Raw genomic sequence first — 71,516 nt, forward strand, 5'->3', positions numbered from 1 at the left:
CTGTCACCTCAGATTCTGTGAGCAACTCCTAAGAGGTCGCTGAAAGACAATAAGCAAAAGTAAACCTCTAAACCTCTTCTCAGTATATAGAACACTTCTCATATTCATGTTTATGGGTCCACAAATTGAAAATGTTTGAGTAACAGTGATCAATGTATACCTGATTCAGCCTCAGCACAGTGATTAGATTAGACAATCTTGAGGCCTACAAGCCAGTAATTCTCTTTATTCCTATGTGAAAAATTACATCCCGTCTGTGAATCAATCTTTTTTACTTATAAAAATGCAAATAGCACTATTTTTCTACCTCACAAGAGATTGTGTCCGTAAACACATTATAAATTGTTCAGATACAATGGCAGTTATATGAACTAAAGTGTTTTATATGAACTAAGGGATTTTATTTACCTCCCCCTTCCATAGAGGTTGTTTTTTGGTTTTGAACACCTGGCAGAACTTCACCTCCTGCCTGGGCAGCATCCGTCACACACATTAGGGGCAGAATGAATCTCGCTGCAATGGCATTATATTTACAATTTTTAGTTAAATGCAAGTAAATAGACTCTTTGTCTATTTACGCTATGTAATAAAGCGTGCGCTTCCCTCCGTGGGCAGACGAAGGCGATTTTCAGCCGAGACTTTAAGCGCCCGGGTCCGCGTTTCCGCACCCAGCCGTGAGCCGTGGACACGGATGGCACCTCCCCGCCAGCAGTAATAAAAATAAGGCGGCAGGAGCTTTAAGGAGAGATGGATGGATGGATGGACGGAGGGCGGGCGGTGCGTTCCCGCGGTGAGGGTCCCCCACCCGAGGCAGCCCGGCGGCCCCTGCCCAGCCCAGGCCCCCTCGCCCCGTCGGGAGGGCCGCAGCTCGGACGCGGGCGCAGAGCCCGCCATGCCGCCGGCCCTCCTTCCCCTGCTGCTTGTGCCGCCTTCCCCCGCCTCTCCGGCGGTATAAACGGGGCGGGCGCCCCCGGCCGGGCCCGCAGACCGGCTGCCTGCCTGCGGCCGCGGGCCGGCCCGCTCTCCCCGCCTCCCTGAGGCGCGGCGCGGCCTGCCCTGGCCTACTGTGGCTGTGGCGGCGGCACCTAGGCCGGGCGGCTCCATGGCTTTCATCCGCAAGCGGCGGCTGGAGCGGGAGCTGTACTCCAAGGAGAGGTGAGCGGCCCGGCCCCGGCCACCCCCGCTCGGCCTCGGCCCCCGCAGCAGGGACGGGGGACGGCGGCGGCGCTTCCCGCGGCGCGGCGCCGGCCTCGCTGGCGAGAGGGGCCCGGTGCCGCTGTGCCCCGGCCCGCACCACCCCCTCCGCCGGGTCGGGTGGGGTCGGCGGGACCCCCGGACGGGGAGGCGGAGGGCCCGGCGGAGCGCCGGCGTCAGGGGCCGGCTGCTGCGCCCCTGCTAGCTGCCCTTGTCATGGGATGGGTAATGGTTCCCGGGGGTTGGGGCTGTGGAACACACCTGGGGGGATACGAATGCCGCCCGCTTTGCGTAAACTGCATGAAAACAGCGTCTGTAGATTTTTATTTAGTTGTTCTCAGTTGTGTTAGTGGCGCGGCGTTCCAGCGCTGCGGCACTGTAGATGGAGGTGTGGGGGTTTTTTTGTTGGTTTTTTTCCCCCCCCCCCCCTGAACACTATAATCAGCGTATTGTCAGCCCTTAAATTACAGACTCTGTGACGGCTCTTTAAATTCAATTACCCCGTTCCTGCTTTCTGACTGTAATCGCTATTTTGTGTTCCTGTGGCTAACTGAACACACAGAAAAGGCTTTTTGCACGTGCTTGAGTATATCCTGTATTTACTCGCTTGTTTTCAGCTAGTGTCTTGCTTATCTGCGTCCCAAACGCCTTTGCAATCTTAGTATTGCCATGTAACCTCCGTAAGGTGAGAGCGGTCGGTCAGCGAGGGTGGTGAGAGGAGGGACGCGGGAGCCTTCTCAGGGGGAGCAGGGCTCCCCCGTTCCCTCTGGCTGCGGGGACCCAGCAGGTACAGGGGCCGGACAGCAAACTGGTCCTGGGCAATTTCCTGATGCGCCTGATGCTGCCTGTCACGCACCACTGTTTATTGTTGGTGAGAAAAACCACATGACAGAGAGCTCGGCTCACTTTGTCCATATAAGTTCTGATTCATAGCTATTCAGCTCGTGAAGCTACTGCAACCTGGGAAGTGTTTTCAAAGTAGTGACCCATTCCGGATCATTTTTTGTTTTATTGAATATCTTTTCCATGCTGCTTTTGGGGATTGCTGTGGGTTCAGTCGTGTCTGAGGGGCTGCAGGGAAAAATATGGATAAGCTTCCTATGTAGAAGGAAAAGAGAAGGATTTTTAATTTTGAAGTAAAACTTCCTAAGTGTAAGAAAAGCTAGAAGAATTACTGTATTACCAATTAGCTCTGTTAAGGATTTATTATAAATAGTCTCCTTTTTTTTTTTTTTTTTGAGAAGCTGAGAAAAAGGCAAAACTCATCAGGCTTGTCCCAAAGAACCCAGGTGGGGCCTAAATCTCTTCTAAAAAGCCCTGAAAACAAAACTAACACATCAATGTCTGTCAGCATTACTGATATGCAGTTATTGAAAGTCTTTAATGAGAAATATTTTTCTTTGCTCATATTTGGAAGCATTTTAGGGTCTTACTGGCTTTGTAATTTGAGCGTCTCATGAAAGATGAGTCTTGTTCCCATTTGCACTGGTAGGTTTTCCTATCTAAATGCCTGCAAACTCATTTCTTTCTTCACCTTGCCTAACAATTGATCTGTGTGTAAAATAAAAGTAAATTTGTGTATGTTCAGTATCCTGTATCAGGTCTTTTCCCTTCCCTCTCTTCCTGTACTTTTCTGAATTAGGAAAGCTTAAAAATATCTAAGTGGTTTAAAAGGTTTTGGGCTCTGAAATATCAAATTCTGCCTTCTGTTTTCCTTATAGTCCTGTCTTAAAACAGTACCAAAATGAATAAATTTAAAAAAAAAAAATCTCTTTGTACCACTTAATTGAAGGGAGCTCTTCTTTTTACATTCTTGCTGGGTAATTGTTACAAAGGCACCAACCCCTGCTTCAAAGTTTCTTTTGATTAACCTGGTTTTGGTGTAGATGCTTCCTAGTGAGATGACCAGGACTCTGAAACTGTGTGGCAACTGCATTTCATGGATGGTTTCAGTTTTTTTGTTTGTTTGGGTGTTTTGTTGTTGTTATTTGCACATTGCTTTCTACAAAAATGTAAGCTGTGAAAGTTCTGGTTAAGACAACTGTGAAACTTAGTAGATGAAAAGTTAATCTTCTTATGCAGTTGCTTTGGGGTAAGGAAGATCAGATTGGTTTTAAGTAATCTGAAAAAAATAATTTCCTCTAAACTAATTAGTTGGACTGCTTTAATGTAGGTTTATGTAACCAGACTTTTCTGACTGTGTGCAGTTTTCTAGAAGAAAACAGCAAAATACTGAAATGTCCTGTGTGCACACACTGAGAACAAGCAGCAGGTTCTGCTTTACATCTCATTAAACAAATCCATGTCCCTGCTGAGCAGAGTTCATTCTGGCAGGAATTCTCCCTTCAAATTCATCTGTATTGGTAGATGTCTATTTTCACTTTGCCCAAGTGTTCAGAGTAAAGAAAGATGAGATATTATGCCCCTTTTCAATTAGTGTTGTGTGCATGCTTACATAATTTAATCTTTAAAATATTCAGCATTCACGAGTAGGAATCATTTTTTACAAACAATTCTAGCTGCAAAACTTCAAATTAAACGGTGCAGTGTTTGCCTCAGGTTGTTGCTCTGTAGAAATCGAGTTGTTGGCTCTGTTGGCGGTGTGCCCGAAGACGGCCCAGTCTAACCCTTGATTCAGGGGCTCTTTGTAATACAGTTCTGCTGGTTTGTCTCACATGCTGCTTGGCCTCTTGTTCGAGGGGTTCATCTCTTCTGCTGGGAACATCACTGACAGGAAGCAACCTACTAGCACCACATAGGTCCTGTGGGTGGATCTTTTGCACGATGGTTGCTTGGGCATTTGGGTATTGGTTTTGAAATCCGTAGCCTTATCTTACTCTCTTGGGACAAAATATACATAATGAAGGCTTTTATGCACACATCAGCAACTGAGTCCTACAGCTGGCCTATAGATACTTTGCCCTTGTTAGGAGGTGTTTTAATTTTAGAATTGGTTTTACATAGCTGTGGGCTGCTGCTGGATTGGGTAGGCCTGCTTTTCCATCCCCAGCAATGTTCTTCCGTGATCCGTAATATACTTTCAGTATCGGGTCAAGTGACTGCAAGGTGTGTTGGATCAGCCACCTGAAACCCTTGTGTCCAAGTAGATTTCCAGGCTGTGCTTTCCTGATGAAGCGACGGAGTTGGTAAGAATTCAATCACAGATAAAGAATTTAAAGCAGCATCAACAGAGTACCTTTTCTGGGTGGTATAAATGGGATTTTGTCAAGACACTGGTCCCTGCACATTCACCCCTGTCTCCAATTTGAACAAGTCCAGCACTTCAGTTGGTAGGTGATATTGGTATATATAATAAATTGTGTGTTTGTTGGGTTCCCCCCCCCCCCCCCCCCCCCCCGTGTTTTTGGATCTTAGATGAGATCTTTTCAAACTGAAATGTCGAGGGACATGTGCATCAAGCAAAGCAACAATAAAATTCTCGGGTAAGCCTGATTCAATGCACTCTTTGTTTGGAGGATATTTTATAGTATCTTGGCAGGACTTATAAACCCCAGGTTGTAGTTTGTAAAGTGTGATTTTCTTCTTTGTTGCTTTGTGAACAATGCTAGGAATGTTTGGGTGCCATTTGGGTTCCCAAACCTTGTGCACAGGGGATGACATCATACAAGGTGAAGTTTTGCAAGTGTTTTCCTGCTACTTAGTGTCATGCCTAGTTTTCCTATGTGTCTTGGGTGTGTTCTTGACTCATTCCTCAGCTGTTTGTTGAGTGGCAATTACATGGGAGCTTTTTGAAAAAGGCAAAACAAGACACTTCCAGCTTTATATGTAGAAGAGAGCTACCACAGTTATTCCTTGCATTGTTCATTTACCAGCCTTACCTGTGTCACCCCTATCTTTCTGCTACTGTAGATCAAGTTCTGTTTTCTTGGCAAGGTGCTTGCCTTCCCCTCCCTCCGCCACCCCCACCAAAGATGCTTCTTGAACCAGTACTGATTCCCTTCACAAGAAGATACTTTCCACATCACTTCCATATGAATTTTTCAGGTTTTCTTCATATATTTTTTTCTGGGGCAATACAAATACAGGAATTTGAAATAAGTCTTCAAGCAAAATTATATTAGTATGCTTTAATTACCTCTCCCCTTAAGTGTAGGTGCTTACCTTTGAAGCTCAAACAGCTCCATCATATGCTATTAAATGATTAACTCTACCAGGTTCTGTATACTTCTAATACTGGGTGGAAATTGACGATGTTCCAGCACAAAAGCTGTTAGAGCCTTCATCAAAGTTACCTCGGGGAGTGTGGAGGTGTGTGTGACTATGTTATACTGATTATCCACTGCCCCTGCCCCCAGCATACCAACCTCTCCCCCCACCCCAGACAGACAGACACAACTGTGACTGAACAATCTTCCTCCCGTCTCAGACCTGGGATACTCCTTATATTCTTTAAAGTTGGGTTTTTTCCCAGCTATGTGAGTTCTTATAATAGAAGGTGTTCCCTTACCTAGCATGTTCTTCCCACCATGCTCCCACCCAAGCTGCTTCTGCTGTTGATTTCGAATACAGAGTTTGCATTAATATTTACATGCTGAGATCTAACAGCTTAAGCACCCTTCTACCCACTCTGAAGCTCAAGGCTTTGCCCTGGTGGCGATGGTGGTTACCAATTCGTTTCATCCTGGAAAGTGAAACTGCTTCTTAGCGTCCCTGACAGCAGGGTAAGGTCGTGTTCCTGGCTCCCTTGTTCTTGCCCTGGACCCATTCACATTGTACTCTCTCAGGTACTTCATGTTTCTTTCCATGCACTGATTCAGGTTACTAAATCTGTGCAAAATTGCCCTGGGGAAGCTCCACAGCTCTGAACAGAAGCTTTTATTCTGATCTACTAATGTGATGTATTAAAAGAATATAATCTTCTCAGAAGTTTTCTGAAAAATTGTTTGCTATTGGTGAGACTTTGGGGGTCAAGACCAGACTGTTAAGAACCTATAAGGCATTGAATATAAGGCATCTTTCAAACTCTCACCCCTTATAGGTAGTTTCATGGGGTTTGAGCTTTGTTGGGAAATCTTGTCTAATTTGTGTCTCTTTGTCTTTTTCAAAATAATATATTGGGTTCTTAAAAATAGTCTAGTATGTCAAGTTCAATGTACAAGAGAAAATGGTAAATGATCACTAAAGATATGAATGTGACTTACTAACTTCAACAGTCTGTTGGGAGCCATTAAGTAGCATGGTGACCACAAAATCTGTGAACATAAACCTGTTGAAATGTGTCTTTATTAGGAAGACAGCATAAAAGTATCCTGTAATACATTTTAAGGTGTGAGTTTTATTGCTTGATTTCAAAGGATTTTGCATCAACAGATATTTGAGTTGCTTTCCAAGAGAAGATACAACATTACCTTTCTCTAAGTAGATTTTTAATAAATGCCGATTAAATCATTTATACTTGGGAAGTTCCAAATACCAATTGGGTTATGCATCTTGAAAATGTATTAAAATTAACCACTTCCTTTTGAGAAGAAAAATATCTCAAACTTGATCCTTTTCTGTTTGCCTGAAACAGAATAGTTTCTGATATTTAATTATTACTGTATTATAGGAATACAAAGTTTGAGAGCAGCAGGCAAATGTAGAGGATACCTTTGATTCTTATTAAAAACCATAACTGTTTGTGTTAGAACCAGAAGTTATTTTTAGTCCTTCTAAATGATCAGCAAGAACTAGTATCTGAAAAAAAATCTCTTTCATTTTAGTATGGTAGTATTTTTGTACATTTCCCAGTTAATACTTATGGTTTGCTTTTGAGGGGAAAAAAAATTTATTTTTTTTTATAGGTTCCTTTATTTTTTTGGGGGGGAGCCAACTGCATTATTGAAGTTGTCCAGTTGTCTTCTCACTGGAAGACCAGTTTGCCTGACTAATTGCTGAAGTTGAGGGGGTGTTTTTATGTCTTGGGGTCAGACTTGAAGGCAGGGGAGGGTAGACTGGGAACAGACTTGCTTAGTCTTACTTGCCTTGACACTGGCTTTGTGATCTAGGCTGTTCTTCCAAGGCAGTGCGGTAAGTCATGGGCTTACAGTGTACGCAGTTAATGACTCAGCACAGGGAACAGTACAGTTGCTCAGTGGCTGAAGACCAAAATACAGTATTCAACTGTTATAGATTTATCAGTTTTTTTTATATGGGGTATCATGCATTCTCTTCCTACTGTTATTTGTTGGTTTTGGGTTTTTTATTCCCCTCTTGTCATGTGCAGAAGAATTAAATTACACTAAGAGAGTGTACAAATTCCTGTCATAGGACTACATAGCAGTTGATAGTATACACATTTGTATGTCAGTCATCTTGATATCACAGGTGTCTTTGGAGTACTTTCTTTAGCTCTTTGGAAGACAGTCAGCCTAAAGGCCAAGCTTAGTTGCATGCTGAAGATCCCCATTGCTTTAATTGTATAGCTGTTGGGATTGATCTCCTATTTTTTCAGGCATTCACAACACTGTATTTGCCTACTTGTGCAATTTACCAGAGACTGATCTGTTCCTTTGCTATCTGTAAATACTTGTTAAACGTCCTGGCAAGCCTCAAGTATTATGTGCAGTGATGGCTCTCAAGAGAGACCCTGTTGATACAGTAACTATCAGTGGCTCCACTTATTTATGTGGAAGAATCTGTTCTGTGAAGATAAAAAGCTCTGACTATACTCTGGTTACATCTGATGAAACTTTACTCTTTTTTTGACAACCCTATGGATCATTAACACAGACAAATGAAATTTAAATACTTAAGCAATAAGGACTGAGATGAGTTGAGAAATTCCAGGATGTTTTTCTGGAGATCATGCTACATAATCTCCAAATTTAATAATTAGTAGTAACTTGAACTGGTCTAGATTTGTTAGCCAGTAGTTGAGATGCAAGTCTGAAAATTTTTGGTTCTGCTTATAGTATCATAAGGAGAACTTGAAAATGTATTTTTGAAAATTAAGGTAAGAGAGGTTATTGTCAGAAACAATTGAAAGAATTCAGCAAGAGGACAGTAGATGTGAAGAGCTTAAGGGAGCTGGAACATACTGGCAGTATCATGAAAAAGAGTTAAAGATAGACTTCATATGTATATGCAAACAGTTGGACTTCAGGAAAAAGAATATCAATATTTCTTCTGAGCTGATGATGTTTAAAATTATATATTCTTTTTTCCTGGTAAAGAATCAGACACTGAAGCTATGTGGTTTGAGGGATACTTTATGGCCAAGAAAGGTGGAGTTTTTGTGACAATCTTTGGACAGTCTGTAAGTTCGTCCCAGTTGCAGTGAGTGCTTGAGAAGAGCAGAGATCGGTGATTGCATTTGTGGAGATTTGATGTCTGGCCTCTGCATGCCTGCAGAAGTGACTCATAGCAGCCTGAAAACAGTGGAAAATGCAGTTAGAGTAAATGGGCTTGCAAGTAGGAGAATAGCAACAAGCATAGAAATGCTTGGAAGAGACTGCAGAACCACCTGGAAGGCTCTGTTGAGAGTGTGGTAGGGAGGGGGAAACATAAAATGTGGAAAATGCACTTGGCCTATATGACACACAATATTTGGAGACAATGCTTTAACAGCTGCCAGCATTACAACTCTTTTTCAAGACACCAAAGCTGAGATCAGAAAGTGAGTATGAGATTATGGTACAGGAGGTCGCTGGTCTGCAGCAAGGAGCTCTACAGTGATGCTGTCTCTGTAAAACTGGATAGCGAGTAATCGTGCAGAAGAGACACAGAGAGACTGATAGCGAAAGGGTGAACTGTATGCTGCTAGTAGATATTGTATTTAGAAAGGAAGAAACTTAAAATTCCCACAGTACCTAGTTAGCCTTTATGAAGACTTTATCTTGAGGTTTTTGTGCATACCTTGTGTGTTATTTTTTTATGAAATCATCTGATTCAGTAGGAGTGAGGATTATGCCAGGGTAAGCATACCTCAAATCCTTTCTCATAGCCCACAGCTTCTGATTTTGGGAAGGTGAATTGATTCATAAGGTGTTGAGTATAAGGATACAGCAGATTCTACGAGATGGTTATCCTGAAAAATCTGAAAGAGAACTCTCTTGGTTTATGTATGTTGGCTTATATAAGCATATTGTAGTTAACCGTGAATAACAGAGCCAATGTTTTGATGTAAAAGCATGGCTTATCTTGAATATATGAAGGATTCCTGCATTTACCAAAAACTAGAAAAGTCTAGTAATTACCAGTGCTGCCAACAGGTGAATTTGGAAAGAGTATAAAAATGTGGGGAGTTTGTCAAAATAATAGGTGGAGACAAAGGAAGGAGCCCAAGAATTAAGAATTTAAGAAATGAGTTCTATTGACCAGGCATTACAAGTTTTCCTGGAAGAAAAATTGTGGGACCATGAATGTCATTGCTGTAAGGCTGATTGTTCCCTATGTCAATAGTGTCTGTTTCCTGATGAAAGAGAATAAATTTTTTCCAACACATCTGGGTATTTTGTTCTTCACTCTTTAAATATTTTGGCTCGTTCATAATAAGCTGAATGTATATGCTTATACACACTGGAAAGAAAAACATTCTTATGGTGAATTGCTTTTTATATATCCTAACATAGCTTTATTCAAAAGCTTTCAATCAAAATGTGATAGGACTTGCTACATCTGAGTTTGCAAAATCTCAGAAATTTTAAGTCTGTCCCAGATGATATATTGAGCAAAGGGATTTAATGGTGATTCTGTGGAAGCTGCTATGGTTTCATATTCCTCCTCCCCCTTAGCTTGTAGACTGTTCGTAGCAAAGCTTTTTTTCCTCAAAATGCAGAGCTAGCCCTTCCATTTTAGCTTCCTGATGGTGAGTGATCAAAATAAATATGAAAAGGCACCAAGGCCTCAAACTTGGAAATTCAGTTTACACCTGTTGATGGGACATGCTTTCATAGGTGGCAGTAAGTTTGAAGAACAAAATTCTATGAGAAACAGAAGGCAACTGAAGTTATGCCTTCTGGGAAAGGTTATGTGGCGGCAAAGTCCCTAAAACTCCATTGGAAACTAGAGATATTCAAGAAACATACAATAACAGCAACTGGGGTAGAGGTTGACGAGACTTTTTCAGATTTGCGTTGAATTTTCTTAAGGGCTTTTGTATGGCGCATACTGTTCTAACTCATGTTTTCTAACATTTTAACATCAGTTGTTTCTTAATGGCATGAAGTATCTGTTTTCAAGAGAGGAGAGGTAAAGATACTGCTGTTTTGAGAAGGCAGCGAAGCATTAGGACAAAGTGTCTTGGACGCACAAGCAGTTTTGAGTATACAGACCCACTGTTACTTGTAGTTACAGTAAACCCTTTATTGTTATGTTCTGTTTAATGTAACAGATGCAACACAAATCTTATGGGAACAAGATATATTTTCCAATAATGCTGTCTTTTCTATTGTGAGATATGCTTTCTTAACGAGCAGGCTATTCAGTACACTCAGTTCACTTTGTGAACGCCCCACGTGTTTACTGCTATTTGAGTACTGCTGTGGGGACGCTTGGCGTTTATTAGCATTGTCACAGGCATTTCTCGTGAAGCACATCACAAACACAGTACAAAAAGCTCAAAGCATGGATATGAATAGGTACTAAGTACTTGGGCAAATCAGACCAGTGCTGCACACAAACAAGCTGTTGTGCTTCCTGCTGAAGTGATAGAAGATGTTTCTGCTCCTCCTGCTATGCCAATACCTATGCATTTCAGCTGTGGGGAATGCCAGTGGGTGATCATATGTTCACCCTGTTAGTACAGTTGTTGATTTTTAATCACTTGCAGCAGTTTTTAAAGTTAAGTTCTTAGAGAATGCAGTTTCATGTTATATCTAATCTAGCCTATTTTCATTTACCTTTTATCAGCACTGGCATTGCAATGATCCTGCAATTAAATATTTTAGAAGACCTCAGATTTTTTATTATTTTTTGTTGTTGTTGAGGTTTGTCTATTGGATTAGTCCATAAACAGGTTTCCTGTGTGGTTGAATAGGCACTGGTACAGAGGAAGTGCAGAAGTGTGGTTGGAGAGGAAGGTAATGCTTCCTCAGAGGATATCTGTTGAGTGGCTCAGCGGTGTTGCAAAAACTGTGGCAGTGTTTTCACTTAACACTTTAGACCAATGTAATTAGATCCTTCTGAAGCAAAGCCAAATCTCCTCCATTCCAAGTGATTAGTTCCTGCCCCTCCTTTTGTGGTGTTGCATATTTTGACTGGCATAAACTGATTAGGGCTAAACTAATGTTTACTGTGGGGAAAGCCTGGCTATGTTAGGATAATCCCCACTGGAGACATATGAACAGAATCAAACGTTTAACCTTTTATATGTTGGAAGAGCATCAATGATCTTCTACATGTGTACACAAATTTTCCATATGGCTTTGTTATTCTAAATAGTTAAATTAATTCATTCCTGGGGTGTGGGGCACTGTACTGAAAGCAGTGAAGACTTCGAGGACACTTAATATATTTTATTAAGAGTACTAACTGTTATGCTGTTTTCTTTTTGAATAAGTAATTTCTTATTTATTTGTAGGTTTTCACTGCTTCTTCTTGACTTGGAAGAATATTACTTTGAGCAGCACACAGCTAATCATATTATAAATAAAGGTTGCAGAGATGAAAGGTATGAAACTCTTAAATACATTCATTTAGTCTCATGTATCTCTAACACAGACACAGCTGCTTTCTTTCTTATTGTTTCTTTTAGAAAATTCAGAGGCTCTCTAAAAATCTGTTCAAAGTCAATCATTTTTGAGTCTGATGACAATATCCAACCCATTATCAAGGTAAGCAATGCAAACTTAAAATTTCTTGGTAACAAGAGTCTCTTTAAAAAGCTTTTAAGCAAGAGTATGTATCTTTATAACTTGCTGCAGATACCGCTGAGAGACTGCATTAGTATAAAAGCCCCAGAAGACAATGAAGCAAATAACCGTTTCACACGGTATGTGAATTTGAGTTACTGTATAGATGTATTTAACTCCTTTTAAAGCTGAAATGCCCATCTCTTTAAATGTGTTATTTACATTTTAGGGATACAGCTGGAGGGATTTCTGTTGTATGCAACCAGGTAAGACCTGAATATAACAGATCCTTGATGTATAAATGAGCAAGGTTATGTTCTTTAACGGTGTCTGTCTCAAAGCTGGAGATTTATGGTGGGGGGTTAACTGGAAACAAAACTAATTAGTGTCAAAAACTTAGCATTAATGTGAAGCTGTTGATGCTGGAAATTTCAAACTTGACTTCATTAAGTCATTAATTTGATAAAGTGAACTTTGTGCACTGCGCATTTTGTAATGGAGCTTAGGGCGCTTTTAGAATTGAGTGAAAAAGGAGAATAGACTGAAATTAAAATGGTTATTAATCTTTGTTTTGCTCTTGCTATATTACTTTCTCCTACTGTCTGCAGCATGTAGGGGTAATGGCAAAGCCATCTTGATCCTTGCAGTCCAGCTTTGTGAAAGCATTAGATTGCGCTGTACGTCCACCAAATAATTTTCAGTAGCTGTCCTGAAATATTGGGCTCAAGTTTCAATCATGGGTTGTCATTAACTTGGATATGTTTGTGCTTAATGTTAACCAAGGGAATATACTTCCAGCTTTGATAAATTGCAGCTGATGGGTGTTCCAAAGCTGTGGAAGTTTCCATAAAATGTTCATGTTTTCATTTCAGGGAAGAACAGAGATGAGGTGGGAAATTCCTTTTAAATATTCTAGCATCTTTGTAAAATCGGTCTATAACAATACCTAAAATGGGCAGCCTTGCTCAGTTAAGTACTGCTGCAGTCAAAAATGAACTCAAGCATTTAATATTACCTGTTCTGGAGAAGTTTGTGGACTGTGTTAAAGTAATCAGTATATTTAATTTAATTTTGAAACTGCTTCTGTGAAGAGTATTGTGTAGTCAAGGTTTCTTGTGTTGGCATTTTTTTTGGTGTATTGAGTTTTTTTTAAGAAAAGGTATTTCTATTTGTTCCATGCAATTGTTCCACCATACATCATTAGTATGTGTTCTGAATAACAAATGATTATTAAAACATTTCATAGGATAGGAGAATTTACTTCTAAAATGGCAAGTGTCGTTAACACCCCACACTCCCTGCACCTCCCATGTGCAGCCTGCCAGTCATCCTCCTGTCTCTGGGGAAATGTTCTTAAATCGTTGGGTGGCATGATAAATGTTGGTATTTTGTATAAAAGGCATAGGGACTTTCGAGTGTGAAGTACTCGCTGGTTGTACTTACGACAAATCACAATCTAATGACAAATATTTATCCTAAGTGGAATTTCTGCACATAGCGAATAATTGGAACATCTTTTCTGGCTCAGAAAAATTGTTAATGCATAGCTAGATAAGAAACTTTGTAACTTAGAAACTAATGGCTATAAAATACAGCAAATGTAAATAATAATTGGAGATCCTTTTTTTTTTTTGCTTCTCTGTGGCTGCTGCCACAATACCTTGGAGTGTAGAACCACAGGTGTGCTAGCTGTAGGAAGCAAACCAAGACCCTTTGATCGGCCAAGTCTCTTGGGCCATGGAGGAGAAGGTTGATGGTAGTGCAGTCCAGTGTGTTTTGTGCAGTTCAAAACCAACCCCATGTCTTACACTCAGACCTGAGATTTTGCAAGCTTGAGCCTTCCATACAAACAGAGCAAAACCACGATTTCTGGCTTATCTTCTTTCAGACAGCAGATAGTAAGGTGATACCTACAAACCAGTGTGCTAGCAGTAAAGTCTTTCTTATAGGAGTTGTGAGAATGCTCTGAAGAAGGAGAGTAGTTTCATGTGGGTTTGGGGAGGGAAGATCATCTCAGATGTGAGAATAGCATCAGAGAAACAAAACTGTTCAAAAACTTGCTGTTGGATGAGAGAGGAAATCTGGTGTTTGTGGCGGTTGGAACTGGAAGCAAAATGTCTGGCAGTGGAAGAAAGGGGTTCATCTGAGAAGGCTTACACAGTAGTTTGTTGTGTGTTGCCCTTGTGGGGTAATTCCCATCAGGACAGACCCCTGAGGGCATGAGGCACCAGAGGAGAAGAGGGGCAGGATCCTTCCATTGAATGGAATTAGATGGGTGGCTGTGCGCATTGGCTTTAATGTTGCAACTCCTTGAATGTCGTATGATCAGAATAAAAACCCACTAATAAACCACATAAGTAAGCCTCTGAACTAAATTGGACACTTGCCCCTCTTCTGGTTAGCTGCTATAAAAGGTCATTGTTTTTCTGCATTTTATCTAAGGTAGCTAAAGCAGGATATTGCAACCTAGTGTTTCGCTTGCTTTAACAGCATTCTTAGTTTTGTCTTTATCAGTACTTCTGATTTATTTTATTGTTTTTTTAAGGACTGAAACTGTAACATGTCTTACTCTTTCAGGCTTTTCTCATTAAAGAAAGAAACATTATTGCACCCTATAAAACAGTAAGAGTAAGTAGATTTTTTTTTTTTGCTTTTCTTACCAAAATAATGTTTTGCAAGGATTTATGTCGTAATTTCTGAAAGAGTAAGATAATTACAATTTGAGGAATATGACAATAAAGCCTAAAAAAAAAAAAGTGTGCATATTGATAAAATAGGTGTCTGAATTATTCCATAGTGGGTTGGAGGACGTAATGCAGACTTGACACTTGCTATTTACCTTGATGTGCAGCTCTGTGGGCTCAACAGTCAGAGCTGTCAGCCGACTGCTAGTATTCAGTGGACGCTGCATCCTGGCTAAATGGCTTCTCCTGAGTTCTGATCACACCTGAGATGAGAGATTGCTAATTGATATTTCCCAGCCGAGTGCTTCACAGTTCAAAGAAATGGCAAATAAGGCTGCTCACAGCAGAAATCAAAGCTTGCTTCTGGTTGCTTTCTGCTCATGGGGTGGGTCTGCTCTGATTCTGAGCCTGGAGGCTTCAAGGCATAGAAGTAAGGGTTTTTCACCTGGAATGTGAGATGGGTTAAGACAAACACAAAACGGAAATGCAGAGTCCTTAAACACCATATTTGCCTAGGACATATTTCAAGAATGATGGAGTCCATAAATTTGCATTGCTGTGATGAGCAGCAAAGAGGCAAGGGATGATCTGTCTTCTCTCAAAACTGCTTTGGGTTGGTATTGTAATTAGATCTGTCTCTAAACTACGATTTTTTTTTTTCTTTGTTTGTTTGCTTTATGCCATTAATTCTTCATGTGTTGAACCTGTTTTCTCTTCTAGTCCTTCTATTTTCTATTTTGCCTCCATGTGCAAGATTTATTAAGTATCATACAAATACCATATCACATTGCCAACGCAGTGAAAAAGAAAAGAATCAAAAGGGCTATTTGGAAGGGTTTTCACTCAATTTTCTCCTAAGTCAAGATCCATTCATACCTAAAGCATTCCTGACAGTTAACCATTACAATTTACTTCACAAAAGTGCAGCTATGTTTCTGCGTATTGAAAAAAGAAACCTAGTTTCCTTTCAATCATTTCAGAATTTTTTCTATTGCTGCCAAGTGTCTTCTACTTGAATCTTTGCCAGTTCCAGATGCGTCACTGAGTGCTGGAATTTGGTAGTACATTTTATCTTCCATGTCTTGCATTGACTGTTTCAGATCAGTTGCAAAATACTGAGCTATTGTCTTTGCATATGGCTGGAGAGCTACAGAAAGAACCGCTCGCAAAAGCTTTTACACTGTTGGCTGTAAGCAATCCTTGTAGACTATCCATTAGGATTTCTGAGAGCCATGCTTTCCCTGTTGGAGGAAAACGGTGCTCTGGGTGAAATGTTACAAGGCTTTTATCTAAATTGCTACTGAATTTCTTGTCTCCCTTTACTCCAGCTCTGTTTGCTTCATGGAGCATGCTTTCCTCTTGGATTGCTGTCAGTTCAGCTCAGATCATGTACATTACACTGAAGATCACCCAGATTTCCATGTCTTCTTTCCTTCAGTTTTAAATTAATCCAGTTGTACCCACTGATCAATGTCCTGATGTAGCCTTACTGATAACTTTTTTTTGTTTTTAAAGTCTAGCCTGAGAAATTACAAAACCCTACAGAAATGTGTTGATACAGTTTTATACTACATTCACGGACCATCAGGGGTTCCACCACTTTTGCTGGATACGAGTTATGTCTGAGAGCTAATATCAGTTGATCCATGCATATACTTTTAATATACTTAAGTCAAAACCAGAAATATGTACTACGAAATGATAGTTAAGAAAGCTGGGAAAACTTTGTAGAGGGAAAAAATTAGAATGCCACGTATGCTGCTTGATGTGTTAGTGAGGTTTTTATAGATTACTAGTCAAAGCAGGTTGTGATTGGATTTGGGATCTTTTCAGCTCAAAACTATTTATGCAGAGGAGAACGATAACTCTTACAGCCTAGTCTTTAAAGATTTGACGGGCTTAAACCTTTTGTCTAAAAGAAATACAGTAGCTGTTTAATATGTCATTTACTAGTTCTGTATTTACATGTGTTTACCTGATATTAAATTAGAGCAGGGGATAGTTCTACATTTACTGATGTTTACATTATATTAATTTGTCACTTCAGAGCCATTATGTTGTGTTGTGTTAAGTAACAGACTAAATACTGCACAAAGAGCTTACCTCAGGGAAGATCTATTTGTAGAGGAAAAAAAAAAAATCAGGTTTAACATCTACCTGTGGAATGTTTCAGGTATGCTGCACTTTGATAGCATACTTTGACCACATTTTAGAGTATTTTAATTTTAGTTTTAACTTTTTTTTTTTCACTGAGCTTTAAAGTCATTTGTAGTAAATGTACTTTTGGTTTCAGGGTAGAACAGAACACTTTTTCCAACTGGATGTTGCTGGGAAACTAGGAGATGTTGTGCAAACTCTGCATCAGGTATGTAGTTATTTGATATCACTACACACTTCATCACAGCATCTTTTTTGATATTTAATGGAGAGCTTTCTTTAAATATTTATTCTCAAGGTGAAATTTTCAGAGTATCTGCTTTTAAAATGTAGCAGTTGAACACAGATCTAGTTCTGACAGCTGTCGTAAGCTACCCATGTTAGTTTTTACTATGCAGGGTGGTAGTATATAGACAAAGTAATAACATGACAGTAGCAATGAACACACATGTCTTACTTTAAAAAGAAATAATAATAGTACTGTGTCACCAAGAATGCTAAAGCCCCCCCTGCCCCCTGTTTCAGTTGACTTCTGACCTTTGTGGGAAGTCTCTGTGCTATTTCACTTAAAGCTCATTGTTCTTTAGCTTTACAGGGCTTCTTGTCTAGATAAGATGGGAGATCAAGCTGCTATGGTAAGTATCTGATTATTTCTGATATCACTGTTTAATAATGAAATTCTAATTGCATTTGAATCATAGACCATATTAACTTTTCTTTCCCTCCACATTAGATAACTGCTATATTGCAGTCACGCTTGGCTAGAACTTCATTCGATAAAAACAGGTATCTTTCTAATCACTTTCTACTGGGAAATTATTTTAAGCTTGTTGGTTGATTAGTTTACTGCATCAGTACTTAATAGGCGCTTGTTTCCGGCAGCATAAGCTCTGTAATTCAGAGAGTTATCTTCTTTGTATTCTGAACCATCTGGAATGGAGAATGGGAAATTCTGTGTTGTGAAGATGAAAGTTCTTTTCCAAACTGTTCCATTTATCTGTGAATTTGTTGCAAATTGGGCATCAGTATATGCCAAATAAAGCTCTGTATAGAAAAGTCAGCTGGCTTACTGCTCCGAGACTGGTGCAGAATGTGGCAACTTACTTTTCTGGAGTGCCTGTTAAAGTAGGGGTGTCAACAAGAACTTTTTTTCATGTCTAAAATAGGCTTAGTGAAGTGCCCATTCTGATGTCCCAAGGTTATAAGCTAACCTAAAACCTTTCTAAAGAATTTAAGGGTAGCTCTACCTAAGTAAGAACTGGAGGTAAACTTACACCCTTTCTTCACTTGTAGATTTCAAAGCATTTCTGAAACGCTGCATATGGAATGTAAAGCAGAAATGGTGACACCACTGGTGACTAATCCAGGGCATGTGTGTGTTACTGATGCTAATTTGTACTTCCAGCCTCTTAATGGATATCCTGTAAGTGCCTCATAGATGGTCTTGCATATGACGTGAGCACGCTGCCCCTCTAGTGGACAGTTTTCATATTCTGTATTATTCCTCTTATATGCACATGGAGCACATCTCCAAGAAGACTCTATTTTCAGTTATCATCAGAAGCTCCTTAGTTTTTCTTTTGATCTGTGCTGCTCTGTTGTATTCAGTGTATCTCTACTTCTGAGGCTTTATTCTGTGCTAACTTGCTTAAAGTTGACCTACTGACAAAGCACAAAATGTCCTTTGCTCATTCTCTTTTAATATTTAAAGATCACTTTTTGTGACATTTCACTTAAGATAAATTTCTTAAACTTAGACTGTGATGCTGTTTCTACTTAGTGAGAACTTTATATACATTTAGTTTATATTGGAAGATCTTAGCAAGGTTCTCTGTTAAACTGATAGATTTTTTTCTCTAGAGGAGAACTGAGTGCATGTCACAGACAGATTACTTCTTTGGAAGTTTGTCACAGAAATGGCAGCAATAGCCTTGCAGGCCACTAGTATGTTATGTGCGTGCCCAGTCAAGGAAAATGTGTTTCCCAGCTGACGATGACAAACTGCCATTCAACTTGGACCCACCAGGTGGCGCTGTTGGCGCACAGCTTGCCCAGCGGCTTCCTCCTCCTCCACGCGGTTCGTTGGCTCTGCGCCTCCGGGCACGGCTGCTGTCACCGGCGACAGGCTCGGGTGTTGACACACTGTTACTCTTAAACTGCTCTGCTATTCAGACAAGAACCTACAGCAAAGACAAGCCCCCTCTTTTTAAGTAACTGCTTAGCACCACCGTTCCACTGCTAAAATGAAACGGAGGGATACTGTTTTCATATTGCTAGGGCCTCTAGTTAACAGAAACTTCAGATTGACTGACAGGGTAATGTAGAAGAACATATACCTGCTGGAATACCTCCATCTTTTCTTCCCCTCCCTTGCCCCCCACAGAAACCAGTAGTACGAATAACACTGCAAAATGTGCGTCGCATCTACAAAAGAAGGCATGGCCTAATGCCACTGGTAAGCTCAAATTATTATTTTTTTTTAATCTCTCGCTGCATATATTGTTTCTTAAACTGACCAGCTGAAACTGTGTGCATCATTAGGTAAAAGCTACGTATTTTAAAAAGTTTTTGATTAAGTAGTGAATAGCACTCAAAGATCCTTTCTGGTTTTGAAGTGTTTTGGATCCCTGTGTTGTCAAAAAGAGGAAAACAGGAAGAGTGAATTCTGTCAAGGATGAAGAATTTCTTTCATAAGCAGTCAGTGTATGGGAAGGCAGAAGGGAGTACCTCCAGGGAGCAATTCATTCCATTTATCTCAAACACCTATCTTGGTATAGAATGGATTGCTCTCTCATGGTGTATTTTCTCTCTGGATTGATTCATGGAGGGAGCTTGATCGCTGGTTCAGGTTGAGACTAATGTGGAGTGATGAGTCCTACTGTACATGACTTAGGGATGATGAGAGTGCTGCAGTGGAACCTCAGTTGTATGCTTTCAGTGTTTGCACTGAAATTCCAGTGTTGAACGAATTTTTTTCTCAAAACACATTTAAACTAAATCAACATTTAACTCTCTGCTTCACTCCATTCACTTAGGGCAAAGGAGTACGTTGCCTGTGCATAATCAATCCAGACAGAGCCAATCTGTGGACAGCTATAAAGCTGTTAGCTCAGTTGGGTGTAAACTAATGCTTTTATGACTGTAAATAGGAAAGATCAAAAGGTTAGACTTTGGGGGCAAAACTGCTACCCAGTTTAGAGTTTTAGGTTTTAGATGTTAGTAACTGGAACATTCTGTTAAAAAACATGAATATGCAGCATGTCAGTAATTGCTCTCATTTACTTTTCCCCCCTCTAACTTCTAAGGGACTTGAAGTATTTTGCACAGAAAATGATCTATGTTCTGACATCTACTTGAAATTCTACAACTATCAAGATCGAGATGAACTCTATTTCCTTATTGCAACATATATAGGTTTGCAGTATTTATTTATTAATGTAGTCCATAGTACCTTATGAGGGGAAACTTGTCTGGGTTTTGTTCTGTTGATTGGTGGGAAGAATGAGAAAAATAAACAGATGTACCAGCCCTAAATATTTTTGATAGAAGCTTAAAATGAATGTTGTGAAGTTGCATATATATTGTGTGTGTTTGAAGAGCTGAGTATGAAACCTGAGAAAGAATTATTAAGGTGAAACTAATTCTTTTGATTTGCAACTTATATGCGCTGTTGTTTAACACCCCAACCCCCACACCCAACCCCCCAAAAAAACCCCAAACAAAAAAAAAACCAACAAAACCAAAAGAAACAACAACAAAACCTCCCAGAATGCTTTGTCTTCAAAGCATGGGCTAAATAAAATCCACTTAACTAAATTGTATTTTTTTGAAATAATACGGAATGACTTGTGGGCGGATCCCCTGGCCTCCCAGTTAAGTCCAAGTAAAAATCCTTTTGAGGAAGTTCCCATATTGGATGGATTTCCAGTGCACACATAAATACCTGAACTTTCCTCAGTCTTAGAAGTGATTGATGAAAATTACTGTTCTGAAACAGTTAAGTTCTCATTTCTGTTAAAACTTGTATGCATTAATTCCTAGAAAGCAATATGTATCTTTTGCAGATCACGAACAGAAACTTTCTAAAAGGCTAGCGTGTGTCCTGGAAAAATAAGGAGAAAAACCTGATAGTTTTTCTGTAATGCTACTGCAACTGAAACATTGAAACTCATGTTTACTGCCAATATTGAAAGTGTTTATGTAAATCTTGTACTGTTCTGTTATTGTACCAGAGCCTTAGTTCTGTTCTAATGAATTTTCCGAAATATCAGTTGATATTTTTCCTACTTCACAAAGCAAAGTGGAAAGGCCACAAAGGAACAGTCACTTCCCCTGAGAATTGTTTTAGTCTTTTAGATTTTCCTTTTGAAAAGGAAATAGATTCTGACATGATTTCTCTCTGTGATGAAAATAACTATATGCTGTTAACCCCACTTCAGACTTTGTTTTCTCGGTAACTTTCAAAGGTGAAATTTCAGAGGGCAGAACAAGATGATGATGATGTTGTTGCTGGAGCTTAGGAATAAAAAAGGGTGAGCCCTTCCTCTAAAGATGTTTGTAGCACCTCAGTAGCTGTCTCTGACAGAGAGTAGATCCTCTTTCTGAGAGTGCTAACAGTTTTTACTTGTAGACTTTAAGGTACTAAGGTGAAGGGAGGGCTGGAATATGTTTTTCCAGCCTATGCTGAGTTAAAATACAGGCCTGCCATATCCTAACCTTTCCTTTTAGTTAATAATTGTAGTGATAATATTTGAATAATTTGATGTTCCATAGAAATCCTAAATCTTTAGCTTTTTGTTGTAGCCTTTAGTAGCAAATGGTGGTAAAAGGTATTTGAAGATTCTTAAGTAGGAGGAAGAGCAGCCTGTAGCACAGATGCAGTAAAATAAGCATGCAGAAGTATGCTGTATAATGCTTGGCATGGCAAGGATGTGGTTTCACTATGATTACTTGATGATTGGGCAGTTTCTTGCCATTGTGCCAGGGTTGCAGTCCTTCAATTCTGCTATTTCAGGCACTTGCCAAGGTGCGGTAAACTGAATCAATGGAAGGTACAATTAGAAAAAAGAAACAAAAAACCCCCACCAAAACACCACACCAAAAAAACACCCACAAAACCCTAATCATCAACCACCCCTCTACCCTGTGCTGTGCACACACGGGACAGACTAAGATAACAAAGAAAACTCTTTAATTTCATTTTAAGGTGGAAGGACAGAACAAAATTAATATTCCCAGGTCACTTTTTTGTCCAACAGCCTATCTTTGTATTCTAGCTACTGAGTAGAAAGTAATGCAGTTTTGAGTTTCTTGAGCCCCTGCCTAATGCTTCAAACAGAAGCTTCAGGTGCATAATTCCTACTTTCTCAAGTGACGGATAAGTTTTATGTTCCTCTGGTCTCTGTTTCAGTGGTTCTGAAACTGAATCCTATTTATGTACACGCATGGATTCTTTCCAGAAGTCGTTGTTGGTGGGCATCTTTAGTTGTGCAGTAGAAAAATCTATTCTATTTTTTTCTTGGCTCTAGCAGAACTACTTCTAGAAATTTGAAAGCGTAGGGTTGCCTGATTGCCAAGAGAGCTGTTCATGGTCTGCAAATATTTTCCTATACCTTCATAAATGTTCAAGTGCTTCCCATCCATTGTTTCTGTTTGGTTTCAGCACTCCTATGTGATTTTGTTGTTGTTGTTGTTGAATGCAGTTTAGGCCTGTTTAAACAGATCTTAAAATGTATAAAGTATGGCAGCTATTGAAACATGAAGTTATCACTTAATTCTGACTTGTTCTTTTAAACAACTATGCCTTTATTTTATAGTACCTTGCATAATGTTAATCACAGTATAATTTGGGGGTGGAACTCCAAACCTCAAAACTATTAATGTTTTCTCTTATTTTAGAAAACCATATAACAGAGCATACAGCTGAAAGTTATATGTTGCAATGGCAGCGAGGACATATATCAAATTACCAGTATCTTCTTCATCTCAACAATCTGGCTGATAGAAGCTGCAACGATCTCTCTCAATATCCTGTATTTCCCTGGATCATAGCAGACTACTGTAGTTCGGTATTAGGTATGTGTGTATACAACAGGACATGTTAGTGTACCATGTCCAACCTGAAATGTGTCAGGGTTTCGTACTGCATAAAGTTCATGGTACATCAGAATGAACCTGGCATTAGTGATCTTAAACGTTTTCTTGTGCCCTTGCCTTTACTCTGGAGTTTAGCGGACAAAAACCTCGCCTTTTTCTGGTTAAATATTTCACTCTTGACATCAGATTATGTACCAAGCCTCTGCTCGGTCACTTTGAAAATCTGCAGTATTGAGCATTCAAACATTTTTCCTGTGATTCTAATAAAGGCAAAAGAGCCAGTAAATGGCTTTTTATGGAACCAATTGGATGCATTGAAATGTATAGAATCCAGGTGTTCTTCTACAGTTCTTAGCATTGCAAGCTGAAAGGAAGACGCTAAGAAGGCTTGTGCCTAAATAGGCTCCTTGATTAAGAGTCTTTAAGCTTGTCCTTCAGAGGACTGTGTCCCTCTAGAAGGAGTAGAGTAGGGGAATCTCCTGCTATTCATCAGCACCTGCTCGAACACTGCAATCTGATTGTTTGGTGGAACTTGACCGTAGCCTGACAGAGTAGTTAATGGGTAGGAGGAAGATGATACCAGCTGCTTTTGTGCCTCAGGTATCGGGACCTGTACTGAGTAGGTGATGTTAAGTTAAAATAGCTGTCACATATATGTAACTACCAGCTCTTAAGCAAGAGGTATGAGATTATGTGTACTTACAAGAAAGAAGGTGAGTAGCCATTTACTGTAAGGCTTTATTCTTTTGCAGTTAGGGAGCAGAGAAAATTACTGGAGGGGTTCTGTTGGTTTTTTGCTTGTTTTTTTTTGTTGCTGTTTGGATTTTTTGTTTTGTTTTTAAATATTGATTAGAACATGTTCCTGTCCAGTAGAATCAATGCCTAGAGTCTAACTATGCTTTTTTTAGATCTGACAAAGCCTGAAACATTCCGTGACCTTAGTAAACCAATTGGTGCCCTGAATAAGGAAAGGCTGGATAGATTATTGGTATGTATATCTTGGCTCTTGTGTACTACACATTTCTAGCCTTGTACGTATTGTCAAGCAAGCTTTGGGAATTATGTAGATATCTAAAACTAAATATAAACCTTATCAGAAGCAACATATTGATATTATGATATATATATAAATATAACAATATATTGATAAACAATAGAAATAACACCTATAAATGTACCAAACTTATTTTCCACTTGATTTCATCAGTACTGATTTTGTCAGTACTAATTTAAAATTACTTGAATCTGTTTCCTGTCTCTTACTACTGTTTCATACCTAAATGCTTTTAAATGTTTTACCTCACTTTTAAAAAAAAAAACCCAAATGCATTTAACTGTCATAGCTGCATTTGTATGGCAGGCACTGAGATACTCTAAACACAAATGGAAATATAAAACTTCAAGACTATTGGATTTAAATGTGTAATGTAAACTACGTGTATGAATTAAATAAGATAAAGTAGTAGAAATCTTGAGTACTTCCATTTAAGAAAAATGCTGAATTTGAGGGAGGGTATGTCAACAGGAGGAAATCAGGATCCATGGAGATCAGAGCACCAACTTGAAATTTCTACATGCAGATGATAGTGCACAAACTTTTTCCGTTTCTCAGAGTAGGCAGTCTTTCTTTTCATAAGCAGTCAAACATATAGTTAAAGGCTTAGAAGGTCCTAAGTTTCTTGGCTTGTAATTTTTTGTGTAAAATCATTGGCTCCTATGGTAAGTTAATTATTCCAAAATAATTTTCAAAACATAATTATATGTAATGTTTTGGAGCCTTTATTAGTTCTTAATGAAGCATTAAAAATTAAAAAATATTGCCAGACTAACTGCATTATATTGACAAAAAAGATTAAATATTTCAAAATTGTAAAGCTTCCTAAGGTTATGAAAGGTAAGAACATGATCAATATTATGCCTTTGATAACATTAAAGTTTTCTTTCTACGATCTGACTGTTTCCTCAAACTGTTAGCTGCCTCATACTTACTGGAGTAAAATAATCTTTTTTAGATTGATAGGTTTTTAGATAATCTAACTAAAATTAGGTTTTTATGATAGATTGTGAGGATAACATGTAGGAGTTTAAGACAGGAGAGAATCCTTCAGGTTGAATTAAGTCAGCATGTTCTTCCATACTCTCATCAAACTTCATGACAAAGACAAAAAGGAAGCCTTTGTTTGCACTCCTTTGAAGTTGAGTCGCTGCGGTTATTTGTGAGAAAAGAAAAAAGGCTGAAAAGCTGATAATTGTGGTTGATAAGTTATAATAACTTTTTTTGCCATATTGATTTACTGATCTGATTAAAGCTGTGTGGTTATTAGAACTTAGAGTTTGCTTTAGTGTTAGAACTACCCTCAAGTTTTTTTCTAATTTGTGTCTTAAAAAAAAAAAATAGGGTGTATGTGTTCAATATTGAAGGAAAGCACGAGTGCTGATTTTAAACAGACCTCTCTTTCTTCATATGTTGCAGACACGTTATCAGGAAATGCCAGAGCCGAAGTTCATGTATGGGAGCCATTATTCATCTCCGGGTTATGTTTTGTTTTATCTCGTTAGAGTTGGTAAGACAGCTTTTATGCACTCTCTGAGCAGTTACCTCCGAAGTGGACAAGGTTTGGAGCAAGCTGATGGTTTTGGTTTTTTGTTTTGGTTTTTTTTTTTTCCGTTCTCCTTAGCTCCAGAATACATGCTCTGTCTGCAGAATGGAAAGTTTGATCATGCGGACAGAATGTTCAACAGGTTTGTTTACATTTTGTCTATAACTAGGGTAGTTTTGTTTTCAAATATGCATTCAGGGAGGGCAAAGCCTTAAAATATTTTTTTAATAAATGTGTGATTGATATTTGTTATCTAGTCTTGCAGAAACCTGGAAAAACTGTTTGGATGGTGCGACAGATTTCAAAGAGGTAAATAGCTGGAAAATTATTCAAGTCCTTCTTGGTACCTGTGCTAAGATTTCTGTTCTCAGATGTCTCCTGTTGATGTGAGAGTTTTGGGGTTGGGGTGTGTTGGGTTTTTTTGTTTGGTTTGGGGTTTTTTTGTGGTTTTTAGTTGCATGGGGGTTTAAGGCTGTTGACTGCATTTTATGAATCCTTTAACAATTTTAACTCCTTCCTTCTCTGTAATTCCATGATTGCTTGCCTGTGTCTGCTTTCTGGCTTTTAGTTTAATAGGAGTGTCATTGTGAACGTTATTGGAATAAGTGGGAATTACCAGAGTGGATTAAGGCTGAACAGATGCAATTTCATGTATTGTCTGCTGGAATCTTGTACGGATTTGGCCATATTATATCTGGAGAGGTTAAACTATGGGAGTTTTATCTTTAGTTTTTCGAGACTTATTCCACAAGTTATGGTTTCTATATGTTGAGAATTTATTAATTGTTAGATAGTGGATGCTGTTAAATAATGTTTCTTTGATAAAGGAGTTTAATATAGTTTTTTTTAAAAAGTCTGTAGTTAATGGAATTAAGGATGGTTAGCTATGGTGGTCTTTAAATAATTGACTTCACCTCTGAAACTTTTGTTATCATTCTAGTTGTATTCTAGATTTGTCTTGACTTTACCTGACATCTGAACGAGAAGGTAGCTATGGAATGAGGGTTCTAAAGATACTCTTAAATATTACGGATTCCTGTCACACACTACATTTTTTAAAAATATTTATGCTGCTCTGAATTTAGTTCAGAGGATTGCCTTGTAGGTAGTCAAGAAGCCTAAAAGTAGTTTGAAGGATAGTGGGAGAAAGTTTCCAGCGCTTCTTTACTGACAGATCAAAAAGCCTGGAAAAATTACTACCTAATTTTAGGGCTTGACATAAGAACTTTAACTTTCAGGTTTTAGTGGCTGTATTTTACTTAAGTGATCAAAGCAAAGCTAATCTCAAAACTTCTGTTTTGTTACCCCCCACCCCCACCCCCCTTGTTCTAGCTGATTCCAGAATTTTATGAAAACGATTCTAGTTTTCTAGTAAACAGTTTGAAGTTGGACTTGGGAAAAAGGCAGGGTGGAAAGATGGTTGAAGATGTAGAGCTTCCCCCTTGGGCATCAGGTAATAATAGTCTAACTTCTTGTATTATGAATTAATTCAAGATTATCTAGATTCCTGGGGTGGTGGTGCTTCTCTCACAAATGCCCATTCTGTTTTCTTCTGAAGGAATTTTTGCTTAAAAACATCAACATAATTAATAGTTGCGGTTAATTTTTATAGAAAATCTGGGATTTCGTGTGGGGTGTTGAGGGTTTTTTGTTTGGTCGCTTTTTCAAGAAGGAAGAGGAATACTCATACTGAATGGGATGTCTTCTGCTGTCATTAACCTCTGTCTTGCCAGGTCCTGAAGACTTTCTTCAGAAGAGCCGAGAGGCTTTAGAAAGCCAGTATGTATCAGAACATCTTCATGAATGGATTGACATAATATTTGGCTACAAGCAGAAAGGAAATGAAGCAGTTGCAGCTCACAATGGTAAATATATACTTTGTAGAAACAGGACTAAAAAGAAGAGAGATGCTTTAATTAGGCAGGAATGGTAAATAACATCATACTTGTAAAGCCTGATTTTTGAACATTCACAACTATGTTTTGAATGCTTGATTCTTAAAGCAAATGCAGTTCTTTTTTACTGGAAATAGTGTTTTATCTAGTAAAATCTATTGCCTTCATGGTGATTTGCGTCTTTCAAGGTGTACCTAAGGTGGTAGGCGAGAAGATTCTACTGATTGCTGTTACTTCCTCACACAGCACGGTGTGGCAACGTAGTATGGAAATAGTGTTTCCCAATTAAAAAATGGGAGTCTGTAGGGTCTCCACACAAACATGTATTTAACTTTCCTACACTGTAATGGTAATGTTAGAATTTCAATGCAATTTTTCCCCTTCCTTCTGAGAGAATTGGCAGGGTAAAGAAAGTGCTAAAGGGCTATAGCTCTTCAGGAGCGAGAATGAAGGAGAAGATATGCAGGTGACTAGGCTTCTCCTTGTGTACTTATATACTACTGCAGTAATATATATACACACCTTTTACTGTACATATGGAAAGTTTCATTGTTTGTATGTTATTCTGAATGTGTGTGTAGCCATTAAATGCTTACAAAAGAGGATGTTATTATGTGATTGCTAGGTCTAGATAAATTCAACACATCGCCATAATAGGAATATCAATGATTAACTTGTTCAGCAGTCTGATATTTAGCTCTGTATGTTACTACCTCATAAGGAAATGTCCTCTTGGTAAAGGAAGATCAGCAGATCAGACTTACAGGGTGCTGATTCCAGAAGCCCTTATCCTTTTGCAGGATTGTCGACAGGCAATGTTGACATATTTTGCACTTAACAAGACACAATTTTAAAAAGAAAGCCTTCCTACAACAGTGGGGAAGGACGGAGTAAGCAACTTATGTTTTCTACTTCCAGGGTAAGATATTGTGATTTGATTTGTGGTGGGGTTTTTTGGTGGTTTTTTTTTTTCCTGTTGTTGGGTTTTTAAAATATGCTTCCCCACATGTCCTTAAATTATGATTGGCTATATTTTAGATGTGCAGGGTTTCGCATCCAATCATATTGTGACCATAAGTGTCAATTACAATGTGCCAGAGGCTTTGAATATGGTAAAACAGCATTTAAATTAGGGCATCTATATTTTTACCTCTCAAATGAGAGGACTTTTTATGCACAATGTGCTGCTTCTGCTGCAATGTGGATTTTTACTAGCGTAATGAATTGCAGACACTGAGTAGATAAGAGAAACAGAAGGGATCTGTGTATGAATGAAGTTATGTCAAAAGATAAAGTAGTATTCTTGGGCAGAGGCCCCAGAGTAATTCACTGTGTAACTGCTATCCTCGTAGCAAATGAACAGGGGAATAGGTAGATCTTTATGATCATTCTTTTCTACGCAGGTAACAAAATATTGTAAATAACCAGAGATCCAGTTATGCAACTGTACCTTTTTTCTTTATTTATTGGGGGTGGGGGGGTATTTAGTGAAGCTTAAATAAGTCCTTCATGAAAGGATTGATTTCTTCTTAAACTTTCTCTGAGTCTCTTAGAAATACTGAACTTTATTTGTGCAAAACTATCCAACAACAACTAAAACATTGGTGTGTTATCAACATTGTTTTCATAGTAAGTCCAAAGCACAGCACTACGCCAGCTGCAGTGAAGAAAATTAACTCTATCCCAGCTAAAACCATGACAACAGGATTGAAACAAAAGATCTCAAACTCTATAGCTTGCTGAAATAGCTTAGTTACTTAAATGTAACCAAGTTGACTAAAAAATACAACTTTTTTTATAGTAAGTATACAAGACAAAGAAAATGAGCCTTGTATATCTACATTGTACAAGTAATTTATTTTTTTTTCCCCCCAGTGTTTCACCCATTAACTTATGAAGGAGGGGTGGATTTAAACAGGTAATTAACAAGAATCAGAATGTTTTTGTTAAAGGTTACCTAAATTTCTCAGTATCCCTCCAGGTTCTCTGCTTGCTTGAGAAGTACTTTGTATGTGAATGGTACATCTCTTTCATTTTAGACTCCCAAATATGCAGAGAACCAGCATCAGGTTCTCAGTTTTAGCATGCATTGAAAGATTGTTACTTGAACATTTCTTCAGTCTTTGTGAAATTGCTTTATTTCTTTAATTGACGAGCATGCTGTCGTCATACATAAACAAAATTATGAAGCCGTCATATGACAGGCTGTCACATCTGTGGTAAATCAGTTCTGCAAGAATTTGTGATGGCTTATAGCGCTGTAGTAACTGCACATGCAGGCCCATGCTTTCGGGGGAGGGGAGGGAAAAAAATGTGCTTGCCTACTTGGCTGAATTAAATATCTTGTTTTTGTGAAGTATTATGGACCCCAATGAAAAAGTAGCTCTGCTGACACAAATCTTGGAGTTTGGACAGACGCCAAAACAGTTGTTTACAATTCCTCATCCCAGAAGGATAATACCGAAGTTGAAAAGCTTGTCTCGAACATCTAGTCACAATGTTTCCATAACTGAGCCTCCAGGTAAATGTGTAACAGATAAGCTGATGATATAAGGGATTGTAATTTTGAGAAGTTCTGTGTTTTTCTCCCACAGGATCTCATTATACAACTCCCTTGGCCACTTTCCCAGTAAGCCAACTCTAAATCTATGAACTAACTGTTACAGAAAAACTGACAAGACCAGTTTCAAATTTGAAAATACAGGCGTTGTCCTGCATTTTTGCCTTCTGCTCCAGTGGTCTTCTCTGGGACTGTTCAACCTCTGCTTTTGAAGCTGTGGGAGGCCTGTCATCCCTGGCCTTTCATGACACTTCAAAATCAAGCTGATATGACAGCAGTTTCAATGACCATATCTGCAAGCATTTGAAATGCTGTAAAGATCTGTTCAGTTTTTGAACGGGGATCTCTTTGGGGTGGGTGATTGGCTTGATCTAAATAAACCCGAAGAACTTAATTTAAGCATCCAAATTTTTTTCCTTTTCCACGACTTGAATGAAAATCTATAAAGAAATTACTTTGGTTTTTCTACATACTGTAGGGACAATGTTGACTGAATAACTGTCTTCAAGAAAAGGATATGTAAGGCTTCTGTTCCATGAGGAACTTAGACCATTTCTCTGAGACTAAGATGCTATGGGTCCTCATCGTGTGTATAGTGGTCTACTATAAATTGGACTGAATTTTTCTCAGTTGGCTGTCTTCAATTCACTTACCTTTTGATGGTTTCTAGTTTTAAGCAGTGGAGTGGTACTTAGCATGGCAATCTGTAGCATCCAAATGGCAAGAGTGGCTTTGAAAGTTGTATATGGTGATAATAATGTTCATATGTGTTAAATAGATACGGTGGTATGCTGCCTTAGTCATTAACTCAGATCAACAGGTCCGGTTGGGTTTGGCCTTTATATAGTAATTGACATCTAATTGTCTCAATTTTGTTGCATTAACTTTTGCAGACAGAGTGCAACAGAATAGTAAAAGCACATAATGTGTCTTAGCAGTGGGTGGCTTTCCTGGTACTTTTCCATTTGGAAGGCTCTTGACACCTCAGTGGAATACCAAAACATCTCTACAGAAAAGGTTTTGGTTTTAGTTTTTCCATTTTAGAAACATACTCTGTAGTCTCCAGTTTTAAAATTCTGTTTTGGGACTAAAACTGTATTTTTGACTGTGTAAGACTATGCGTTCTGGAAAAAAAAGTTAGTGATCTTCTCACACTCTGCATTAGCCAAAAATTCTTATTCCTGGAGCTCTGATGATTTTTGTACTCTTAGATTTATGTTTGCAGCTTCTGCTACCTAGTTATTTGAAATCTTTCTTTTTATTTTCCATTTGTGATGAAACTTTATTGTGGCATTTTTATTGCAGTTTCTCCGAATGAAGAATCATTTGAAGATTTGACAGAAGAAAGTATAACACTTGCTTGGAACAACATTGCCAAACTAAAATTAGATGAGCAGTATAAAATTCACAAACAGTAGGTACTATTCTTTTCTTTTCACAGTCAAAATTGTTCCATTTAACTGGGGCGGGGGGCGTATCTGTGTGTCAATCAGAATGATGGGTTAGGGTTTAAGGTAAATACTTTTCTTTGTGAGACTGCTCGTTGATTTGATTACACAAGTTTGAGTATATGACGGGTTATCAATCCAGAAAAGGTATTTGTCAGCTTGAATTTTTTTCCTTATACAGATCGAGAGTTAAGTTCGTTATCATGTTAGTACCTGAAGCAGATATTGATTACCTTTCTCTAAAATTGTGATAGCAGCAGCCAGATAAAGGCTTCCATTTATTTATTTTATATATAACCCCAGAAGGACCTAACTTCTTCATCCCATTTGCTTTGAAAGGTTAACCGATTAAGTTCAATAACTGTATACCTCAAGCTACTGCTGTATGAGCAGTTTGCCAAGTCTCCAGCTATAGGTTTCCAGTTAATCCAGGTACCAAACTACTGTTCTGATGGATTCCTAGGGAGCCATGAGTCAGCAGGGGCACTTCAGGTGAACTTTGAAAACACCTAACAACGAACAACAGCAGCTGTATTTTAAAGAACAGATTTTCCTTTGGCCCCGCCCCTTGTCCTAGTAGCTGGACTAGAAGGAGGATTTCTTACTGCCTTGAGTGCAACTACTTTCTTGGTGACTGAAACCCAATCTAGAAAAGAAACACCTTGTTTTCTGGACAAGAGAATAATATTTGTAGTGAGAAATGGCCTCTGTTACCTGGTTGTTAGGTTAGGGAAGTCCTGATTCTGAAAACAGACTTGAATGTTAGCTTCTGTTTGGTATTTTTTTTCCTGAAGATTGCTGAGAAAAAAAACCAGAAGCAGATCTGTATAACAGAATTCTGGTTGTGCAGAATGTTCTCTGCTTCCTAACAACTAACTCCCTGACATAAACTGTATGTCTAAATTTCTAGATTATAGTGACTTTGCCAACGTCAAATTTGAGGAGAAAAGACATGCAAGTTCTGATTCCTGCCAGTTGAGGTATTCAGTATCTGCTTGTAGGCAGGTTCCTGACTCTTTGTAGCTAATCCCAAATTAGAAGAACTGAATGTGAAACTATCCTCTCACATGGGTGTGTCCTTTCTGATGAGGATAAAGTTCTTGCAGAACAATGTGGGGAGCCTCTACTAGTGTTTCAGATATTATATCAAGGTATATTTTTGTCTCTAGGCATATAACACCACTGTAGTGCTTTTAATCTCCTTGAATGTCTTAGCTCTTGCAGAGATCAAATAACAAATTTCAACTATAGTCAATTTACAGTATGGTGGTTAAGCTTCAAAACCTATGAAATCACCTATAAGCTTACTTGTATTAAACAGGGCAATTACTGGAATAGCAGTCACTTGCAATGGGTCTTCTGTTTTCACTACATCCCAGGGTAAGTATTATTGCAGAGGTATTTACTAGAACCTGCAGTGTAAATGCAGGTTAATGTTTAATGAACAAAATAGCATGAAACTCTGAAATGTAGTCACAGTTGAACTCCATGGATATCTTCACTGAGAGGAAAATTAAGACAACATTAAGTGGGATATTTGTGGAATCAGAGTTCTGGCTTTTTTACAGTCATGAAAGGAGTGGCCCTAATGTTCTGCGAAATGCAAGATTCTTGTTTTCACTTCATGCTCAATTCCTTCCAAATTCGTATGTAAAAGCTACTTCTGTTTGGCTTTTGAAATGTCACCTTTGCAAATCACCTGCTATAAAAATGAAGTTAAATATATATTTCCTCTAATTACGTAGTTTAAGTATATTAATTCCTTAAATTTTAGATCGCTTTGACTCAAGGATTTCAATGTTGTCTATATCTAGGCTTGGTAAGGTGGTAATTTCTCCCTTTAGGTATCAGAGTTCTCTTAGAGTTCAGGAGTCCATCTGTAACTTGTGCAAAACAGGCTAGTTCCAGGCTCAAGTCACAAGCCCTGTAAAGAGTTTCTCAGAGACTGTGAGAAACATATACCGGCGTTTTCATAGTAAGATATTTGAATATTCTAACAGGAGCAAAATTACTAGTTTCTATAATACAGAGTAAACAGTCCTTTTATCTGCTGTCTGTTTTGTCCATTATCCCCAGATTCAACTTTGAAGATGTTTTCCAAAGAATCAAAAACAATCCAGAGGAGTGTGTCCTTTTCAAACATGGTAAGTTGCTGTCAAAATAAAAACGAGATGATTGGGAATCTGCTGAAAGCTACTCATAGAAATGGCTGTTAGCATACATCAATGCCTCTTTTCTTCCCCAGCCTACTCAATTGTATTGTGTGTGAATAATTTAGCAGAGTGAATTGAGGCTGTCAGGCCCTGGGGGAGACTGAGTGCATTCTGCAAATGCAGGGAAGGGTGGCACTTCACTTCTGTGCTAGGTCTGTTCTGAGTTGCCCTGCTGTCCAGGGAAGGGCTTGTGGTAGACAAAGATAGCCTGGCATGAGCAGTGGAGTCTTCCTGAACAAGCCTGAACTGCCACTGGGACCAGAATCACAAAGCTTAAATTCCTCCTATGTGCTCACATTGCCTTACTGCTCCCGAGTGTTTGAAGGCGGTGAGTCATCTGGCAGAGGAAAACCAAGCACAGGGAGTGGAATCTATGCCGAGTGAATTTGAGCTATCTTTCCTCAATAGCCAGTGATCTCGGCAACCTCTGAACAACATTTTCCCCCTGCTTCTAAACCAGAACTTAAAAAGGGATTCTATATTTGATTTTCTGAGCCTGAGCACTGTGGCTAGACCTGGGTCATAGAGATTCACTCCCAACTGTCATGTTCGGAGCCCTTTATTGAGGCAAGACACTAGGATATATCAGCCTTCTCTGTACCCTTGTCTCTAGAGGGATCAAAAAAGGCAAATGAGTTGCCCAGACAGAAGCCATAGCATGCTCTAACAGGTCCCCAGGTGAGTTGTATGATCAAGACCCTACGGCCTGTCATGGCACATGCTAGCTTGTGAACCTAGATATAGCAATTCCTAATGCTTTAGCCAAGGCAAACGGGAATGTGACTTCTTGGCACTGTAAAACAGGAGCTCTTTGCTGGATCCTAAACCAAAAGTCAGTCAGCTTTTTGTGAGGAGGCCTTGTATACTTTCTTTTTAATTCTTCCCCTCTCTATAGTTTTAGCACTGACCCGTTGCAGCAATGCTGGAAGCAGTAGTATTTTTATGGTCCAGCAGCTTCCTGTTTTTTAGAACAGATCTAAAACGTGACCAGTAATCATACTAGTAGAAGCACTGGGCTGACTTTTTCTTTTCCTTGCTGCTTCCAGTGACAGTACTGTAACTGAGCAGCTGTCTGTAAAGCATGTTTCTTGTTGAGAATAGTAGGAATTAGTTGTGTTTGTTAGGAAAGAGCTGAGCCGATAAGGAGCTGTCATGGAGAACAAATGTCTATGGAAACCTTCATTTTCAGTTTCTGTTAGCTGTGGGCATTTAGAACTGACAGTAGCTCACAAGATGAAGAGCTGACCCAGTTTCTTCTGAGTGAGGAATTACATACCATGTCCTTGAAATAGCAGCATTTTGGAAAAGGACATCCATCCGTTCTGCATGTATTTCTGAACTTCAGTGCTACCTTTATATTTACCAGGGATTAAGTATTCTTGCTGTTCTCTGTCCAACCTATAAGGTTTTTCATGATTAGTCTTCATATAACACCTGTATGCTGTGTGTATAGAAGACTAAAATGCTTCTTGTTCTCCAAAAGTGTGTTAACGTACTTCTGTTTGATGTGGGGTGAGAAATTGAACACTACTATTTTTTATTTTTTTTTTCTTACAGGCTTTGTCATCTTGTCTAATCTTACCAGGGGATACCACTGTCATTAGTTCTTCATGGGACAATAATATGTGTGTATTTAGTTCCTATTGATTTTATTGGATTACATTGAGTGTCTTGGTCGTTATGTTTATGGTTTTAGATAATGATACAGAAAATCATTGTTGAAATGCAGTGTCTATATTTCTGCTTTTTTTGTTCAGTAGATTTCTGTTAGAAACTCTAGAAGAAAATTACTTTATTTAGGAAAAAACCTTCAAGTTTTCCAATGATGTAATGCTTTTATAACTTTCCTGTTAGATACTTTTATTCAATTGCATTTGGAAGACAGCAATACATCTTAATAGGACATGATGATGCAGTCAGTAAGATCTGTTGGCGTGATGGGCGTTTATATTCTGCATCTTGGGATTCCAATGTGAAGGTTTGTATATGGGTTTTTTGTATTTCAATAACTATTTATAGCTAGTGCTTTGTAATGTTCAGCCAGCAAAGTGCTTTGGAGTGGATGTACCTGTTGTGCTAGAATAATAATTTAGCTAGTATCACAGTGAGTTTATTTCTAGGATATCTTCTTCATTGAGCTTTATCTCAACTCTGTTTCAAAGCTAAAGTGTTACCTTAATGAAATTTCATTCATTCTAACTGATTCTAAATCGGGGGGTTTTGGAGGCAAACTGTATTTGTTGGAGGAACTGGAATGTTTTGTGACATCGGCTGGTGATTCTGTTTGCTGAGAGGAATAGGCTTCTTAAATGTTTAATAGTTTTGTAGCTTATGTTCTTCAGCTAAGTGGACCACGAACTTGCTAATCTAAAGAGCATGCGTACAGTTAGGTGGAAAGATAATTTGGAACTTAGAGACAGGAAATAATTTCCCAAAGCTTTCTGTGTATGGCTTTTTGGTAAGTATATGTTCAGTGCAGTGACATACCTGTACTTAGGTAGGCTTCTGTAAGTTATCTGGAATCAACATAGTCATGTTTAATATGTGGCCCTGCTTTAGGGTAAAGGAGTTCTGGTGTCATTTGTTGTTGCTGTATTCTGCCACGTAGGCAAGGCCCACAGTAAACATGAGCAGCCCTTCTTGTAACGTGAGAATTCAGGACTGAAGAAACTCATCCGGAGTTACGCTAATGCTTCCTTGAGCAAACTTAAATATCTGTGTTGCAGGTGTGGCACTGTGTTCCTGGAGAGACCTTGAGCAGTAAAAAACACCACTTTGAACTGCTTGCAGAGTTAGAACATGACGTTAGTGTAAGTATGTGGATAGACATATAGTGCCTCAGAACATGAAAATTAATTGCTCATTAGAATAAAGTCAAGATCTCGTGGTAAAGCACAAGGATTGGGTTAGGGGGCTGAATGGGTGTGTTGGTTTGGGAAGAGTGTGTGTGTGTAAGGGCTTTTTGGTTTGGTTTAGGTTTTTTTTGTCTGATGTGTCCTACACCAGTGTCCCCTGCTTCCCTGGCTGAAAGGCCCTCTCCTGGGGACTGAAGCAACAGTATAAACGGAGGTTTCCTGATTTGTCTTGCTCAGCTTCTATGCACAAAATTCCAGGGGGGACAGGAAGGACTGTGGTTTTTTGTTTGTTGCTTTGTTTTTGAAAACAGACTAATATCTTTCAAGTATTTCCATTGTTACAGCTTCTTAATTTATCTTTCCCAAAGGGAAGCAAATGAAAAATAATCCCTCTGAGTTATTTACCATGCTATAAAATATATGTAGTAAACTTCACTGTAAATAAATAAACACATTGTGTGCAGTGAATCATAAATGTGTAACTGCACACTTTTATTTATAGCCTTTAATGTCACTCTAGTTGGATATTTGGAATTACTGTGTGTTAAACCTTCTTAATAGTTAGTTTTTTAACAGGTTGCAACATAAGCAAATACTGAAACAGTTCTGATAACATGTAAGAGCTGTACCCAAGAGAAGGAAACAACTGACAGCTAGGAAGTCTTGAAAAGTAAAGAAGAATTTTACCCTTAACGGTAAAGTTTCGCATTTAGATCAAGCGTAAGGGTATTAAACGTAGTCTGAAATGTCAGTTTACATTTTTGATTCTGCAAAGAAAAAGCGTTTTAAAATATCATCAGAGGGACCTTTCTTTTACTTTTTACAGGCAGGATCTTTTAATAATTATACCTAATTAAGGATGTCGTAGAATTAAATGTAAAAGCTTTTTGTAAATAAAATACCATCTTACGGCTAACAGGCTTGCTTTGTGTATGTTTAAAATCCGTCTCAAGATGGCTCACATGAAAGAATAGGAAAATCATGGGATGTTTAACTTCCTAGGTAAATACAATCGACCTTAATGCTGCAAATACTATACTGGCATCAGGAACCAAAGAGGGTACCATGAGCGTTTGGGATGTTACTACAGCAACAGTGTTGCATCAGTTGCCATGTCATTCTGGGACTGTGTTTGATGCTGCTTTTAGTCCTGGTACGTTGGACTTCAGGTTTTAATATGCACCACTGGGAGCTTCAAAGGGAATCTTATTCCTGATATAATGTAATATACCTTTCTTAGGGGAATCACTACTTTAAGTGGGATGGTGAGATGTTTTGGATTGTCAGGCATCTCCATTATAAAGAATTTATTAAATGTACAGAAGGCCATACTAGACTGTAGACCAGTAGTCTAGACTCTAAACCAATTTTGTTTATCATTGCTGGCTTACAGACTTAGTTTACAGTAAAGTATCTATAAATAAGTAGGTCAGGCGACGTCACATCCAACACACTGTATCGCAGACTGCTTTGGTAACTAGAACTGAAATGTCTAAACATGCTTTTCTGTTGTTGTTTCTTGTGTTTGCTTTTTTCTTTTGTACAGACAGCAGACATCTGCTCAGCGCAGGACAGGACTGTTGTTTTAAAGTAATAGACGTACAGACTGGAATGCTCATATCTTCCGTGACGGCTGATGAGCCACAGAGGTAATTCTGAGAACATAGATTACGAAGCTGCGTGGCCAACCTAGTTATCTGTGGAGATGTTTGATGGTTGGTGATAGCAGAATGGAAAGGGCAGTAATCCTGGCAACTTTGTTCTATTTAATTACTTTTTCAAGTGCAAAGGCTGACATTCAAGTGTGTTGTGTGCATTATGATCAAGCTTTCCAAACTGGGACAAACCCAAACAACTCTCTAAGTAAATAACTCATGTTTTTTTCAACAAAACCTTTAACGTCCATAAAAGGTGATGGGAGCTCTAGCTAACCAGCTCTTCCAGCAGAGCCGAGCTACTGAAATTTCTAACAAGGTTCTCTTACATGAATCATCTGTCAATAATCTTGATTTTTTTTTAATTTTTGTTTTGACACTGCTTCCCTTTTGTTTTGATAATCTAAAAGATTGGCTATTATAATAAAGACGGATCACTTTTTCACAAACCAAAATGCATACAGTTCTTTATGGGTTATCAGGTAAACAGTTGGAATGTTTACTCAGTTACTGGAGTAAAAATGTCGCAGCCATACATGGAGTACACGTGTGTGTGTGTGTGTGTACATAAATATATATGCATGTGTGTATGTGGTTTTTTTCTTCAGTTATTTCTGTCAAAGCCCTCTTTGCACTTCAAGTGATTTTCAGGAACATGAAGTGACAGAAGTGAAAGTGATAGTTCATGAGAGCACTTGGGCAGCATACACATGGGCAGCTGTCTGGGTCCTCATGTGTTACGGGAATATGCTTCATCCTTCTGCCAGGGGAAGGTCTGGCTGGGTTTTGGGCAGAGAAGCAAGTTTGGGTCATGACTCTTTAAAACAATTTGGGAATAACCTTTCCAGAAAGACCGTGTTAAAGGGTAAAGTTTTTCCTTCAGTTTTGTACCTCCATGTTCAATTTTTTGGCTTAATTGGTTCGGACACGTTGGCTCTCATTACACACAAGATGGAAGTGAATTGATTTCAGACACATTTGCAGGTGCTTCAAGTGGGATGGAAATACCATCTTATCGGGAAGTCAGTCTGGTGAATTACTGATTTGGGACCTTCTCGGAGGAAAAGTTATCGAAAGAATCAAAGGACATACAGGTATGCCCGAACTATTCTGTTTCTCAAATGGAATGGAAGATTCCTATTTTCCAGCTCTGTTAGTATCGAAAAGTTTGAAAGTCATCTGCTCAGTCAGCGGCCTGTTCCTCATGCTAAGTGTTATCTGGAACACCAGAGCTAAAAGTAGATCCACATGAGCCTCCTAGGAAATTTAATAACAACAGAGGAATATTGATGTTTACAACACTGACCAAAGGTAAATGACTTGGGATTTTTTGAATTCACGTAACATCACAAAAGTCAACATCTTCCTACCTCATAGCCCAAATAAAGTGTAGCATAGACTTCATTGTATACTCTGTCAAAGTCTGTCCAGACTAGGACTCTTAACAACAAATTAAGTGAAGTTCACTAGAGAAATAGTTTTGGGTGGGGTTTTATAGGCTTCTTAAATATATCTGTATAGTCTTCAGTACATTAAAACTGAGGTTTTTTCCTTCCCACATTTTGGTTGCTATTCAGTTTGGTTTTTAAGGCTGCCTTCAGGCACAGTTATTTCAAATCTACCTACTATGAGCTTGTACTCTGGAACTTGACCTGCAGAGAGATCATTCTGTGGCTAGAGGAATCGTACGTTAGAAGTGGGCTTCCAGGCATATGCTAGATGTGAATACACTTTTAATGTAAGTCCAAGTGGCAGAGTGAAAAATTTCTTCCTAGAGAAACCTCCTCCCCTTTAGCCAGCGTGCCATCTGCATTCTACGCTGCAACTGACATTGTCCCTCTAGTTCCCAAAGTCAGCTGAGGCAATGTAGCGTGAGATCATTACTGTGATTAAGAGTGGCTGCCTAGAAGCCTACTAAAATTCTTATGTTGTGTCAGTGTAATTCAAACTCATGATCAGATGATCCTGAACTCTCTCCAAAAGATCTGTTCTGTCACCTCGAGCACCACCTGTACTTGGCATTTGCATTTACTTGTTTGTTTGGGTTTCTTTTTCCCCAGGTGCTGTAACATCCATGTGGATGAATGAACAGTGCAGCAGTGTTATTACAGGAGGGGAAGACAAACAAATCATGTTCTGGAAACTGCAATACTAAGTGCCTTTCCCTCCAGACATTTAAATGAACTTTTATTTTAAACCAAACTTTTTTAAAGGAACTTAACTGTGTGCAATGATGGCGGCTGAAGTTCGACCAGATAGGAAGCTTTGTTCAGCTACAACTTTCTACATTACGGTGACTTCACTGAGAGCTCTTAACTTCCATAGAGCATGCACTTGTTTTTCATGGACTATCGTACTGAAAATGGTTGTCTAAAATGATACCTGAGGTGAAATTAAAGACCTATTTTTCTGTAATTAAAGAGCTCTTAACTTGCAATCATTCAGTTCTGTAGACTGTATCATAGCTTGCTATTTGAACTAGTTTCAAAGAAGCATTTGCATTCTTAAGAAGTCTTTCTTTAAGGATGCTTGTAGCTTAGTGCCGTGTCTCATGACATAATTAATGTATGTACTTCTTGTAGTCAACCTTTCTTCCTAGTGAAGATGCATATGATGGTAAATACTACTCTGAGCACTGAGGCAGCTGAGCAATGGTCAATCTAGTCCACCATCTAGGCTCCAAATGTGGCTATTTGCAAAGGCATAGAAGAATAAGAACATTCTGTATTGCTTTTTCCTAGTGAAAACAGCACTAACGCATTAGCCTGAAAGGAAGCTAAGGACAAAATTGGTCCCCCAGAAGAGAACAGTTACACATACATGTAACACATTGATATACGTCTTCCCCAGTAACGTGCCTGAAGTTAGTCGTATACTCTTACTACTGCCTTTCCTCACTTCTATCACTATCCTTCTCTTAATCTTCATGGTTTGTTTGGTGTTCTCAACCTCTTTCAACTCAAATCCTCTTTGAGATGGAATGTACTGCAATACAGCATTGAAACAGAGCCGTAGCGCCCGGGTTTATCCAATCCCTTGTCTTAACCTAGTGCGAAAGCAGTGTTGCACTAGGCTTGCTTTTGCTGTAGGACTTCATTGCCTGCAAGAAGCTGTTCTGAAGTTAAAGACTTGAATAGTCTTTAAATAGCTTATTTCAGCAACAAGCATCTGCAGCTGTGATGTTGCCCCACTGTGACCCTAAATCAACATTTTCTTGCTCTGATGGTGTCCTCTACTGCTGGCATTAAGATGCCCTGTCAATGGGTCCAGGACAAGCATTCTGCTAAATTATGTCCAGTCAGTCCTTTGGCTGTAGAGATCCTGCCTTGGGTTTGACACCTAGCACCTATTTCAGGGCATAGCTGTTTGTTTTACAATGCCAAAGAATCGTTTTATGGTTAGTGGCTGGTTGGGTTTTTTTTGGTGTTGTTTTTTTTTTCCCCTTTTTATTATGCTGGCGCTTGAACTGATTTTTCAGTAAGGTAATGGTGTGATGTAAAAGCAAACGGGTATTTCAGCTGCATTACTCACTTGGCTTAGCAAATAACTGAATTTTTGTGTTACCATTAAGCATGTGGCAAAAGATTAAGCCATATCATGCATGTCTGTTACCAGTCTTAATTTTGCAGCACAAAGTTTGGTGCCTGCCCTGTTTCCTCATCTTTCATTTTATTTATTTCCCAAATCTACCTGGCTGTAGGAAAAAAAAAAGGCATTGGCTTCTCTGTCTTAAGTGATTTCTGGATTGTGTTCAAAGCTTTTTGTGTGTTGCTTTAAGTGTGCCTATCAGTGCTTGTTTACCTCCACCCTATTGTATTTTGTCCCTGGCTCACAAGGCTTAGGTTTTCAGCATTATAGTACCAGCCTGAGTTTAAAAGTTGCAGTGTAACTTTTAGCCCATCCTAATTTTGTACTCTGTTCCTGCTCATTTTGCAGCTCAAGTGATATCCCCATATCCCTGAAAAATCACACAGGGCTACCTGAGCAATAGTAAACTACAAACTGTCACACCTGTTTTCTTGATGCTGTCTTACACAAATTCAGGGCACAGCTGTGCTCCTTTGTCACCAGGGGGGCCCTACTGATCTAAACCAGAGGAAAATGACCCTGAAGTTTGTGACCCCTGAATCTTGACTTAAGGGTATTTTCTCTCTGAGGTAGCTTAACTTCCTTCTGGTTAAATATGGCTGCATGGCTCTTACGTGCATCTGAGGTTTGATTTCTGGTGTAAAACATGCTCACACAACAGAGGCACCAGCCAGCTCCTCCATTGCCTAAAGCAGCCCTAGCATTTTAAGAAGCAGGGGGCAGTAAAGCAAGTCAACCCTGTTACTCAGTTATATCATCAGTAGGTCAGGTTTGGGTTTTTTTTTAAATCAGATGTATGCAAGGAATTAAGCTACAAGAAAGTATTGGTCTATATTTAACTCAGAGGTTATCTTTGTACATACACTTAATCATAGCTTATATATTCTTCAATGCAAGCTAGTTTCCACATGAAAACAGGAACTCTGATGAGCTCGTTCACTTCTGGTTGCTATATGCTACAGCTGGAATGAAACTACTTACATACTTGTACTGAAGTTCTACCCCTCTTATTTCCAATGGATCTCTACTGCTCACCAGTAGAAACTGGTTAGGTACTGCACTAACAGTACTGCACTAACACACTGGTTTGGGTTTGAGGGATTTCATAGCTAAGCAAACTAGCTTGCCAAGACACTTAGAGATGACTGCCACAGGTCACACATCCTGTGCCCATAAGGCTGAATCATACCAATGCTACACAAAGTCACCAATTACAGCCAGTAAGTGCTTGCCCAGTGGTTCCAGAGACATATCATTTAGTAACCAAACAATCCAATTTACGATGGCTCCCAGCACAAACTCCATCACCACTACAGCCTGAAGGAGTGTTAATGGTTTTCCCTACAAAACAGACTCTTCTTGACAGGCACAGCTGAGCTTACACTGCTAAACTTAACAGTACTCTGAAGTTCAATAATCTTAGAGAACACAGATGAAACCTGGAGCAGAGCATTAAAAAAAAGGGGGGGGGGGGAAATCATTGACCAAAACTAGTGTTTCACTTCAGATCACTGACCTTCTTAAAGTTTCTCACTCAGCTGCCCCACAGCAGGACAGGTAAGAGAATCAGAAGGGCAAAAGCTAGGAAAGTTTGTGGACTGAGATAAAAGACAGTTTACTAAGTGAAGAAGGGGAAAAGAAAGGGGGTTAAAAAGTAGTGTGATGCAAAGGTAATTACCACCTCCTACCAGCAGGATGATGCCCAGCCAGTCTCTGAGCAACAGCTACTTTGGAAGAACTCCCCCCACTTTGGTGCTGAGCATGTCAGGGTTGTGTGGAATTTTTCTTTGGTTAGTTTGGGTCAGCAGTCCCAGCTGTGTCCCCTCTCACACCCTTGGCCACCCCACATCCACTCACTGGGGCAGGGGCCCAAGTGAGAAGCAGAAGCCCTTGACTCTCTGCAATCAATCACTGCTGAGTAACAGCAAAACCATTGCTGCATTACCAACACTGTTTGAGTCAAGTCTCAAACACTACACCACACCAGCTGCTATGAAGAACGTTAACTCCATCCCAGCCAGACCCAGCACACCCAGCAAGCAGTTTTAAAGTGAAATTGCTACTATACAATTAGCATGTCTTGTAGAACAGCTAGGCTGCTATTGCGCATGTTACACTGAAGGCATGGAAAGAGCCTAGGCAGGATATGCTTAAGGTATCCCAGCTGTACCCTTCTGAACCATTTCAACACTGTAGGCAGTGAGCTTATTTAGAAAGCTATTTTAAATGGTTTCCTATCTTGTCTTTGTTGTTGGTTAGAACTGACCTCAACTAAACAAGCCTGTCTTAGCTCATCTTAAGAAGTATGCATGCATGCACACAGGTAAAGTAGGTAAAGTTTCAGTCATTTATTTGGTTACTTCTGAATCCTTAAGAACATGGTTAAGGCAAGAGATGAGCATTAGTTACAATTTGTATAACAAGTAATAAAAAGATTTAAGTATCTGTACACTACTTTTGATTTAATATGCTTACTTACTGATGCCTTTAGCTACATTCAGCTTAGCTGGCATTCTTGTGTAAACAGTACTTACTAGAACAAAAAAATAACTAGGACTAGCTATACTTCTAATATACTACTTCAAATCTACTCTTGCAGACAGAAAGCAGTAAAAATACTCATTTGTCTTAAACGTACAAAGCACAGCATTGTTCTAGGTAACACCACCTAACTTTGCAAGTGATATCTGGTTCCTTTAGTTGCAATGGCTTATAGTAGTAGTAGTAAGCTAAAAAGACCTACAAGAAGAAGTCATAACACAATTGGAATTTTCCATTTGTCAAGCATATAAGGCTACAAGTTTTACAGTTTGTGAATAAACAAGATATGTTGAACTGTAACATTCCCAGCCATTATAGATGCAAATGCTTGATGCAGCATATCTTCTTAGCCTCCAGGAAGGCTCATGTGCAGAAGAAAGAAATCACTGAGTACAACAGCCCAAGTTTAGTGGAATCATTATATATATGTACACACACACACGTGATGCAAGTTTAGACTTCAGGAACAGAGTGATCCATCAGACTCTTCATAATGCTAGTTGCCATCCTAAAGGAAAGGAAAAGGCATTTAATTTTGCAAGACAACTGCAGGAGACGACTAAAGCTTCTGATCGCTCTATGTTTGTCAGTGCTAGCCCTTCAATACAGTTTCTGACAACAAATATGTTGCTACAGAAAGCTGCAAACTGCACACCTGGAGAAGCCCATGGTATTCAACATTTCTATCTGTAACTGAGCTGTGTTATTGACATCTTTGAGGATGTGGGCACATGTGCAGGGTAGTATCACAAGTTTACGGGAAGGAGGGCAGGGGGAAAGGTGGGTCTTAGACTGAAAACTGTTTTGTAGAAAGAGCATATCAAGTAGAAGGGGGGAAACTCACACTCAGTTATACCCAAAGCATTAAGTTTAGCAACTTCAAAAACATTTTTGCAGGAGAGATTTAGCAGTGGAAAGCCACTGCTATCAAGGGATTAGAAAACACAACTATATCCTGCCAAGAATCATGTTTATGTCACCAGAATTAGTTGCAATAGAAACAACATTTCATTTGTGAGGTAGCAAGTACTTGTGTTATCCATGTACTTGGAAGTTCTTGGAAACTCAAGTTTAGTTAAATTACATTTAGAAAAGGGTTTTTCCACATGAAGAAAAGGCAAAGGAGCATCACTAACATGTAAGATTAGTTTAAAGACAGAACCAACACACACCAGTTTGGCTAAAACATCAGATTAAGCAAATTTTCAGACTCCCTCTGCCCCCTCTCCAGCCTTCACGTTAAGCTTGTACTCATGATAAGACCTAATTACATTTTAATTAACCTACAAAAAATAGTCACCATCAACTTGATTATAATTAACACCACAGCTGCTTTGTTTATTACTTACCTCTTTATTATATACTCATAAATACTGGAAGGCATGACAGTAATGGTCACTACATTTCCAGCTGTTGCCAAGATGTCTGCAATCTGGGGGTCCTGTTATTAAACAAGAAGTCATATGAGCACATTATTCAAACTGAATAATAAAGCAGCAGTTCACAGGCCTTTTCTAGACACATTTCATGCAGCTTAAGAGACCCACAACTCCTTGCCTGGAGTACTTAACCTTCAGGGCAAGTCACTGAACCTGCAATACCACTTCATAGATGTTTGGTTATCAGTACCTTGCACGAACTGACTAGAGAAGGGATACAGATACAGATGTTATACACAGAATTCCTACTAGAATTTCAACACGGGCTGGCAGGAGGAAGCTTATTCTTTGCCAGCAAAGTTAGACTAAGATAAAAACTGAGGGTCAGCCTAGCCAGGCAGAGGCAGAGAGGAAGAGAATGAGTTGCCTTTGTGTGCAGATAGAAAACTGCAAAGACGACTCAAAACATACGTGTCTCTCCAACCCACTTAAGTTACCTCTCATGACTGACTTAAACAACATATAATCAACTGCATTAAACAACATATTACAATCCTTTTCCCTCTCCAAAACACAGTTCCTGTACACACACAAAAAGCTCACAGCTATCCACGCCCACCACATACTACTTATTTTACCTTCAATCCGATTACATTCTGGCCATTAATTTCACAGATGTTGTGCTCTGTAAGAAGTCCATTTCTCGCAGCAGAACTGTCTTTCACTATTGAGGTTATTTTTCCATTCTTGAATATGAAACCAACGTGCCCTGTGCTGTCCTTATGCATAGTAATAATTCGTTCAAAAGGCCTATAAGACATTTGAAACGCAAAACCATGTTTTCAGGCTACTAAACCACAGAAAGAACCACTCACTATTTTAGCATCTTTGACTTTCAAAAAGTAGTTGTACTCTAAAAGACTCATACATCAACTGCAGTGAACAGTAGTTGGGTTTAAACTTCATTTTGTTAATATTGTTATATTAATATATACTTGTTTATAAACTTTACTTGTTTTCCCTGTTCTAAAGACATTTCACCATCTGGATTAATAATAATACAGAAGTCCCATGCAACATCCAGCCACCACAACTAAACACAAATGTCCACTAAAAATAAAAAAGTTCTCTACAAATATTACAAGGTAAATAAAAATAGCGCAAACAGTTTTAAAAGCTGTAGGTAGACCAGAGGATTCTAGAGTGTAAGTCTTCCCCAACAAGATTTCTACTGCTTTACAGACAATAAAACTTTAAATTATGTCTTAAAAAGCTAGTAAATCCTGGAAGGGAGTGGGGAGTTGGGCACAGAAGTGGTAGACAGAGCAGGGATTCTACTACCACGGTATTTTGATTCAATGCATGATAAAAGTAGCTGCCCTGACAGAAGGAGCATACCCTCCACTGGGTCAAATTTTGCTCTTAAACAAGAATAAACACTGAAAAAGCTTTGAGATGTATACCTAGTCATATCCCGTATCATCTGCCTTCTCATAGCCTACAGACCTTACGTTGAATCTGACGTATTATTACTACATACAGCTAGTCACAAGCTCACTACTTAATACAATTAAAAGCCTGTATTGGTTCATCAAGCATACTTTTAGCAAAACTGGCATTAATTCATACATAAGCAACAGAGTTCACAAGAAAACTATCATGCTAAATAGAAATGCAAACTTATTAATACAGCAAATAATTTGGTACCATCTTTTACTGCTTTTTCAATTAGTATAATCAAAAATAAAGTCGTGTCCAAAAAAACAAAGTGCATAACTCTTGAATTCAGAGTTTAAATCTGACTTGTGCTATCACTCATTAGTATACCTTGAAAAATTATATGCCCCACCCTGCCCAGGCAAGCGTGCACTGGAAGTATACAAGTTAACAACTATTTTACTGTTCCCTACAAAAGGGAACATTTCTGAGGATCTTTGCTATTGAAGTATATGGACATAGAGATTTTGTTATGCCTGCAGTCCTGCTCAAGCAAGGGGGAGACCCAAACCCCTCAGAGTTACTCCAAGATGGATAACGACAATCCATATCTGCAGTTGGCTTTACCTGTCCCGAATGATCATTGAAATCCTTTCTCCAGAAGCCTGTTTCAGAACTTTGTGTGCTTTGTCAGAGCTCCATCCTGCACAGTTTTCACCATTGATCTGCAGAACTTGGTCCCCAAACCGCAGACCAGCGAGGGATGCTGGAGAGTTTGCCTGAACTAACTGGACAAATATACCCTACAAAAGGGGAAAAAAAAAAAAAAAGGGGGAGATAAAGTTCTTCCTTACAGATGAAGACCAGTGACAGAACACACAGCCCTTTAAAGTTTTCCATTCTCTACGCAATACCAGCCAAAGGGACAGAAGGACTTGCTAATTGTCTCTCCTTTAAGGGGCATTTTTGAAGTTTCACTCTGTTTCTAGATGTCTGAGACACTGACAGGTAGTAATGCTAGAATAAAGTTCAGAAATGGGCAAATCTGTTCTGTCTGGATCTCTGGACATTAAAAAAAAAAAGATGTGAGCATAACATTAAAACCTTACTTGTTTTAACAAGAAATCTGAGCAACTAGTTCATCATAGTTCATGTCTAGTGAATCTAGAGAGATTAGTGGTAAATTTGCATATCTCCTTATGCATTTAAGGAATAATTCCTTTGCCAGACAGAGTCTATAGTTAGCTGGAGAAATAGATCAGCAATGCTACGAACTCTATGGCAGATTTCTACTTCTTTCACAACCCCGTTAGTTTTCAACTTTATCGATTATGACTTGCTAGCACCTCAGGTGAAAAACCCAAGCTGTTAAAGTCAAAGTACCCCTACAGAACAAGTAAAGTGTATCAAGGTAAACACACACAGAAAAACCACACCACAGCAAAAAAACATGCTACTCTCACAAAACCCCAGCATTTCCTGGGTTAGGAGAAATACAAACAGCCCTTTCACCCTATATGAAACCTTGAGTACATTTTTTTTTTTCTTTCAAAACATTCAGATTAAGTGGCCCAGAGACACAGAGAACAATCAGAGTAACATTTTCCATGTTGAGAATCAAAAGATACAGAAATAGAGGAACTCCAGAGCAGGTTTAAGGATCTTCTTGCATCTATGATCATGTTAAGGGAAACAAAAAAAGCCTACTCTGAAATTACACTTTCCATAGAGGTTAGATGACACCCTCACTATCCTTACTTTTTTCTACCAGCAATACACTGCAAGAATCTATAAAAGAGCTACTTCTAAGCCATGGGCAGTTCTCTGCCTACTGCTGAGCTTTAAGCACTGCCCAGTGTTTCCACAAAGACAGAGACAAGAAGTGTTGAACTGCTAGCAAGTATCACAGCAGCTCTAAAAGGACAAGTTCATGCTCCAAAATGGAAAAAAAAAAAACAAAAAACACAAGCTACAAGTGTTTGCAGGTGCTATAAAACACATGGAAGTAGGTTGCCCCTGTAAATTTAGATCCTAGCCCAGACAGCTGGATATCTAGTTACTGATCTAATGAAGGATTTTAAAATTCTGATAATGGTTAAACAAGCATTATACAAGAGACAGGTTTGTGACCATACACTAACTTCACTACTAGATTAATCGAGCAGTAAGATCTCTACAGGCAATAGCAAGCTTCTGTACTTACATTGTCAACAGACTTGAGGCGAAGTCCAATTTTGCCATCTTGATCTTTACATAAAATTGCTTCCCGGATGCCTTGCTTAATTTCTGCTCTGCGAATTCCAATATCATTTCCAGTCACTGGAGCTACCATGTAATTAGTAGAAGGTCGTGTTACCAGTTGCTGATTAAAACAAAACAGCCAGACAACTTAGTTTCAACTTTTTTTATATATAGTTATACATTATCTTACATTAAGTGATGTTTAAAAAAAAAAGAAACCAACACAAATGAAATCACAACACCAGCTCTTCCCCCCACCCCAACACTGAAAATACACTGCTCAGTTTAAGACCAGATTAAAATAGGCACTGTTACTTAAATAATTTATCAGTCAAGTGTGGTACTTAAGACAGATAGCAGTCTACTCTCTAGAACACTAGATATACAGTCTTTACACTTTTGCTTTCTAAAACATGCTTGACTGGTACCTACACCCTGCGGCTGAGCAGCTGCTGCCACTGGTAAGTTTCTCTGCACCTCTTCCTCACTGAGGCTCAGGCCCATATACTGAGAAAGTTCTGGATACAGTCTGGGGTATAAGCCTATAGGAGAAAAACAAAACACCCATCAATACAATTGTTGGTTTAACAGAACAAGCAGTTCATATGTACAATTACTTCAACAAATCGTTTGCTATTGTAATGTATTTAATTTGAAAGTTATGATGGAGGACCCACTTGAATCAGGTCTGTTATTCTAGCTCAGCTTCGAAAAGTAACCAGACAAGCAGCACTTCTGACGTAAAAAGCATACAGAGAACTTTCAGTTTCAGTTTCTTCATTCATCCTTTATGGCACAAACATTAGACACACAGTGGTAAGTTCCAAAAACAGTGTTGTACTGTAGTACAACCACCAGACATTTAACCCCAAAAATCTGCTGGAAGCTTTATGTTGATAGCCTGACAAGATTAAGTTCTACCTTGCTGGGCACTTCTGTACTGACAGAGATATGTGTATGTGTGTGTTCCCAAGCAAGCTCATATGGAGAGGAAAGGCACCCAGACTCATGCTGCTCTCTAAAGCTTACAAAAAATACACTTGATAAATAAGGACAACTAAGTTTGAGGTAAGAATTAAAGAGAGCTCACATGGTACCAACAACAGATCTTGTTATGATAGGCCACCGGGAAAAGGTTTTTAAAGTTAGGAGGAGGGTTAGTGTTTGACACAACTTCCTTTTATAGGCAAACACTGTGTTTTGACACCTATAGCACCTCTACCAAGGAGGTTCGGGGCAAGTTGGCAGCGTGGGGGGGGAGGGGGGGAAGGGAAGTGGCCTTTCCAAAAGGGCATGGTCTCACCCTTAGTGAATGGTATTACATATTTATAGGTGGTTTTGACCATACTGTAACTTTAGGCATTCACAACTGCTTTTCACAACATTAGGATACTATACAGTACGTGAGCTTACCTCCATCATGAGGAATAGGAGCAGATGCTTCAGACAAGATTGCGGGATTAGCTGGATTTGAAGAAAAGGCAGTCTGAGCCTAAAAGCAAAAAAAAAAAACCTACTCAGAGGCATTATCTTGTGCAAGAAAAATCTATGAAATCTTTATTATGCAGCCAGGAGACTAAGTATTTTGTTTCTTCTTGTACATGCTAGTTATTATTCATCTTGAAGCTCTGAAATCAATATTTTTCTTCAACACAATATGCTGTAGTAGTATCAAACTACTTCAGTAGATCAACTTTATCTTCCTCAGTAATAATGCAGAAAGGCCTTATCGTCAGTCTCTTCTGGTTTTGTCATTAAGCAGGTTAAAGAGCACAAGATCTCCTTAAAAGACATATTAAACTTGGCTGTCAAAGCTTTATAACTAAGTTTTAAGGTATGACCTTTGGCTGAGTGCTTTATGATTAGGTTTTTTTCAGCTGGATAGCAGCTATTTTTCTCTCTTCACCATTTACAAGTGTTATTCATGGGTTCTGCTACAGGCGCTTAATGGTTACAAGTTAAATTACACACAGCCCGATACTACTAGTTTAATACCTTCTCAAAGAAATAGGACCTTCTAAAATTATTTTTCTACAGAAGGTGCCACAGCAGTGAACACACTTAGCTTCTATATTGCTTACTGACTCACAAATATAAGACTGTATTAAAGTAATCCAGTTTCCTTCCTTTTCAATACCTCAGCTACTACTTTTTTGGCCTTGTGTAACCATGACCAGTGAAACACACTACTTTACAGAAGCCTGTTAAGTGTGATGGAAATAGCTATCCCAATAGCCTTCCTGAGGTTGAACATCAAAGGTGGGAGGGAAATTACTAAGTGCATAGTGAAACATAATGCTGAAGAGGACACATAAATCATCTAACACAACATGATGGCCAAATTACTTAATGTTTTTAAGGAAATCATGCTTAAAAATAGAAGACTTCGTAGTCCTATACTCTCCAGGAAGCTGTTTTTAGAAAAAAGTTTCAGAGCAAGAATGACTCATTATTTACCAGTATCAGATGTATTTAGAAGAATAGCCTCCAACTCAAAAGCTGGACTAAAAGAACAGGTTAGAATATTTAATGTAATAAGTCTGTTTTAACCAGCAATCATTTTAATCTCAATCACTTGTTGTGGATGTGGACTTTGCCTTTCCGTACTCTGCCCCCTTTCTCCTAAGAGTGCTCTCAGACATATTTAAAAGGACAGAGTTTCTGTAATGCACTCTTTGGGAAAAGCAAATAACTTAGCCTTAGCTACTAAAAATACCAGGGAAAATGGAACTGCTTACTCTTGAAAGAATGGTATTTAGCAACACCACTATTTACTTCCCCTCTCTCACAGCTATACCCAATACACAGCCCACCACCCCCTTAGTTCCTGCTACAGTCAGGAGGAGCAAGATGCCATCACGCAACTGCTGAAGGGCAGTCTTCCCACTGATGATGGCAATAAGAACACCCCAGCCTCTGCACTGGGGATTTGTAACCAAATGCTCTTGCCTCTACCTCCCTTCTCTCCCACCCCCACACGAATTTTCTCACAGGCCATCTTGCTTAACATGCCACTTAACAAGTGGTAGAACTTTGTGAAATCCTAATTTAAACTTGGAGTGGACAGGCATCTTTAAGTATGACAGAAAGCATCTGTCCCACATGAACTGATTTCTAGAAAACTGACTTTTGATATTACAGTGTCACCAATGATTAAACTAGCTTAACAGAACAATTTGTTATGCTCCCTACAGAAACCTCTATAGGGTTTACTCTTATTTGTCTGTGAAACCCCACAATAGACTACAGGTGTACTAACTCGAACAAGGCACTCTGCCCAAGTTCATAAACCCTGCTGAGCATGTGGGCAAGAAGACAACATACAAAAACAGTCCCTGCTCTATGAAACAACAGAACATCTATCTATGGTTCAAGGTTTACAGGATTTCGTATAGAGATACCCTGCTTACATTTCCTTACTGTTTCATTCAGTGGTCACAAAAGCAGTAGAAATACTACATTTAATATTTTTAGTTTTTACATATGAACTCTAGCAGTTGGTCTTTATAAGGCCAGAGGAACACATTCTTGGCTCCAGGCTATTTGGTTGTTTTTTTTTTTTTTTAGTTCAGCATTATTGGACCATAGATAAAGGACTCTGGTAAGATAAGAAGAATGGGGTGGGGTGGGCAGACACATGAAGAAATCCCAACACAGCTGCCCACAACTTCAAGAGCCTCACCCCACACATACAAACACAGGTGAGACTGAGGAACTCCACTTTGGGACAGCACAGGAGAGTTAATTAGCTGTTTTGTGCAGTTTGCCTGATTACTTCCCAATGAGAAGGACAATGACAGAAGCAGCAGTATAACTCACTGCTGTTGTTTAAACTGGGAGGGAATCTATTTAAGTTTAGGAAAGAAAAATGGAAGCTAGCTAAAAGGCTGAAGAAAGCAAGGAAATTCCTTGTAAAGTACATTTGCATCAAATTTCTCATGGAGTTTATTCATTAAAATGTTTTTCATTATTTGGTTTTGCAGATATTTTTTCATCCTCATCTTGTCTAATAATAAAGCTACCAGTATTCTTACACAGAAAGGGCTTTACACAAGTGTGACAATCTTGGAAGTATTGAGAGAACTGATCACTACCATGAAATAGCTAGAGGACAAGTCTGTGATTCCAGATGACATTAAGAGAGCCAGTGCTCTTTCATAGTGCCCAGCTGACCGTGAAACCTTTCTGCCACAGGTCTGGACACCAGAAATGAAGCACAGCATATTTATTAGTTCTACAGTCAATATCTATTCATCACATCAGAGCTGAAATATGAAACAAGACTATATTTGTCAAGTAGACAAAGTATCTATACTTCAAAAAAGCAAACATATCAAAACATTAAAGACAAATGACTAAAAATGAATATATAAAACAAAATAAATCTACCCAACAGCAGTAAAATAAGCATTAATCATATTACAATCAAGCTACAAAGTAAACAGTTTGTTCTTCCCCATTTAGAGTGCACTGGTGAAACAAACTCTCGCCTACTGTAAGGTCTCCCCTTCCCTGGATTAAATACCATCAGATATATTATCATCATTAAAACCCATCTTATTAAAGCCCACCATACCTGAATAACTTTGTCCACCTTCAGATCTTCCAAGGAAGGATAGAGAGACATTTTGAGGCAGTCTCGCTGGGTAGAAGGAAGACAAAAAAAGGGGGGGGGCAAACAAACAGCAGGGTTAGCTGTCAGAGATATTTACTTAGGACTACCACTTCAAAAAAAAAAAACAAAACACAAAGGGGAAAGGAAAAAAGAAGAGACAAAGCATTAAATAAATGACCTGCAACCTCCAAGTCTTAGCACTACAGATACCTTCCATTAAGACTACCCATTTAATGTCTTATCGATAATAGCCTTTGCGCAAATCGGCTTTATTTAATATACTTAACTTTGTCAAAGTTCAGGCCTCAGCAATGAGAAAGCCTATAGAGAAAACCATTTCACAAGAAGTACGGCAAAGACAGACTTTAGGAAGCCAGGATGCAACGATGATGAGGGTTAAAAGGAAAAAAAATCTAATCACCTTCTTCCTCCTCCTCCCAACTGGGGCAGTATTTTATATACAACTGCAGATGCTTTCACTCCGTTATCCAAAGTATTTAAAGACTTTTCGTCAGTTCTGATGTTCCAGTAAAAAGCCACTGAAGAGAACTGGCTTCCTGTGTCCATTTGCAACATATTAATTGCAGCAAGAGACCATAAAGCAGCCAGATTCAGTCAGTGGTGAGTTTCATAACACACACCTCCCTTCAGACTGGCTCTCATGTGATGTTGGGAGAACCCTGTGACAACTTTTCAGGAAGTAATAAAATGAAAAAAGCCAAGGAAAAGAAAACAAGCAAAAACCAAAAAAAACTCAATTCACATGATTCTCTAAGGTACCATGCTGACACCCAGCTCTGATACAACTGGGCACCTGAGGCTTTGGGAAATCTCATTTTCCAGAGCTCCTTCACTCACATTCTCACTGAGGTCAGCTGAACTTCTCAAAACCACAATAGAATATTTCACACCAACTCAGGGCAACATTTTAATGAGGGGGGAAGGAGGATATAAACAAAAACAAAACGCGATACAGTTTTGGAAGTTATACAAGGCACTGAGAACACAGTTAATGAGGCAGCCCTGTTAACAGCTTTCAGTTTGGGGATTCATTTTCTCACCCAAAGAGTAGTTTAGAGGTCCTTATTAGCGTAACAACTTAGCAATAATTCCACACCAGACTAAAAGTGACACTACACAAATCCTTGAGCTACTGCTTCTCTACATGCAGATATTGGTTGGTTTCAGGAAAGAAAAACCACACACATTGATGCCTGATGTGATACTGCAGTAACACAATAGACGTCTCTTCATATTACACTAAGGTCATCAACCGCTTTTCTACTTGTTCAGCAGAGTGCCTGACAGCTCCAATATCATGTCAGACTATAATTAAAACCTTAAAAAAGCATGCCCTAAATGTGACAGATCTAAACTGCGAACGTGTGGCCTGTTATGTTGAAATAATTAATTGCCACTGACATTTTTGACTAATTGTTGCAACTAAACCAAACGTAGCTGGAGCACAGAAGCTTTGTTATTCTGTTTTAATCCAACATTGACGTGAAACAATCAAGTGCTTTTTCTCAACCAAAACGGGTAATAGCAAATGAAAGCCCAAGGCTGGCAAACCCCTCTCTCAGGTAAGCGGTGCCCGGATGCTGCATTCTGCTGCTGACACCAGCCAAGTCACACGCAGCATCAGTCTCAACATCTACTTCTACGCCAGAGCTGCCCTAGCCCATTCAGGTGCCTGTCCAAGCACTGGCACACGTTCAAAGCCGGCACACCTCCGGCAGCGCGCAGGCAGGAAAAGAGAACAGGCCAAGGACGGTGCATTCCCAAAGAAGTCACCCCTTTTCAGGGCGATGAGGAGCACAGGAGAGGCATCTTGCTGACAGCGAGCTCTAACAGCCACCCAGCACCAAAGCCCAGCAGAGGTCACAGGTCCTAGTGACCAACTTCCATGCCACAAACCCCATCACATTTACACCTCAGCCAGCTTTAGTTCCCCTCCACATACCAGTCTCACTCTGCACGTGATTACTAGTGACATCTGTTGTAGACGGGCAACCTTAACTTTCCTCTACTTGACAAAGAGGAGCACAGTGCTTTCTGAGGAAAAGTATTAGCAAAGCTAAACATGTATTAGTTGTCAGATCACATAAGATGACATCCCAGCTGCTCATCCTGCTGCTTTACAAACACCCAGCCACTTCCTTTCCCCATTTGAGGGCTCACAAACCCAAGTGCTTGTCTCCACTACCAAGGAGTTGCCAGGCTAGCTCCCTCGTCTTAATCTCACTAGTTACTATTTTTGGTTTTCCAACTAAATAGCCAGAATAACTGTCACCACTGTAACTGCATTCAGCAAGCTCCTAACTTTGCATATGGTATTTTCAATTTCCACACAGGCAGTTGTAGCAACTAATCCTCATGAGGTAAAGCAACATCTGCAAAACTGCTGTATTTAGTTTAAAATTTGGCAACTGTTATTAAAAGGTCACTGTCAGGGTCCACCAGTGACCACAGGAAGAACTTGTTCATGACTTCTGTACAATATTATTCACAGTATAAACAAGACTTTCAGCAGGCACTGTAACAGCTTTAGGTACTGGGGACTAGCTACCACAAAGTGTGAGTCACTATAGCCTCCTTTTCTCCTAAGAATCTTCACTGACACCAGAATAGTTTTCACTGATCATTTCCATATTCCTATGTCTTGCAAGGCACACAACTGTTTAGGAAAGCAAAAGTGAAAACCAAAGGAAAAGCACAGGGCAGGAGGGAAAGCCATTAACTCAGCTAGCGACCCACAAAACCTGGCAGTGAAGACCTCTCCCTGCTTCTCCCTTGGCTGGGAAGTCCAACCACCAGCACGGGTCAGCACATCCCACTAAGCGGATCCTCTTTGCCAAACGGAACTGCTGGGCCACTGGCCAGAGACCCGTGGAAAGGCAGCACTCGTGACACCTCGGGGCTGCCAGCAGGAAGTCTCGCGGGTGGGAGCGATCCCAAACTGCCCTCGGTGGCATGGCTGGGAGGAGATGGGCTTCCCGGCACGCTCTCCAGGTCAGAAACCACAGAGCTGAAGGCAGTGTGGGATCCAGCTCAACCCCAAGCCTGGCCAGCCTGTAGCAAGTGCTGTCTCTGAAAGCAGCAGCAGTGGGGATGGGGGGGGAATCAAAACAAAATAGCTACCCACAAGCGTTTTCTGCCTGTGGCTCACGGAGAGATTACAGCAGGCCACAAAGCCAGCACCTATACTGAAACACTGGTTTCCACTTCCCAAAGAGTTAGAGACCTATCAACCCAGAAATTCATCTTTAAAGCAGATCCAGGACAAAACTTCCTGGAGGTCAGGCCGAAACATCAGGAACTGAGCCACTGTTTTGCCAGATGCATTCTCCCCTAATAACTCAGTATTGCCCTTCTGATACATATCTAATTAACCTCTGAGCAACTGCTCTCGTTATGCATTTAGCTCTGAAATTTGCTGCCTCCATTTCAGACCTGAAGCAGGGCTCGCTTACCCGAAAAAAAAAAAAAAAAACCCAAACCCAGCACATCGCATCCATTCCGCCCCTGCAGCAGCATTCAGCCAGCCTAAGAAGAAGGCATTAGGAACGCCCGAGTCTCCTCACAGGAGCCGGCCGAGAAGCACGGCCCTTATGCAACGACCCCGAGACCCGAACGCCACGCCGGAGGCACCCCCAGACCCAACACCGCGGGAGGGCGGCGACACAGGCAGGCACACAGGCGCTTATTTACCCGCTGTCTTCTCTGGCCGCGGCCGGAGGGACCCCTCGGGGAGGGCGGAAAGGCAGGAGGAACCCCTCGGGGAAGCAGCGCCTCTCGCCCGGCAGCGGCCGCCCGCCCCGGGGAGCGGCCGCCCCACGGCCGCAGCAGGACATGGGTTCCCGGCGGCGGCGGGGACGAACGCTGCCCTCACATGGGGCACACCAAGGCCGCCGCTTCCTCCGCCTTTCCCCTCGCTCCGCTCCGCCATGCCCGGCCGCCGCGCCCGCAGCCCCCCGCTCCTCCCGCCCCTCCCGCCGCCGGGGACGGGCCGTCGCCCCGGGCCCGCGGACAAAGGGCCGCGGCGGAGGGGGCCCCGTCAGCCGGCCCCAGCCTCTCCTTTACCTCCGGCCCAAGCGGTGGCGGCTGCCGTTCGTCGAGGCCCGCAGCGCGGAGACGGGCAGTGGCGGTAGCTCCCGCAGGTCCCGGCAGCGCCGCTATGGGGGAGCGGGGAGCGGGGGGCGGAACTGGCCCGGCCCCGCGCATGCTCCGCCGGCGGCGGGAGGCGCCGGGCGGGGCCGGGGGCCGGGGAGCTGCGGGGCCGGGGCAGGGGCTGTCCGCTGGCGGCTGTGGGGCGGAGGGGCGGGGAGGCGGGCGCTGGGGGCCCAGCTACCTTAGAAACGGCCCCCGCGCCCCATAGCGGCCGGCAACGCTCCCCTCTGGTCGCTCGCCTTACTCATGGGCGGCTGGCCGATGGCACGCTTCATCTTCGCGCTGCCTTTTCATCAGTCATTTGCCTTTATTGGCTCACAGTTGCCATCGTCACGAAGGAAAAAGTATGCTTTTCTATTCATTTTACAACCTACACCCCCCCACACCCCCGGTAATACAGCACGCTCTGCTAACTGGTATCGGCTTTGATTTGCGTCTTCCCCGGCCGGGCGTTGGCGAGTTGCGACACGCCAGAGCCGGGGTGAGCACGTCACCCCCTGGAGAAACCGTGATGTAACCTGTACAGTGACAGGGATGTCCCGTAACAAGCTCGGAAAGAGCCTTTCATACTTAATTACCATAATTATTCCACATTTGCCTTATTTATAGCATGAACTTCTCTAGCATCAATTTTCAGTCTGTAAAACCCCTCTGCACTTGGCTGCCTGCTGTCAAATCTTGTTCATCATGTAGATAATTAAATGTGCTGAGCACCTTGAAGCTTTTCTTCAGCTAAGAAACCAGAGCGTTCACTAGAAGAGTTTTGACAGTTCACCAGCACTGAGGAAGGAGGTCTGTGCCTACCTCCAGTCTCTTTCTCCTGTCCTCAGCCAGTCCCAGTAGTTGTCAGGCTCTTCCATGGGACAGCTTAACTTACTGGTCCAGCAGAAATCAAATCCACAAAAAAAACATTAATGTCTTTCTGCTGGGTTAGTGAGCCAAACCAGCAGGGGAAGGATCTCACAAGCACCAGCGCCAGCCAGAGCAAGGGAAGGGAGGGTGAGCCTGGAAACAAGAGGAAGGAGGAGGAGGAAGGAGAACTGGGAACGGGAGGGAAGGGTGATTCCCTTCCTTCTGGCACTAACAGGCTGTTCCAGCGTTTGAGCTGCCTGCACAATTATAACCTTAGTTAAGCTAAACAGAGGTGTTCTTGCAATGTGTGTTGTCCAATCTTCATAAGATTCTTGGTCCTCTCCAGTTGCCAGCATCTTTGGTGAGCAGCACAGGGGTGTGTAGGATTGAGGCAGCAGCCGCAGTGGCACTGAATACAGAGGTACAGCCTCCCTCCAGCTGCTCAGAAGGCTTCTCTTTCTATATCCAACGATCAGCTGGGCCTGGCACCTTCCTGCACGAGCATCTGAACCACTGGCCACTGAGTCATGCAACTACAGATCATTAAATATATACGAAGTGCAACTTTGGGTTTAGGGTATGAGTTCACAAACACCCTGTGTTAGGTGTCTTCTGGTCCAGGAGGGAGGGAGGGAGTCTAGCTCTGGTTTAATAACAGCAGATGATTACTGCATTTGTAGTGTTAAATTTTCTACATAGCCAAAAGTGGTTGTTAACATAAGTGTAACAAAAGGTTTAAAACTTTGCATGCTCAGAACAAGGGTGTAACTCTTCCTCCTGCAACAAACATAGTGCAGTGAAGCCCTGTACCCAACCTGCAGAATCAAGACCACTGTAGTGTCCATATAGCATTGAAATTGTAGGTGTGCGATTGACAGTTGTCCAGGTGGTGCAATTTTGCTGGATGCTAGTGCTGACAGCTGAAGGGGAATGTTTTCTTTTGGTTTGATGTTGAATGCCCTTTTCATTGGGAAGACGCTGCTCTTTTCTCCAGAAAGCCAGGTCGTTATTTATTATTTCTGCATTACTTTATCTCTTGTCATGGTTGTTCAAGACAGCTTGCTATCAAGGTAACAGCATTTGTTGGTGGATGTCAGACCTACACTGTCAATGCACACTTCCTGATTTTACCCACAAGACTGTAATGGAAGCTTATTTTCGCTAGGACATAATCAAAAAGAAAGCGGGTTCATCTAGTCTATTACTTGCTGGGCATACTCTGTGTGCACTATTAACAATGTGTAATCTAAGAACAAGCAAAGTCCAGGTTACAGGCGGTAGCTTTGGCTGGGGGACATCCACCTTGGTAAAAAAATTGAGTCTTGTCATCTTCACCTCCAAACATACCATGAAACATAATTTCAATAAAGATTCAATAAAGATTCTGAAGAGCAATATGAGGATGCATCTTTGCTAAAAACAGCTTTTGGACACAGAAAATTAACCTTGTTATACTAAAAAGCTTTCTCAAATTTACTGTTCAATTAAATGCAGGAACAAAACATATTAAAACAAAAAGATAATTGCTAGAAAATGGCTGTGTCTAATCCATGCAATCAGTGCAGTTTGGCATGTCTCAGGGCCCTCATCCTCCAAAGACACAGACCATAGGCAATTCCAGCTACACTTCCAGCCTAATCCACAGGTCTGTGTTTCCTTCCCAGGGAAACCAAAGCTTGGAAGGGGATGGCACATGTCCCGGAGTCTCTGTGACATGAACTGAGGACCTGGGACAAGGGAGATAATTCCGTGCCCCTGAGTTCAGAGTTGGGGGGCAGCAGAAGGGCCCAGCTCTACCTTACTAAGAACTTTACCGCCATTGGGGAGCTCTAAGGAGTCAGAGGTCAATCACCCAAACAAACGGCTTTTGATTAGTTCCCAAGGTATTTGCAAAAAGATTATCTATTGCTTGAGAGAGGTGGAACAAATGGCAAAGTTATCAGATTTTGCTTGTTTAAATTAGAACACCCATGGCAATTTTCTATTGTCAATATACTATTTTGGGGTTTTCTACTAGTCTTGTGCCAACGATCAAAGAATAATAGAAACCACCTACTGATTGGTATCAGTCTCAGCAGTTGCAAAAATCATAATAAAATAATACACAGTCCTTACCCAAAAATTCACATCCCCTTTGAAGCTGGAAGCATATTGAGCCTTTGTTCGTTAGGAGACTCTCCACCCTTGCAACAAGGAGACGTTATCAATGGTCACGCAAAACATGTACAAACTGTGCAAGATAGCACCCTGTCAGTGCTGGAAGTAGGATAGGTTTATTAAAGCTTTTCCGTGTCTGGGGTAGCTATGAGGGAGTTAACAGGTCCTGCTCTAAGCCAGGTGCAAGGACTGTCCTGACGTATTGTTTGTATTTCTAGAACAAACCCTCCCCAAACCAGCGTAAGTAACTGCTGAATTGCATTCAGCGCCTCTAGACTTTGTAAACAAGAATTTTTGGAGTTTGCGTATAGAAACAAGAACTTCAGCATAAAACCCTGTTATACAGAAGAAATTACATTACAGGAGCTTCACTCCAGTAAGGTACTTAATATTAGAAACTGGTGGAACTAAAATTGCTGGGGTCACTTTGCTTCTGACTCCTTGTTCATATATGTTTGATCCCATCTTTTAAGGGCAGTATAACGTATTGCTTTCATTGTCCCCTCCTCAGCCCACGGGGTGGATGGTGCTCAGTGAGTGTATAATTTTCCACTGTTCAGCTGGCAGTTTCTTGCCTGATTTCCTGTCTGCTATTCAAACTCTGCTCTAAAGATGGAAATACTAATGTTGTCACCGTCTTTTCTAAGTAACACTCTAGTGTCCAAGTGCTGTGCAAACAATTGCTCGTTTATTTTCTATCATAATTCCCAAGATACAGACAGGGAATTCAGTCACTTGACTGGGATACGCTCATAATGCATTATTCTGAGCTCTCATTTCTACAAACTCATGTTTCATGTTTGTGAGAATACAGAAGATTTTTTGTTAAATCACCACCTTCCTGACTTCACTCATGGTTGCATGCGCCCAACACTTCTGCGAAATAGTCTCTAGGGCCTCTGTGGGGCAACTGGAAAATGAGGAAAACACAGAAACCGCTTGTGGAGAGCCTGGTGAGAGGACTTGTTTGTGACTGCAGGAGAGCTCTGCGGCAGAGGTGGGAACAGCATCCGACTCTGCAGCCTGCTGGTCTAGGGTGTGAGCAGTGAGATGTTCCTCTGTCCTCCTCATTCATTAGACACCTTCCAACCTTTACAACAGATGAAGCAGATGTCCTGCAGACAACAGGCTCCTTCATGCACGACCCTGAGTCTGTCCTGGGAGAGAGGCGACAGGAAAGAGAGACAAGGAAGGGGTGGATTTGAGCTCTTCGCGGGCAGGCAGGAGGGGTGACTGTGCTCTTCCTGTGCCTAATCCACAAGTGGGACTTCACTGGAAAGGACTTAAATAGCCTGAACAGCCCTTTCCTGTCTCTGACGTACACATTTCAATGTCTAAAAATCTACATTCTTTGTTTTCATGTTTTAAAAACTAGAAACAGAAGGTAGGCATAGTAGAAATAAGGCGTATATTTCACAGTAACAGTAATTTTTTTTAACTGCTTCCCCAGGATTCAATGTTTTTACCTTTCTCCCAGTGTCTCTAAATCAAAACTTTATACATTCACATTGGATAGGGTCTGGTTCAGGCCAAGGTTATGATCTCTGGTTTAGGTGACATTCCGTGGCCTAGGTGAAGCATGAACCTGGACTAGAGGACTACAGACAGATCCCACTGCCCTCAAAATATGTAAATAAAATAGCCTGGTAGAGCATACCTCTGTATTCCGCCTTTACTGGGTCAGCTGAAAGTAAAAATTCAGCAGGAATTTAGACAGGCCTGAGTGCCACTGCCCAAGAAGATCCGCTGAGATCATTAGGCAAAGGGTACGCTCGAGGAGGACACCCCGGCCACCTCTCCTTCACAGTTTGCGAACACAGGGCACAAGTGCTTGCGGCAAGAGTGGCACGAGGAAATGTGAACTCTGATGCCTCCATGGGAACCTGGCACTTTGTCTTAAAATGCCACTGAGGATAAATTTGAGCAGACACCGGCCTGTGGGCTCGGGTGGTGGGATGGAGGTGGGTGCCTCTCTTGTGCTGCTCTGGCTACTGGGGCTGTAACCTCTGGCAGAAGAGGTGAAGGAGAGCTGGGGCTCACAGCAATGTCAACCACTTCATCAAGGCTCACCAGTGGCGTCTGCTGGAGAATTTTTATGGTACCCCTTGAGGCAAATTAAACACACCTTTGCACTCAAATATGAATGAAAAATTTAATGAACTATGCATTGGGCAGGGTCCCACTGCAATATGCAGTTCTATGCAGAGTCTGCAAAGATGTGTCACAAGCAGATTCCTTATATTCACTTGCACCAGCACCAATCCCGAGAGCCAGAGCGGTTGCATGGGGCACCTCAGCCACACTGTGGGTCCATTCCCCAGCCCAGCTCTGCTGCCCAAAGGTGGCCCCTGAGCACTCCCCATTCCAGGGTGGTACAAGACAATGCTGAGGCTGTTTCTTATCTCATCACCAAGGGAAACTTCACTCCCTTGCAAGGACTCTGTTCTGACTCTGGCAGTCCTGCTTCCAGATAGTTTAACCCCTCCTTGCCCTCCATGCCAGATCATTCCTCAGTCACAAATTACCACAGCTGAGCAGTTATAATTAGAATTTCCTTTTCATGTCTGTCACCACTGGAAGTCTTTAGACCAACCTGAAAATTCTGGGGGAGACTATCGTGGGAACTTGAATTGCCCTGAGTGCTCAGAAGGTGGCTCATCCGAAGGCATGTATTGGTGTTGGCACAGCGCCTTTGCTTTTCTGGGGAGATGTCTCTGCACTGACTCAGCAAGTGAAATGCTTTCCATAGCTCAGGAGTGGTTTTTTTGGAAGTCTGCCACCACATTTCTGACTACACCTAACCTGTTTAAATTATGAGATCAGAGTCTTGAGTCATATGGCTACAGGAGAACCAATATTTGTCAATTTGTTAAGAAAAGCAACTATTTGTTCTCATTTGTAAACTTTTCAGCTGTTTCAGTGCTTCTGTCTTTTACCTTGTGTTTGTCTTTATCTTCCTCTGCTCCTGTTCTCTGCAACATCTACCTGTCATCCCTCATCCATGAGTTTTTACTTCCTACATTACCATGCTCTTTTTGTGTATTTGTTTTTTCTTTTTTGTCTTTCTACTTGTGGTTTAAGTTTTTTCATCTGCAAGGCAAAGCCATAAGAGGTAGATCTCTGGTCTTTGCCTATTTAAGTTAAAAAATAGTATAAAAACATATAGAAAGAAATGGGTAAAATGCAGTATAACAGCAATTCTGGTAGTGGAAATTGCTAAACATCAGCACAGATAGATAGTTTTTCAAATTAGCCATCTGCATGCAGTTGCAATTCAATTTTCTCAGGCCAGAAGGCTGATTCACATGTAAAGCTAGTGGGCTGCGCTGCTTTGGACAGCTTGCTGATGTAGTCCCATATTCATCTTTTTTTAATCTAATCTGGATGGTTGAGCAGCCTCACTCTTTCATATTATGCCTATTACAACACCATGTCTTATTTTCCCTTTCTTCCACACAAAGAAGACATTGTTCACCACCACAGATCGGAAAAAAAAAAAAAGATTTGGCTGCATACAAATATGATCATGAAGAGGAATATATCACAGAAAAGGATTGAAGCTATGACTGACAGATTTCTGCTGCAACATAAAAAGGCACTCACTCTTCAGTTCTTTGCTTATATCCTCCAATAAATACTGTAATATAAAAAGTAGCACACACAGATGGGGAAAATATAATATTCAAGTAATTCTAGTAGTAGAAGGACACATGCATTTTCCCTTGGAAGAGTAAAATGTGGCTCAGTTGCATAGCTGTGTGCCGCACCCTTCATCCAGTCCTTCGCATTTTGCACAGTCCGATGAAGCTTGGAACTACATTAAAAGATATATTTATGTACAGCTGTTCTAGGCAAAACGTCCCATGCCTAGGCAACAGGCTAGCAGCAAGGATGCTCTCAGAGAATGATCCCTGTGTTCATATTTAGATCCAGGAGAAAAGTGATAGAGGATCCTGAAACAAAAAATGTCCGAGGAAAGCTGTGATGATAACTTCTCTCTGCCCACCAGGCAGCCCCCAGGAACTCCAGGCTGTGGATTCTTTCCAGCTGGCATTGTTAATCCAGCTTCTCCATTTCCCCTAAGCTTCTAGAGACTTCTCCCATCCCAGAGTGGCCACAATAGTCGCTGAAATCACCATCAAGGCGAACTCCTTGATGGGTTTCCAACTACTGGTTCCCTGATGGCCTCTGTCTCCCCTTAGATCTGCAGTGGCCACAGCCTGAAGGAAAAGTCCCCACTGTGACTACAGGCTCCAAGCTGGCTTCCAGCCGAAATGGCACCCAGCCAGTAAAGTAGTGGACCTTTTGATTTCCTTCCGTACTGCAGCGATGGAAGATGACACTGCCCAGGGCAATCACTTCAGGAGCAAAAGGAGCGCGTAGCCAACCTCTCAGCAACCTGATGCGAGGTTTGTTGAACTGCCACAAACCCAGTCTACAGGACCATAGAGATACCAGCACCTGCACAGAGGAGATGGAAGTAGCCGTAAACAACAGAATGGTTCTGAAGAATCTTACAGAATAAGTACTGGTGTCACTGGTTATTTTTAATATTTTCTTACGTGTCTGCCCAGTCCTTTACAAACTGGCCAGCCAGGCTTTGCCTTCTACTATGTTGCCAAAGCCTGTCTTCCAGTCTGTTAAACCTAAAACCAGATTAGTTCCATCTAGATGGCTGCCTTGGAGGGGAGAACAGCAAAACAACCCTTCTCCCTTACTGTCCTTCAGTCTCCATTTAAGGTGTCTGCTAAACCAACAGCCAGGGTATCTGTGAAAGGGTTTGGTGCTTTCTTGTTGATGGCTGAGCCTCTTTGCTGATTTGGAGCCTTTGCTTTGACATGCTTGGCCAGCTTTTTATCTTTTCCCTGACAATCATTAGATTTAGCTGTCCAGCAAGACACATGCAATAGTATCTTACTTGGATATGTAAGTAAAAGGGGGGAAGGTCTTACATATCTTTGTAGAAATAAACTTAGGCATACATATTTTAATATTTTACTTTGGATCAGGAGTGCAAAGCAAACCTTCCAGATATCCCTTCTTACAATGCTTTGGTTTGTATTTGGTGAGGCAGGCTTGGACTTCACAAAGAGCATTTTTTTATTTTAGAAGAATGTAAGCCTTTGCAATACAGGAGGAAACCTAGTCTGTTCTGCTGGTAAGTATTCAGCCCATTGGGCCAGAGAGCTAGTGTGAAGACAGAAGAAAAAAAAAATACAGACAGAGTGGACATCAGGTCTTCAGCACCATTTCATTCTACATATCCACTCCTATTGCCTCACACCACTTGCTACGGCTCACATAGACTTGGACATATCAGGACCTTCCAACATCTCAATCCCCATGGCTTCTATAGGGAGTCATAAAGCGAGTTGTGAGTATGATGAAGTAGCAGGCATTAATTTAGAGCTACACTTAATGGATGGGTAGCTCAGGCAGATGAAACTATGAAACAAGTTACAAAAGAGCAATTAGTAAGCTACAGTAGTATGTGGGAGACAGGACGGCGCAGTTTCTTGTTTTTTTTTTTTTTTTTTAAAAAAAAGAAAAAGCAGCAGCATAAGAAACGCAAAGAAAAGGAAAGTGAGGCAGAAGGTGCTGTTACGTTCCCTGCTCCATCTGCTGGGGCAGCCCAGAATAGCTTGTCATGTTCATCCAGACAATTGTACTGTAGTAATCTTCTACTGGCTTGTTACCTAACTACCTTTCTCCAAATAATTACCTGGTAGTAGTGAGCTGCATAATTTTTGTAATCACATCTGAGCTTTGATTTCTCCCTGTTCAGTATTTTGAGTACCTGCAATTAGGCTTTTAGGTGCAATAGGATAATATAGAAGCTGCTGTTTTGCTATCAAATGATATGATTCAACTCCAGAGTTTAAAAAAAAATACTGCTTTAAGAAGATGCAGTTTGCTGCACTGAGTGAGCAGTTATAACTCCTCATGGTTTATTTTGCATCCATTTCCTTTCCCTGCTTGGGTTCCCATCTCAGTTCTCTTTTGTCTCTGCTTTCATAATTGCTCTCTTTCTTTACGGTTTCTTCTCTGCGATACCTAGAAAAAAGTAACTTATTTAAATCTTAATACTCTCAATTGTTACCAGCAACCACAGGTTTAGTAGTTCCCTTTTCTACAGTTTTAAGGAAACCTGTCATGCCAGAATGCAACATATTATTAAAATACTCTCATTTAAATGAAAGGATGGTATTTGTTAATGAGTTTTAGTTTATAATGCTTGATATTAAAGGAAAGATAGTAGCATTTTAAATTCCAGGTTTTGATGGAAAAGTGACTAAATTTTGAATTGACATTCCAAAAGAACAAAGAAAATCCCAGAGAGAAAATGAACTGATATGGTGTAAGGAAGCAAAGTTCATTAGTTGATATATGAGCACATTCAGAGGATACTCTGAGATAAATATGTAAATATTAACTTGGTCATTAGAGAAAATCTCTGTCCATACTATAAATAGGGGCAACTGTCCTGAAACAGGATGCAGATAAACCCAGTTCCTAAGCCTGTCCAACTTTACAACCCACCAATGTTGATTATCCTAATGCAAATACAAGGCATTGGATATGCAGAGTGCTTCGTCATGAAAAAAAATGAGAGGGTCAAAGATATCACAAAGATATCAGATTACTAAAGAGTGGTACAACTACCATACTATATTCAAACAATCTACCAAAAAATAAATAATTATAATAAAAAAGAAACCTGAGCATGCCATTTTCCTGGAGCCAGGTGACTCACAAATTTTGCAGAAGGCAAAGTACAGCATTCACTCCTCTGTGCCTGGAGTAGTGCTGATGCTTTCCAGTTTCTAGACACATGGTGGCTGTGTCAAGTCAACACTGGTGCTGGACAAGGATCTTCAGTTTCTGGACTGTCCCCTCGGTACAGGATCCTGTGTGATGACAGCCATCATTTCTCTCCAAAAATAGCTGCTTCTCATGGCTGGAGAAGAGCACAACCGCGATTCTGTTGAAGTCAATGGCAACATTCGCAGTGACCCCAGAAAAGCCAGGTTTTCAGTTTGGCCCTCAGGAACCTCAGCGGTCTTACCCAGCATATCAGCACAGACAGCAATCCACAGCCTCCAAAACCCCCACACTCTGAACAAACCTAAGTCACTCTTCCCCAGAAACTAGTAGTATGACAGCTTTACTTGTATGTAAATACAAAGAAAAATACATAGGCACGTAGAATAAATACCATTTTTGTTTTATAGAAACAAGAAACGAATACTGAATAGCACAGTTCAATGACTGCTGTAGAACACAACACACAAGTGCCATTCACAGAGGTTTACCAGTAGGTGGTGACATATAATTATTTATTAGCAATTTTCTGGCTGCAAAAGGTTCTGAGCTACTACTAGCAGGTACGCTATGCAACTTTTTGTTCAGGCTTTCCTTTCATATTGCTCCACCTTTCTGAGATACCTTTTACATACTTCACAGCTGCAGAAATGTTTTGTAGCTGCAATTGCATCTCCTGGCTTTGGCACGTCAGACCTCTCCTGCTCTGTGAACTGCAGGGCTGCCTTCACACTGCTGAGCTGTTTTTTGTGTGGTTTCAGTGTTTTTCATATGTTGAGGAAAGATATTAATGCAGTTCTCGCAACACATGCAAGAGAAAAAAAGTCAATCATTACGTTATATGGTGTACCTCTTATTTACTTCCAGTGTATAAACAGGTTTTATAGTTAGCTGTGTGTGAATTTGCTATTTACTGGCAAATGTAATCAACAGCCTCTTGTAATTCCATCACATCCTTCTGCATACCAGTGATCATGAGTTATGAAGACATCAAGAACCCTGGAAAAAATCACTAACTTCAGCTTGGCCTATCTATTAATGTCTCTTTTAATACCATGTGGGTCATGACTAATGAAAGCCATCTAGCTACAACATATGAGATAAAGCTGAGGTTCGGATGGTTAGTGAGTTGTTTCTGAGCAGCCGTATGAAGCAAGCCAGAAGGCTTCTCTTAGGCTTCAGGAATCATTGCAGGTCCTCTCCAGAAGTAAGCTGGGCCTATTTGCTTTATGGGAACAGTATTGGCTCTGTGGAGGCCATGACCAAACATGCTTCACCGACTGGAGCAGAGGTGATAGATAAGAGTGCTCCTGGCAGCTACTGCCCAGAGCCAGCGGGCATATCTAGGTGAAAAATGTCTTGGTGCCCTTTTGGGGAAAGTGGTGCAATGTAACTCCGCATCAGTGTTGACACAAATCCTGTCCCTGAAGACACAAGCAGAGCTGTATGTCTGCTGACCTTGCAGATGGGCTGAGGTGGAAGTGGCTGGGTAAAATGTCAGCATACTGCTATTGCTCTTTTTGGACTGGTTCTAGCTTAGTATGTGCTAGGGCTTAACCAAAAGATGACAGCTGATAAAATGTTTTCCATTTTCTAACTACCATCCAATGCAATGCTGAGTTTCTCCACTGTTCCTAAGGGATGAACACCCATATTCAAACCTGTGATGACAAAGGCTTATACATTCAAAGATACGTGGTGCTTTATTCCTTCTGGTGTCATTGGCCTGAGGTAAGTCTTGAGCCCAAGTCATGTAAATTCTTTGCACTAATATTCTTCTTACCATTTATGCCTGTGGAATAATCGCTAGAGGTGACTTAGAAACTAAACTTATGTTTTTAGAAAAGGAACAGCATTGAAGAAGCTTGCAGGGTGAACTGCAGCTGATATGTGAGGAATCCATTCCACAGAAGTTCCCTAGTAACCGTAGATGTCAGCAATGCCAGGAGAACTTGGCGTACTGACTCTAAGAGGAGTTGTCTGGAGGGTGGAGCGGTGCGGAGGCATCGCAGCCAGGCTCTGTGATAAATGGGAACTGGAGGTATCATGGAGCTGGTACGCTGCCTATTTGCTACCCTGGGCCAACAGTCCGTCATGCTTTTGACTGAATGCTGTCCTTTTGGTGAACTTTGCTCATTATAATATCATTATAATACCAGAACACACCTCCATCCCAAAAGCTACCTGTGTCTAAGTTGTGACCACCCATCACTGGGCACGCGCTTTGAATTTTTCTAGTCTACACCTTTAAAAGTAAAGCGAGGACATTTTATACCAATCATAATAAAGGTATGTATGACTAGAGTCAGTCAAGCTCCACCTGAAAGACAAAAAATAGTATAAAATGTGTGAAGAGAAAGAAGGTGTTAGGGAAGATACCATCGCGTACCACTCTGACTTCTGGGACCAGTCGACGGGCTGAGCCTCTCTTCCCCCCCATTGGGACGCCTTTGGGTAAGATTGGAAACATCTGTAGAGTCACTTTAAATGTATTAGAGTTGCTTCATATTTTTTTAGCATACTTGTCGCCTAGCAGTGTACTCATATCTTTGGTATTTATGTGTGTCTTGTAACCAGAAATCTTATCACTGGTAATCCAAAGAACCTGTGTATCTGTTATTTTAATAAATTGCACTATTCATTAATCTAGTCGTGACCATTCTCATTGAAAGTGACTGGCCTGGACATCTGCCAAATTAGTTACTAACAAAAAATACTCTGATGAGTGGTTACTTCTACAATCCTTAGAAAATAAACCATTGACCAAGTCTGAGACTAAGAGTGGATTTAGCCGCACCTAGGCTCCTCTCGGAGAAGGTGTTTAGAAAGCAAAGGGGTCCTGTCTGAACCTTGTGACTCAACGGTAGGGTCTCTCCCTACCCACTCCTCAGAGTCCTACTATTAACCCAACAATTCCAGGAGTCTGCTTCACAAAGCCAAGGCAAAATGAATCAGCTTGTTTTTTCTGACTGCATCCATAACTCTTATGCGTTGCTCTTTTGGGGTGGGGCAAGAGAGCCAACCTCATACACAGCACACACTGTGCTGCAGTAAATGTAATATCTGTCAGTCAGTGGGACAACATGGTTCCTCCAAACCCTGCTGTAATTGGTGCAACTGCCTGAGCTTTGGCAGTGGGAAATCGGACCCAGCCAGATGTTGTGTCTCTGTCTGTCTGAAACTGAGGAACACCAAAATACCATACCCAGAACATCAGGGAACCCAAGTGGTGCTGTAAAAAATCAGGGAAACCTAATACCCACTGATATAAATGAAAGGAGAATCATATTTCTCATCTGCTGAATTTGGGGGAGTATCTGTGGCAGACAACTCTCCTGCTTACAGTTATCACCAAGACGTATGTCACAGGCTCCAGCCTACTACAGTACTGGCTGGCTTCGGGGCTGTGGATTGGCCCATTTAAGAAACTAGGTGGGAGATAATCTAGGACTAGGAAGAACCTCAAACTATGTGAGAGTGACTCTGTTCTGTCATAATAGTTATTTATTAAGGGTGCTGCCACATAAATGTTTCTTAAATGGAAAAGAGGGGATACATTTGATT

At 40.5% G+C, this 71,516-nt stretch overlaps 2 protein-coding genes across 7 annotated transcripts; one reads left to right on the plus strand and one right to left on the minus strand.

The window, feature by feature from the left end:
* The first annotated feature begins 743 nt into the window (after positions 1–743).
* NSMAF (neutral sphingomyelinase activation associated factor) lies at positions 744–40,570 on the plus strand. Of its 6 annotated transcripts, XM_064442663.1 has the most exons (31): positions 744–1,155; positions 11,717–11,806; positions 11,891–11,969; positions 12,060–12,127; positions 12,217–12,253; positions 14,565–14,615; positions 16,965–17,036; positions 17,416–17,463; positions 17,562–17,614; positions 18,122–18,251; positions 19,212–19,283; positions 20,134–20,242; positions 22,727–22,903; positions 23,833–23,912; positions 25,398–25,488; positions 25,603–25,666; positions 25,782–25,833; positions 26,857–26,977; positions 27,258–27,389; positions 29,295–29,337; positions 29,777–29,940; positions 31,285–31,393; positions 32,749–32,807; positions 33,504–33,571; positions 35,198–35,265; positions 35,495–35,618; positions 36,367–36,450; positions 37,498–37,648; positions 38,042–38,144; positions 39,135–39,244; positions 40,211–40,570. In XM_064442663.1, the coding sequence occupies exons 1-31, from the start codon at positions 1,103–1,105 to the stop codon at positions 40,303–40,305; spliced, it is 2,757 nt and encodes a 918-aa protein (XP_064298733.1). In that variant the 5' UTR covers positions 744–1,102; the 3' UTR covers positions 40,306–40,570. The 6 variants fall into 6 exon arrangements, with proteins under 6 accessions (XP_064298733.1, XP_064298734.1, XP_064298735.1 ...); XM_064442664.1 differs by lacking the exon at positions 744–1,155 and having other exon boundaries at positions 11,863–11,969; XM_064442665.1 differs by lacking the exons at positions 744–1,155; positions 11,717–11,806; positions 11,891–11,969; ... (4 more) ...; positions 17,416–17,463; positions 18,122–18,251 and having other exon boundaries at positions 17,578–17,614.
* Positions 40,571–44,071: 3,501 nt separating this feature from the next.
* Positions 44,072–58,202, minus strand: SDCBP (syndecan binding protein). Its single transcript, XM_064442670.1, has 9 exons — positions 58,035–58,202; positions 53,913–53,978; positions 50,750–50,828; positions 49,769–49,878; positions 49,299–49,457; positions 47,723–47,898; positions 46,297–46,468; positions 45,629–45,720; positions 44,072–44,787 (listed from the first exon to the last, which is right to left on the minus strand). The coding sequence occupies exons 1-9, from the start codon at positions 58,173–58,175 to the stop codon at positions 44,733–44,735; spliced, it is 1,050 nt and encodes a 349-aa protein (XP_064298740.1). The 5' UTR covers positions 58,176–58,202; the 3' UTR covers positions 44,072–44,732.
* Between the last annotated feature and the right edge of the window lie 13,314 nt (positions 58,203–71,516).

Source organism: Phalacrocorax carbo, chromosome 2 (genome assembly GCF_963921805.1).
Source record: "Phalacrocorax carbo chromosome 2, bPhaCar2.1, whole genome shotgun sequence".
NCBI classification, from domain to species: Eukaryota; Metazoa; Chordata; class Aves; order Suliformes; family Phalacrocoracidae; genus Phalacrocorax; species Phalacrocorax carbo.

Bases quoted from the DNA above. Each gene is read 5' to 3' on its own strand.
- NSMAF (XM_064442663.1), top strand. From the start codon at position 1,103: ATGGCTTTCATCCGCAAGCGGCGGCTGGAGCGGGAGCTGTACTCCAAG. The intron at 25,667-25,781 runs GTTTGTTTACAT...TTTGTTATCTAG, and splicing joins GCGGACAGAATGTTCAACAG to TCTTGCAGAAACCTGGAAAA. The intron at 36,451-37,497 runs GTAAGTATGTGG...TTAACTTCCTAG, and splicing joins AGTTAGAACATGACGTTAGT to GTAAATACAATCGACCTTAA.
- SDCBP (XM_064442670.1), bottom strand. From the start codon at position 58,175: ATGCGCGGGGCCGGGCCAGTTCCGCCCCCCGCTCCCCGCTCCCCCATA. The intron at 47,899-49,298 runs GTAAGTACAGAA...CCCCTTTTGTAG, and splicing joins GCCTCAAGTCTGTTGACAAT to GGTATATTTGTCCAGTTAGT. The intron at 46,469-47,722 runs GTAAAGCCAACT...AATGTCTTATAG, and splicing joins TCAATGATCATTCGGGACAG to GCCTTTTGAACGAATTATTA.